At 45.2% G+C, this 72,089-nt stretch overlaps 1 long non-coding RNA gene across 1 annotated transcript; it reads left to right on the top strand.

The window, feature by feature from the left end:
* Positions 1-32,673: 32,673 nt before the first annotated feature.
* On the top strand, positions 32,674-44,977 carry LOC147360556 (uncharacterized). The gene is made up of 2 exons (XR_015138679.1): positions 32,674-34,387; positions 34,825-44,977. It is a non-coding gene; the product is annotated as an uncharacterized LOC147360556 (long non-coding RNA).
* Positions 44,978-72,089: the final 27,112 nt, after the last annotated feature.

The following is a 72,089-nucleotide window of genomic DNA, read 5'->3' on the forward strand; positions in this document are numbered from 1 at the left end:
AGATGCAGTGTCCAGTCCTGTGCTGTGCTTAGTCACTCAGTCATGTCCAACTCTTTGAGACTCGTGACTGTAACCTGCCAGGCTCCTCTGTCCATGGGATTCTCCAGGCAAGAATACTGGAGTGAGTATCAATTTCCTTCTCCAGGGGAACTTCCCAACCCAGGAATTGAACCAGGGCTCTTCTGCATTGCAGGTGGATTCTTTACCAGTTGAACTACCTATGAAGCCCTGGCTGGTCCTGTAGTTTACACCAGACCCACTGGATATTCCCATGATGCTCAGTGATATTTTGTGTCTGGGGATGTGAACGTTGCTTGGCAATACCAGCGTGTGGCGTGGACAGGGGTGTAGGTTGGGTATTACCCAGCCCAGGACAAGATCCGGGCCTTTGTCAGGGAAGGTTCTGTGGGTTATCACTAGCCATCCCCGCTCAGGTCTTCATGCTTATTTTTGTTTTCTGTGTGTGTCTGGCCCATCTCCTCATCTGTAAAATGGAGATAGTTATTGTAACCACCATGTAGGGTTAAATGAGTTAGTAAGCATAAAGACAGTACAGCAGCTGACACCCAGGAAGTGCACAGAAATAATTAAGGTGATGCTAGTCTTGGCCAGTGCCCGAGTGAGGACACAGAATGTCCCCCCAGTAGATGTCTGGTGGGTATGCTTGAAGGAGAGGTCATGTGCTAGATAAAATGAATGGGGTCTACAGAGGGCGATGGCCATGGAGGTGGTGGAAGTGGAGGTGGTGGCATGTGAGGCAGGTGGACACACACTCCTGGGTCATGTCCCCGCTGGTTTGAGGTAGGGCCTGGCCACAAGTCACATCCCTGCACCCCTCCAAGGCCAGGCTGGTGGGACCGGCCATAGGGCGAAAGAGCTCTGGGGAGCCTCTTGACCTCCAAACCCCCTGGAGCCCACTGTGGGCTGGTGCTGCCTTTGTTTGTCCCCTCCTTAGTCGTGAGCTTGCTCTGGGAGACAATCCCTCTAACTCAAGCTGTGGGCTTGGTGGTTGCTGACTCCAACCACCAAACAAAGAAAGTGGCTTTAAGAAGCTCAGAAGGGAGGGTTCTTGGAAAACAGAACAGATCAGAGGAGGCATAAAGGGGGCTTTCTTATGAGGACCTGGTATGTCTCAGAGACCCCTCGTGCCTGGACCAGCAGAGCGAGACCTCTGAAAAGAGCCTGACAGAGCCCGGAGGACCTTCCTGTCACTGCCGCTCTCTACACGGCAGCGTCTTCCTTTCTCTGGATGCTGGCTCCAGCTCATATGTCATTTCCTCCCTGACTCAGAGATCAGCTCTTTGCTTCCCACTCTGCATTCTGAATTCCTGAGGGCTAGAATGTAACTTGGTATGCTGAGACTTCTAAGGTCTGTTTTTCCTTTGGCTTTGTCTGCATTTCTGGCCACCAGGGCTGGGATTTCACTTCTCAGCAGCATCTTGGAGTCAGGAGGCAGAGATGACCTTACCCCAACCAAGTCAGGACTTGCTGGAGACAAATAGTTCCTGGGGATGGAGAGTGTTCCTCCGGCTAATTTACATGCCACCTGGAGGGGACAGGCCAGGAGAAGGTACAGTCCATGCCGGCTGCTCCCTTCCACAGAGTTGATTGGAACAGACAGCGCTGTCCAGTGGAATTTTGTGTTTTGCACCCTTGTACCTAAAACTTGGTTTTGTACTTGCAAATCTGGACCTGACTATCACATTGCAAAACCCTCCCCCTGAAACCCAGAATGTCAGCAGGATTAATGCAAAGAGAGCACCACCTTGCTCCCTCGTGCATTCCCAGCCCACTCGGAGGAGAATGTAAGATTTGGAAATGAGTCCCCCCAGATTGGGCCACCATCTCTTTTTTGGGATCACGGTCAATCCTGGAGTGTGAGGTGGATGGTCAGGGTCCAGCCTGAAACCTTGGGATTAATTAGCTTTAACTGGACTCAACCTACACATTTGGCATTGGTGTTCCTCCCACAAGAGGAAATAGAGGTTTTGGTTCATGATGGCAGAGTAGAAGGACATGTGCTCATCTCCTCCTGTGAGAGCACCAAAATTGCAACTAGCTATTGAACAGTCATCGACAGAAGGATGTCAGAGAAACCACCAAAAAAAAAAAAAAAAAAAGAGGAAATACAGCATCATGAGGAGGGGGTGTCAAAAGTGCACTGATTAAAGTAGTTAAAATGTGGAGTTCTGTGTGACTCTGCGATGAGTTGTCATTTATTTCAGAAGGTAAGAAATATGTCTGTTCCTCTGCAAGTCCTGCCTGGACTCCTTTACTGAGTTGGCTGCTCTGCCCACATGCCACACCCTCCTGTTGCTGCTGGATCACAGCTCCGGGCCGTGAGGGGGCAAGGCAGCAGTAGGAGGTGGGTCAGAATGGTTTCTACTTCTCTTGTGGTTTTCTGGGGGTAAAACAAATCACATTGCCATAGAAACTTCATCTTCTATTTTTCGAGGAGTTTCTCAGCTGATTTAGAAACTGGACCAAGATGAAATCAGGAACACACTTTAAATGGAGTTCAGTAGTCCATTTATAACCCTGATCCATAGACGAGATGTGTATTAATAAACCATCTTGGCGGGCCCCTCAGTTAACGTTGTTTCCAAACTTGTCCCAGGTCCAGTCGCCCACCATACATCACAGGACATTAAAATTCCCTACAGTGCCCAGGGCTGCAAATTTGCTTTGCAGAAAGTTGGATAACATCAAGTTTGCTGGCTCATTTCTGCTGGCTTGTTTCTCAGTGGGCGAAGCTGCAGACACCACACGATGTCTCTGGGCTGAGAAAACAGAGGGACGCACTGCTGTTGTTGTTGGCTCAAGATATAGCAGGGGTCATCTCACCTCTTCCCTGAGGCAGTCACCTCCACCACCAACAGGGGTGAATGGTCATCCCTGAGGATACATGTGGTGCCCATGGGGCGTCAGGTCACACAGCCTCCTCTCATGGACTCAGTTTTTTATGACCTTGTACACAGCAATTTCTGTAAATATCCAGCACTGTCCTGGCATTTAATCTATCTTTTAATAGCTCAGTTAGAAGGGACATAAAGAACAATGTTCAGTTCCACACAATTATTCAAATAGTCTCAACATGCTCTGGAACTGATTCATTGCTGCACTGTCTGTGGGATTCTTCAGACAAGAATGCTGGAGAGGGTTGCCATTTCCTTCTCCATGAGATCTTCCTGACCCAGGGATCGAACCTGTGTCTCTTACATCTCCTGCATTGGCAGGTGGATTCTTTACCACCAGCGCCACCTGGGAAGCCCAGATGAAGAGGAGGAAACCTTCTATTTCCTCTATTTCTTCTTTAAATGATTCACTCTTCATCAAAGAGATGATTACTTTAATTAAAATGACCTTGGGGCCAGCAGTGCAGGTAAAACCCATTCCTGTTTTCTCTCATGGCAGGAGGGTGGCCTTGACTTGCTTGAGCCTCAGACTTGTCATGTGTTGGGTACAGATCATTGTAATAAACACTTCCCAGGAAGTAAGGCTGCCAAGAACAAGCCTTGTCAAGAAAAGGCATCCTCCCAGCTTGCCTGCCCCCCCAAAAGGGGCTTGATCTCTAAAGAAAAGGCTGGTATTTTATTTGAATATATTTCTATAAAGATAATCTAATGGCATGCTTCAAAACTTTTCACATTGTGTTTTTTAAATACTTTTTTGTTTGTTTGTTTTAGAATAGTTTTAGTCTTGTAGAAGTATTGGGAAGGAAAAGCAAAGAATTCCCATACACCACTCACCCTATTTCCTCCATTATTAATATCTCACATTAGGATGGCCCTTTAGTCAATGAACCGATGCTGACCTGTCATCATTACTGAAGCCCTTAGTGCTGCATTCAGATTTCCTCAGTGTTTGTTGAATGTCTTTTTTTCTGTTCTGAGATCAGATGCAGGACTCAGCATCACATTTGGTTGTCACGTCTCCTTAGGCATCTCTTGGCTGTGAAGATTTTCCTTGTTACTGATGACCTTGACGGCTTTGAGGAGTACTTGAGGGACATTTTGGGGAATGTCCCTCAAGTGGGGTGTGCTTGATGTGTTTGTCATAGTTGGGTGAAGCATGTTGTTGGCGTTGAAGTCCAGTGAAGACCACATTGTTGGCTGTGAAGACTCCGCCAGGATGAAAAAATAAACCCTAGAAATTGGACAATCAGCATAGAAACAGGCAAGGCACCAACAGTGATGACGGATATCTCTTGGTCTTTCCCAACATGCAAAAACTGGAACTGATGGCTGGTCCGCAGAAGCCCAAACATAGAAGGGCTGCGGAAAACCATCTAAATCCATAGCACTCTTCATACTTGGTGCTTATCACTCTGGTTTCCCAGTGGGATGGCTCACAGCCCCTGAGGATGATGACCCAAAAGCTGAGACACTCCTGGCAAAGTCGGGGCTGCCTGGTTCACAGTGCTGGAATAAGTGGGGATACACCCCTGCAGCTGGGGTGAAAGGCCTTCCTCACCACACTGTACTCTGCAGAGAAAGCAATACCCTACACCAGCCATCTGCGATGTGTAGCAAATTTCCACAGACCTGGTGTCCTAAAACATCACCTGCTGTGACCACAGTTTCCATGGCACAGAAATCCCAGCACAACCTAGCTGGCCTTCTGTTCAGGGTCTCATCTGGCTGAAATCAACATTCTGGGGGGGCCAAGGCTCAGGGTCCACTTCTGAGCTGGGGTGGTTGTGGACAGACTCACTTCCCCCCAGCTCTAGGCTTCCTGGCTTCTTGCTTCTTCAAGTGAGGCAGGTAAGCATCTCTCATGCTTCAGTCCCTTTGATTTCTTCCCACTCTGACCCCAGATCCTTTTCTAAAAGGCTCACCTGATTATCCCAGGTCCACCCAGGATCAGCTGTCATTGGTGAATTCGGAGCCCCTTGATTGGGAACCTCAGTTTCATCATCTGCAGAATTCCTTCACCTTTACAATGTAATGTCACCTAACCACAGAAGTGACAGTCCATCCTATTAATGGCCCTGCCTCTACTCACAAGCAGGAATCACCAGGGCAGAGGCTCCCGGGGCGGGAACCTTTGAAGCCATCTCAGAATTCTGCTGACCAAGGCTGCCTCCTTAAGACCCTCTTCTGAGATTGTTGCTAAAATTCTAAACACTCATTTCTTGAGAGAAAACACAAACGGTATGGCGAGCACCCGGAGCAGAATTACAGTGACTGGAGGGTTTGGAGTATTACACTCAGGGGGCCTCGCTCACAGCTCATAGCCCTGATTTCTCTATAAGGAAATCCCCAGAAGCTAATGGGCTGTAAGTGCATTTACGAGGGGAGAATGGCCCTGAAGGAGTAGGAGGTAAATTCATCCAGTCACATCCTCTCTGGGTGCTCTGGTTTCTAGAACTCTCTTTGTCATTTTTTTCCCCCTTTTTAAGCATAGAATGCGTATTAGAGGCCCTTGACAGTTTTCAGATGTCCTGGTGAGAATAGAAGTCTTACTGAGATTCTATTTTCCCGTCTTTGTGCTATGAAACCAAGGAAGTCATACGAGGGACTCGGTCTTGAGCGTCTCTGCTGTCAGGCAGGGAAATGAGAGAGACCAGTTACAATGTGGCCTGGATCAGAACTTGGAGCCTCTGAGCCCAGACCTTGCCTCTAAATACCAGATAAGACTGCATGTGTCTGTGTCCGCATCCCACAGTGTTCCCCAGGTGGGGAATTCCTGTGACTGGTATGGTGACACAGAACTACCACCAGCATTTCTAGATCGTAGAAGAAACAGGCTTTCACCACTGAGGGTCCCTTATGAACCAAACTGGATATGATAGAAACTCAGGGTCTTATAAAAACCTATTGTGACAAAGAATCTAAAACAGAATAGATACATCAGATCAGATCAGATCAGTTGCTCAGTCGTGTCCGACTCTTTGCGACCCCAGGAATCGCAGCACGCCAGGCCTCCCTGTCCTTCACCAACTCCCAGAGTTCACTCAGACTCACGTCCATCGAGTCAGTGATGCCATCCAGCCATCTCATCCTCTGTCATCTCCTTCTCCTCCTGCCCCCAATCCCTCCCAGCATCAGAGTCTTTTCCAATGAGTCAACTCTTCACATGAGGTGGCCAAAGTACTGGAGTTTCAGCTTTAGCATCATTCCTTCCAAAGAAATCCCAGGGCTGATCTCCTTCAGAATGGACTGGCTGGATCTCCTTGCAGTCCAAGGGACTCTCAAGAGTCTTCTCCAACACCACAGTTCAAAAGCATCAATTCTTCGGCGCTCAGCCTTCTTCACAGTCCAACTCTCACATCCATACACGACCACAGGAAAAACCATAGCCTTGACTAGACAGACCTTTGTTGGCAAAGTAATGTCTCTGCTTTTGAATATGCTACCTAGGTTGGTCATAACTTTCCTTCCAAGGAGTAAGTGTCTTTTAATTTCATGGCTGCAATCACCATCTGCAGTGATTTTGGAGCCCAGAAAAATAAAGTCTGACACTGTTTCCACTGTTTCTCCATCTATTTCCCATGAAGTGATGGGACCGGATGCCATGATCTTCGTTTTCTGAATGTTGAGCTTTAAGCCAACTTTTTCACTCTCCACTTTCACTTTCATCAAGAGGCTTTTGAGTTCCTCTTCACTTTCTGCCATAAGAGTGGTGTCATCTGCATATCTGAGGTTATTGATATTTCTCCCGGCAATCTTGATTCAAGTTTGTGTTTCTTCCAGTCCAGCGTTTCTCATGATGTAGTCTGCATATAAGTTAAATAAATAGGGTGACAATATACAGCCTTGACGAACTCCTTTTCCTATTTGGAACCAGTCTGTTGTTCCATGTCCAGTTCTAACTGTTGCTTCCTGACCTGCATACAGGTTTCTCAAGAGGCAGGTCAGGTGGTCTGGTATTCCCATCTCTTGAAGAATTTCCCACAGTTTATTGTGATCCACACAGTCAAAGCCTTTGGCATAGTCAGTAAAGCAGAAATAGATGTTTTTCTGGAACTCTCTGGCTTTTTCTATGACCCAGCGGATGTTGGCAATTTGATCTCTGGTTCCTCTGCCTTTTCTAAAACCAGCTTGAACATCAGGAAGTTCATGGTTCACATATTGCTGAAGCCTGGCTTGGGGAATTTTGACCATTACTTTACTAGTGTGTGAGATGAGTGCAATTGTGCGGTAGTTTGAGCATTCTTTGGCACTGCCTTTCTTTGGGATTGGAATGAAAACTGACCTTTTCCAGTCCTGTGGCCACTGCTGAGTTTTCCAAAGTTGCTGGCATATTGAGTGCAGCACTTTCACAGCATCATCTTTCAGGATTTGAAATAGCTCTAACTGGAATTCCATCACCTCCGCTAGCTTTGTTCGTAGTGATGTTTTCTAAGGCCCACTTGACTTCACATTCCAGGATGTCTGGCTCTAGGTCAGTGATCACACCATCGTGATTATCTGGGTCATGAAGATCTTTTTTGTACAGTTCTTCTGTGTATTCTTGCCATCTCTTCTTAATATCTTCTGCTTCTGTTAGGTCCATACCATTTCTCTCCTTTATCGAGCTCATCTTTGCATGAAATGTTCCTTTGGTATCTCTGATTTTCTTGAAGAGATCCCTAGTCTTTCCCATTCTGTTGTTTTCCTCTATTTCTTTGCATTGATCGCTGAAGAAGGCTTTCTTATCTCTTCTTGCTATTCTTTGGAACTCTGCATTCAGATGTTTATATCTTTCCTTTTCTCCTTTGCTTTTTGCTTCTCTTCTTTTCACAGCTACTGAATCACTGTGCTATAGTCTTGAAACTAACACAACTTTGTAAATCAACTATATTTTAATAAAATTTTTAAATAAAGTGATTGTTGCTTAAAAAAAAGAAACTCACAAGTGGGTGCTGTACCTGCTGTTAAAAGGGTGCTGCTCTCTCACCCTCAGAGGAGGAGATGCATGTCTATTTAACGTTTTTAGGTTTTTTTTGCATTTTATGAGCAGCAGTCACCTGTCTTTATCTGAGATAAAGTAGAACCTCTGTGTTGCTGTTTAAATGCTATGTTATGTCCGACTCTTTTGTGACCCCGTGGACTGTAGCCTGCCAGGCTCGTCTGTCCGTGGGACTCTCCAGGCAAGAATATGGAAGTGGGTTGCCATTTCCTTCTCCAGGGGATCTTCCCCACCCAGGGATCAAATCCATATCTCCTGCGTGGCAGATGGGTTCTTTACCACTGAGCCACCAGGGAAGCCCATCAGTACATATGTGCAAAAAAAAAGCCACCCACAATCTCAATGTGCAGGTATAACCACAGTTTGTTCATGCATGTGTGTTTTTATGATAATGAGGTAACAAGTTACATGTTGTTTTATAGTCTGTTATTTTTTATTCTACCAGGAACTTCAGAATTTTGTCCTGTGTTTCTAGGACAAAACATACTGCCGGCATGTAGCAACATGTAACATCTGTGCAATAAACTTGTCTGTTAATAAATATAGAACTCTAGCCTCGTCTCAATTACTATAAAGTGACACAATGGAAGTTGTCTGATCAATATTTCCCAACATGCAATGTTTTCCTACTGCTAATTTCCAAGAGGACCTTAGATCATATATGGATAAAGATGCCTTAATCATTGTGTATTTTAATTTGTACTTTAAAAAAATATGTAAGTAGCATACCAACCCAATAATTTCATAAAATTTTACTTTTGGAGGATTAGGCCTAAGCACTCTGTAAGAAAGAAAAATTCCTACATAATAATTCAGGAAGTTCTCAGATTCCACAAAAAGATTTTGTGGCAATTTAGAATGTGGAAATATAGTTCATTTAACCATCTACTCTTCACCTACCTTATAGACTCTTGATCCCTTGCTTTTTGCTTTTTCTGTTATAAAAACAGTGTGAGGAATATCTTCATACAGATATCTTTATACACCTCTTTGATTATTTCCCAAGGGAAAAATGGCTAGCAGTGGAAATATTGTGTCACATGGTTTGAAACTTTTAAAAGCTGTTGGATTATAACACACAGAAATCCTCCCTGGAACCTGAGCTCATATTGGAGCACTTGCCCCCCATCTCCACCCCCAACCCCAGCCAGTCAGGTGTCAATTCCTTTGTACTTTCAGAAGCCTCTGTAGCAGGAATGGGGGAAGCTTGATCAGTGTGCCCTGGATGGGGGAGGGGGAAATGGGCAGCTCGTGGAGTCTGTGACCCCCAGACCTTCTCTCCCTTCCTCTCAATTTCTCATCCTTTCCTTTCCACCTCTAGAGAGAGCTGTGTGTAAATATTAAATATAGAAAACAATGCAGTGTTTGATATTTTAATATTTATCATTCAAATTAAAAGACAGACGTGTGGGCTGATATTTATATTACTAATGAGGTATTTCTGAAAAGGGTTTGCTGTTTAGTTTAGAAACTGCCAGTGAGGAGGGAGTGTAGGTGAATACTCCTGAGGAAATCCACAGCCGTCCCCTGACAGCCTGAATTCATCCTCCAACCACTCAGGCAAGAGACAGGCTATTCTGGAATTTCTGTCTCGTCCCTTGTGGATAGCATCGCCCTGTCCACCTGAGATGCAGCCAGGATGCTTGTCTCTTACCTTCAGCCCTGGGACCTCTCTAGAATGAAGACTGGACCCAAATGTGAACCAATGGGCTGGTGGTCTCCATGGGAGATGTTTGCATCCTGCACCCACAAAGCCATGTCGTCACTTTCTGAACTCTTTCTGACTGAATCACCTGTGTCACTTACAAAACTTGTTTTAAAAGAAAAGTGCATTATCTACTCTAAGTTTACGTCACCATCACTTGTAATAAGAAGATATGTGCATGCTCAGTCACTTCAGTTGTGTCCAACTCTTTGAAACCCTGTCGGTTGTAGCCTACCAGGCTCCTCTATCCATGGGATTCTCTAGGCAAGAACACTGGAGTGGGTTGCCATGTTCTCCTCCAGGAGATCTTCCAGACACAGGGATCGAACCTGTGTCTGTTATGTCTCCTGCATTGACAGGCAGGTTCTTTCCCACTGGCACCACCTAGTAAACACTCTCACAGTCTTGCTTGATGCCAAAGTCATGGATGCCTCCAGCCCGCCAGCCCTCTGCCCCTCGCAAAGGGGATTAGCAGGAAGGCCTGAGGTCTGATGAAGATGTTTCTGCACCCAGCAGCAGTCCCCAAGCACAGCCCGGCACCACTGGGGCCCAATCCCATCACATCCCAGGTTGTAGCAACCCTTCCCTGACATCTTTTCCTCCCCAATCCCACCCCCCCCCAGCTCAGGTTTCTCTTGCCTAATTTCTATATAAGGTTGAGGTTTGACCATAGCCTGTTACAGGCCTGAGCCCAGCCCTGGGTTATATGGCCCATATATGCTTTAAAAAAAAAAAAAGTATAAACGAGTCAAGTCAAATCTATTAATTTAGGTATCAGCAAGTGTCCACAGACCTTGCAGCCAAGAGAAATGATATTGGTGATCTTTTTGGTTTATCTTTCTGGACCTGAATATAAGACCATGAGGCAGAAATGGCCAGTCTCGAGCTAACTGCTCAATACTCATAGATGAATTGCTGATTTGGGCTGCACTTAGCCTCATGCAGTGTCCTAGGCTGCCCAGTTCAATTTCTGGGGAACAGACTTAACTCTCCTGGTGTTTCCTGGGATCCTCAGACCCCAGGCCCATGTAAATCCCAGTGAAGGATTCAGCAGCAGACAGTCGCTGCTGCCTGTGCCAGAGAGTCAGCAGACAGAGCTTGGGAAAAAGAGGCATATGTATATTTCTGCCCATGTGTCATGACTCGAAGAGGAGGAAGATAAAATCATTTTAATCTACCTCAGGGCTTGCAATAAAGTACTGAAGGATCTAGGTTCATCCTTTAGGGCATGATTAAAAAAAAATCAAATTCTGACTCATTCATGTCATTTTTCCTTTAAGTTTGCTGGGGAGAAGGAGGGTGGCCTCCAGTGATCAAATTACCTGGTCTGGTGCTCTTCATCTGTATTAAAATGTTTTCTTCCATCAGCTCATTTTGCTCTAGAGAGTAGCACAAGTGAGAAAGACTTAGGAAAACAAAGAAATTCACTGCAGGTGAAAATATGCAATTTTTAAAAAAAAAAACATATATTTGTCTTGAACACATATGTGCATATGTTGTTTCAACATGTGTTATTTGCCTTTCTATGTAAAGCCATTACTACGGGAGGAGCAAGGAGGCAGAAGACGAAAAATAGAAAAGTGATTTCCATTTTCCTTCCATCCTCATGAATATGAATTCTCCTCTTGATCAAGACAAAAATAATTAGACGAGGTCTCAGGAGACCCAAATCCTCAGCCTGGTTCTCTCTCTAAATAGCTGCTTGGCCTGAAGCAAGTTACTTAATTGTTCTGAATTTTTGTTAAATAGTACAGAATGACTTAATATATGGACCAAAATAGACTTGTTACTGTTTAACTTAGAATCAAAATACATTTATTGATTCACATGGAAACATTTTTATTACATTCTGATATTAATTATTTTGATAATAAGAATTTTCAGCAAGAAAATCAGTACTGCTCTTGGGACCCTCAGTGTTAGTATCTAGTTGACGTTGGATGACAGCACAAAAATTTCTAATACGTTTCCCTGAAAATGGACTTGAAGCCACAGTGTCCCTTGGGGGCCACCCTTGTCCTATGTTGTAAGAACTGGACCATCTTAAAACCCTTCCCGTGTAAATTCTGTGTGTCTCCAATTTATCTGTCATGTATGGGTCTGTTTGGAAGTGTAATTATCTGTTCTACTTTCAAGTTTAGAAACAGTCTCTTGCTGTCAATAATGCTTGTCAACTTCAACTGAACGGCGCTTAAATTCACAACCTGTTTCTAGATAATAATGGGTCTGAAATTGAAAGTGGAGAAGTCAAAACATTATTAACGTGTAATCATTGCCACACGCACACAGACGCTCACACACACATGCGCACACAGACCCTCACACACACACGCACACACAGATGCTCACAGACACACATAGTCAAAAGGCCAGGTAAAGGATTGAAACCCTCTTCAGTTTTCCAAGCAGAAACCATTGCCTTACTCTTCTGTGATCTGGAGCCCTTTCATTTATTCATGATCAAGCATCAGGTAAGGGAGTTTCTCTCCCCAACAATTGTTTATTTCCAAGAGGTGCCGAAGCCCCGAGGCAGACCACTGAGTGTTTGCTTTCTGGGGCTGTGAGCTGAAATGAAAGGGAGAGAAAGGGAGCAGTCCAGTCTTGCTGGAATATTTATGTTGTTGGAGGTAACCTCAAGACTCCCGAAAACCCCAGGACCTGACCCACCTTCCATCCCCGCTTCCAACAGGAGAGGAAAGTGGACAAGCCTGAGAGGAGGGGACATGTGAACAGAGCCTCCTGCTTGGATCAAGGCTACAGAGGAGCTTTGTTTACGCATCTCTAGTTAAGGCCTTGTGTCCTTCCCTTCTCCCCACCTGCCTCCATCCTGGCTGAAACCTTAACATAGAGAATTCTGTTTCTGTTTGATTTCAGGAGAACAGAGCCAAATCTGCAGTATCTCACCAGCTTCCCTCATGCTCTCTGCAATTTTACAAGATACAAAATAGTGCATGCAAAATGCCCAGAACTATAATTACGTTCTGTGAGAGATGCAACAACAGAAAAACAGACCACCACATCTCACTCCAGCCAATCTCTACCTTTTATTTTTTTTAAATAAATATACTTACAGAGAAACATTTGCTCTCTATCCGTGTGTTAATCTGAAGTCACTTTTCTAATACCCCCCTGGAATATAAACCTTCTCTTTATTATTTTTAGAGCAAAGGCGTCAAAGTTTCCCATATGTTTCCAGGAACAGTTCCTTCCCAAGGGGAGGGAAGGCACACAGTAGAAGCAGGTGGTCAACTCATGGCTGACTGTTTCCCACATGCGGAGGTGGTTCTGACCCAGGAAGTGTGTGGCTGGGAAGAGGGGAGGAGTCATGGCTGTGCTCGACGATGTGACAGGCCCTTGTTGGGAGGCGGGGTGGTGTCACATGGGTTCATGTCCTGGGACAGGCATCTTGACCTCACGAAGAAGCTGTCTTCTGCCCAAACTGGGACTTTCGCTCCTGTTTCTCCAATTGATCCCATAATCATCCTTTGAGTGTCTACCATGTGTTAGGCATTCAGCAAGGCTCTGGACACACAGTGAGAGGTAACCCAGGGGCCTTGGTCTCTGGAGAGTCACAGATGGTACAGAGACTGATGAGTAAAAGGCCCGAGAATGGACAGCATCCAAGTGACCCCATGAGGATGCCCACCTGACAGCAGGCAGCTCGCCTAGGCATCTCCCTCCATGCCAGCTCCAGTCCTGAGAACTTTGCCCATGTTAACTCCCTTGGGCCCACAGCAACCTCACAGGCAGGACTGCATCTGCAGGAAAAGGATGCCAAGGACAGGGAGGCTGCGAGGATTTCCCAAATCCACTCAACACCAGGCAGGAGACCCAGTTCTCGACACCTAATCTGTCTACTTTACAGACAGAATGCTCAGCCCTGGGCCTTCCACCCTGACTTCTTGCTGCACTAAAAAGTAAACAAGGAAGCAGGGTTTTAAGATGGTTGACATGTATTTTCATCTCCATCAGCCATACCTGCTCATTTTTCCTAAAGATAATTAATGAACAGCCTACCAAGAGATAGGCTGTTACAGGCACACAGATGTGAAAGTGCATATATTAAACATACATGTACCAGCTCTAGAGGAGAGAAGACCCCAGTGAAGTCTATGAACACTATGAAAGTGAAAATTGCTCTGTCATGTCCAACTGTTTGGGACCCCTTGGACTGTAGCCCGCCAGACTGCTCTGTCTATGGGATTCTCCAGGCAAGAATACTGGGATGGGTAGCCATTCTCTTCTCCAGGGGATCTTCCCGACCCAAGGATCAAACCCATGTCTCCCACACTGCAGGCAGACTCTTTACCATCTGAGCCACCAGGAAAGCCACTATATATACCAAATAAAAGTGGAGGAGACACAGTCAATATTTACTCTATGTTATAGATTTTACTTGAGAAATGAACCATTTCCAGGCACATGTAGACTAAGCATAATTCTGTGGTCTAGTCAGCTGTCCCCAACTTTATTGGCACCAGGGACCAGTTTCATGGGAGACAATTTTTTCCATGGACCAGGGTTGAGGAGATTGGTTTGGGAATGATTCAAGAGCATTACATTTATTGTGCAATTTTTCTATTATTATTACATCAGGTCCACCTCGGATTATCGGGCACCTTGGAGGTTGGGAACCCTTGGTCTAGCCCAGTGCTTCTCAATCCATGGGGGCTGCTTTGTCCCCAGGAGATGTTTGCCAGTGTCTGCAGACAGTTTTGGTTGTCATGACTAGGGTTGGAGGGAGAGGCTGGAGATGTGGCTAAACACCGTACAATGCGCAGAACAGCCCCCACACAACAAAGGACCCTCCTGTCCAAAATGTCAATAGTATTTATCTTTGGTTGGAGATCATTGGGTATCATTCACCACAATAGAACCAAGTTTCAAGCACAGCTCTATGCCTTGTGTGAATACAGGTTGACAAGACTGACTTGGTCTCTCCAGTTTTGCATGAGATTTTTTTTTTCCTTCATCAAACTTGAGATCCAATGAGCAAATAAGCTGCATCCAGCTGAAGATTTCTCCCATGTCCTGACAAGAGATCTTCCTTACAAACCCTAAACTTTAGGTCCCTGTGCATCGACCCAGAGCTGAGCAGACACATTCTCCAAAGCACAATTAAAGAGATTGACTGCCTGTTAGTACCAGGCACCCTGGTATCAGCTAATCTGAAATTAAGTGGGAGATAGTTTGTTAGCACTGTGTTTTGTTAAGCTAGCAAAATGGAAAATCTTCCCCATCCTTAGTGATTGATTAATGACCTTTTAAAGGACCCAGCTAAATGGAACAATTGAAGAATATGGGAGCAATTAAGGTGCCTTTGCAAGGCAGTTCACTTATCAAAATGACTTAGACAAGATTTCAGTGGGATCACTGCCCCTTATACCTTAACCACTGTCAAATCACATCCAGCAACCCCAAGAAGACTATTTTAGGCTCTTCAGTGAAATGTCACCCTGAACTTTTAGCAACAATTACAGGCGTAACGGATATTGGCCACAGAGAGAGTCAGACTGAAATTCTCCATGAGCTTCGATCCACATGCCTGGTCCCCAGAGATCCCTTACCTGCCTCGTGTTACAGGTATTTGCTGGTCGGTCCCATTAGCATTTTCCAGATAAAAGGTGCTCTCTGGAAAAAGGGTAAAAGCTAGGGCTAGCTCAGACGAGGAGACACATTGTTTCAGGAAGGTTTTCTCTGAAGCAGCAATTACTAACAGCACCAGGTAACTTAGGGAAAATGTGAAAGTGTCCGACTCTTTGCAACCCCCATAAGGTATAAAGAGCTGTAGCCCACCAGGCTCCTCTGTCCATGGACTCCACCAGGCAAGAATACTAGAGTGGGTTGCCATTCCCTTCTCCAGGGGATCTTCCTGACCCAGAGATCTAACCCAGGTCTCTCACATTATAGCCAGGTTCTTTACCATCTGAACCACCAGGTAAGGCCTATTTAGGGAAGCAGAGCTAAAACCACCTTGGTGCTTAGAACAGAAATCTCAGCCCAAGTATGTGTTGTTGTACCTTTTTCTTTCTCCACCTTTTTCTGTTTGATGAAAATGCACCAGCCCAGCCCTTTCCGTTGCTTATGGCAGGAGTGCGGGGACCCTTCCAAGTGCAAGACATCAAGGATGTTTGCTGGGTATTTGTCTGAGCAGAGTGTATCCCAGTCTCCAGGCTGTCTGGGCTCTTCCTTTCTGGACCCAACTCTGCTCTCTGGCCATAGTGGAAGAAAGAGAAGACTAAACATTCATTCAGACACATTTGCCTTAGAGGTCTGTTTTTAAAAGCACCACCTGCCAAGGACATCACAGAATTTGATCTCTCCCCTTGGAATGATAAAAGTGAGTGAACAGACTTCTGATTGCTTGTGATGGCAAGATTTTCATTTTTTAAATTCATGGGCCACTTGGGAAGGTTGTGGATTGGGCTGTGTTCCAATATTTATCATCACCAATGGCCTCTGAGTCTGTATCAGTCAGACAGGGATGGTAAACGCCAGTTTCCTTTCTTTTGCTCCCAATCTGAGGTTGTCCTCAGTTCCAGATTAAGCAGATGGAGTCCTTCACTGATGCAATGACTTTATTTCACAGAAATTTTCAAGAGCAAAGGCGAAAGTGGTGGGATTCTGAGCTCCAACAGCACCTGGAGATTGTCTTGACTGTCAATTTACTGCTTCTCCCATCCAGGACTCGCCAGTTCCAAATGATCCCCTCCCCACATTTTGTGGTTTTCCAAATCCATTGGATAGCTGGGATCTTTAAAAAGCACAGGGAAGAGCTTCATAACATTGATCTTGGCAATGATTTCGTGGGCATGACACCAAAAGCACAGGCGACAAAGACAAAAATAGATATGTGACTACATCAAAATCAAGAGTTTCTGCACAGCAAAAGAAACCATCAATGAGAGAAAAAGCCACATACAGAATGGGGGGACACATTGGTAAACCATTTATCAGAAGAGGGATTAATTTCCAAAGCACATATATAACTGTGTATCCTTAATTCACCTTGAGTCTGTGATAGCTTCTCAGGCTCTCCTTATTTATTTGTACGCCAAATTAGGTTCATCTGATGTTTTCTCATGATGTGAAAGTTGCTCAGTCATGTCCGACTGTTTGCGACCCCATGGACTATATAGTCCATGGAATTCTCCAGGCCAGAATACTTGAGTGGGTAGCCTTTCCCTTCTCCATGGGATCTTCCCAACTCAGGGATCAATCCCAGGTCTCCTGCATTGCAGGCAGATTCTTTACCAGCTGAGCCACAAGGGAAGTCCAAGAATACTGGAGTTGGGTAGCCTATCCCTTCTCCAGCAGATCTTCCCAACCCAGGAATTGAACCAGGGTTTCCTGCATTGCAAGCGGATTCTTTACCAACTGAGCTATCAGGGAAAACCCCTTCTCATGATGAGATTGCGTTATATATTTGACTTTCATATTTTAATCTAATCTCACATCCTATAACCTTTTCATTCACCACTACTAATTCCAGGGCTTGGGGAGAGGGTGGTTCATTTGAAAAGACGTTTCACAGAGACAATCTTGGCATTTATGAGCAAAGACAGTTTTACGTCTTCCTTCACAATTTGTACGTATTCTGTTTCCTTTTCTCCTCTCACTGCACTGGCCAGGATGGGAGCAATTTTGGGTCATAGTGGTGAGACTGGGTGTCCTTGCTTTGTTCCTAATTGGAAATGTTTCTAGTTTCTAATCATTAAGCATGTCTGGGGAGAAAATTGCTTTATTTGGGGGTTTTAAAGATGACCTCCATGATTTCTGACGAAGGCGAGAGGCGGCTACGTGGCACTGGAGCGGCCGAGAGAAAACACCCCACGTCCAAGTTCAGGAATGGAGGCTGTGAGGAGATACCCCACGTCCAAGGTAAGGAACAGTGGCTGCACTTTGCTGGAGCAGCCATGAAGAGATACCCCACGTCCAAGGTAAGAGAAAACCCAGTAAGATAGTAGATGCTGAGAGAGGGCATCAGAGGGCAGACAGACTGAAATCACAATCACAGAAAACTAGCCAATCTGATCACATGGACCACAGCCTTGTCTAACTCAATTAAACCAAGCCATGCTATGTAGGGACACTCAGGATGGACAGGTCATGGTGGAGAGTGCTGACAAAATGTGGTCCACTGTAAAAGGGAATGGCAAACCACTTCAGTATTCTTGCCTTGAGAACCCCATGAACAGTATGAAAAGGCAAAAAAATAGGACACTGAAAGATGAACTCCCCAGGTCAGTAGGTGCCCAATATGCTACTGGAGATCAGTGGAGAAGTAACTCCAGAAAGAATGAAGGGATGGAGCCAAAGCAAAAACAACACCCAGTTGTGGATGTGACTGGTGATAGAAGCAAGGTCCAATGCTGTAAAGAGCAATATTGCATAGGAACCTGGAATTTTGGGTCCATGAATCAAGGCAAATTGGAAGTGGTCAAACAGGAAATGGCAAGAGTGAACGTCAACATTCTAGGAATCAATGAACTAAAACGGACTGGAATGGGTGAATTTAGCTCAGATGACCACTACATCTACTACTGTGGGCAGGAATCCCTTAGAAGAAATGGAGTAGCCATCATGGTCAACAAAAGAGTCTGAAATGCAGTACTTGGATGCAATCTCAAAAATGACAGAATGATCTCTGTTCATTTCCAAGGCAAACCATTCAATATCACAGACCACCTGACCTGCTTGAGAAACCTGTATGCAGGTCAAGAATCAATAGTTAGAACTGGACATGGAACAACAGACTGGTTCTAAATTGGGAAAGGAGTAGATCAAGGGTGTATATTGTCATCCTGCTTATTTAACTTATATGCAGAGTACATGGTGAGAAATGCTGGGCTGGATGAAGCACAAGCTGGAATCAAGATTTCTGGGAGAAATGTCAATAACCTCAGATATGCAGATGACATCACCCTTATGGCAGAAAGCAAAGAAGAACTAAAAAGCCTCTTGGTGAAAGTGAAAGATGAGAGTGGAAAAGTTGGCTTAAAACTCAACATTCAGAAAACAAAGATCACGGCATCCAGTTCCATCACTTCATGGCAAATAGATGGGGAAACAGTGACAGACTTTATTTTGGGGGGCTCCAAAATCACTGCAGATGGTGACTGCAGCCATGAAATTAAAAGACACTTACTCCTTGGAAGGAAAGTTATGATCAACCTAGACAGCATATTCAAAAGCAGAGACATTACTTTGCCAACAAAGATTCATCTAGTCAAGGCTATGGTTTTTCCAGTAGTCATGTATGGATGTGAAAGTTGGACTGTAAAGAAAGCTGAGTGCCAAAGAATTGATACTTTTGAACTGTGGTGTTGGAGAAGACTCTTGAGAGTCCCTTGGACTGCAAGGAGATCCAACCAGTCCATCCTAAAGGAGATCAGTCCTGGGTATTCATTGGAAGGACTAATGTTGAAGCTGAACTCCAATACTTTGGCCACCTGATGCAAAGAGCTGACTCATATGAAAAGACCCTGATACTGGGAAAGATTGAGGGCAGGCAGAGAAGGGGACAACAGAGGATGAGATGGTTGGATGGCATCACTGACTCAATGGACATGAGTTTGGGTAGACTCCAGGAGTTGGTGTTGGACAGGGAGGACTGGCATGCTGCACTCCATGGGGTCACAAAGAGTCAGACATGCCTGAGAGACTAAAGTGAGTGAAAAGATGACCTCCGTGATTTCTGATGAAGAATCCTCATTCTCAAATTGTTTTCTCAATGTTTTTTTCTTTCTCTTTATTTTTCAGTACTTTAAAGTGTGTCTGTGTGGTTTTGGTTTTGGGGGTCTGGGTTTTTTTGTTTTTTTTTTTTTAGTTTAGTTTTTAGTTTTTTAATCTATAAATTTGGCTTTCACCAAATTTAAGATATCTTCTATCATTTAGTTAACTTTTCCTGCAATAATCTCTCCTCTCCTTTTGATAACAGGCAAAAGGTTGGAATTTTGATATCATCCAGTAAATGCTGTTCATTTTTATTAAGTTTTTTTCTAGGTTCTTCAGATTGGATTTTTTTTTTCTTGGTTTAGCCTCAAATCCAGTAGTTCTTTTTGTATTTGCATTTTATTTTTTTTATTTTATTATATTTATTATTATTATTTTTTTACTTTACAATATTGTATTGATTTTGCCATACATCAACATGCATCTGCCACGGGTGTACACGTGTTCCCAATCCTGAACCCCCCTCCCACCTCCCTCCCCATACCATCCCTCTGTATTTGCATTTTAATATTCTGTTCATCTAGTGAATTTAACTTCAAATTAAATTCACTGCTTACTTCTAAAATTTTCATTTGATTCTTTTTATATACCACTCATTTCCCTTCTGAGAAATTTGTATTTCTATTTATTTCAAGTGTGTTTGTTTTTACTTGATAGAATATAGTTCAAATAATTGCTTTAATATCTTTATCTGGTCATTTCTGATCATAACTGGTAGTATTTTCCTTGACAATTGGTCATGTTTCTCTTGGATTTGTATATTAGGCTGTTCTGAATTGCATTCTGAACATTATGCTCTGACTCCTGTTACAATCCTCTGGGTAAGGTTTATTGTGGTTTGCATCATATTGCCAGGTAATCAACCCAGTTAGGCTCAGACTACAAGTTCTGATGTGTAGTGTAAGTTCTGTAAGAGGTGGTTGCTATGTGAGTTTATTTTTCAGCACCTCACTGTGAAATTTTGGTTCTGCTTCTTGCATGCACCCCCAGGGCCATCTGCAAGTTGAGGTAGCTCATATCACAGTTAAATTCTTTGCACGCTGCTTCTGGTGTTTGCCGCACTTGTGCTGTTGGAGGGGAAGCCAGAGACTTGTGTTGGTTTATCCAGAATCTGGGAGACTCTTCTCCAGGCCTCTTCTCCTCCTGCTCTCTCTACCCTCTTGGGGATCCTTTCCCTAGTTCTCTGTAGGACTAAGGGGTTCTTCAGCATTTGAATTCCCCTCATTGCCAACACACAGCTCCAAAGTTGTAGCAGGGCTTGAGGTAGGGCTAAGAGAGAAAGAATAGAAAAAGAAAAAAGATTAATTTGTCTCTCACTCCCTGGCCTGCTGGGGCCCATTTTCCTGAAAATCTGACCACAATGATGGGGGTTCTTTTCCAGTTTTGGGTGCTCACGTGTGCTCACTGCTATGCAGAGTAGCAGCTGAGGCCATCCTGAAGTCAATGCTGGGAAACCAATCAGGAGAAAAAAAAACAACAGAAAACTCACCTCTGCATGGGTCCGTTCTCATGTTTGACTTGCCATCCACACATGCTGGCTATAGGTTACTCCTCCTAATCCTCAGGTAGCCATTATTTGTACTTTTTCGAGAACTTTAAATTTAAACACCTGGAGAGTGGCTGTAGAGTTTACCCTGTGAAACTCTTTCCCCTCTAAGTTGGGGCTTTACAATGTAATATAGAATTATTTAAACATCCCAAGATCTATACCATCAATAGGCTAGGGATCTGCTTCCAGGGTTAAAAGTGATAAAGAAAATTTGATAAATGCAATTGGGCTAGAGCTGAATTTTTAATGGAAACAGTGTAAAACAACCATTAGCTGGCTCTGTCTTTCTTGAGGGATCCTCACACCCAGATCCCATGTGCCTAGCAGAGTGGAGGAAAATTGTCTCCCCTGCATATGTCTTCAGGGAAGGTTGCTAGGCATCCCTCCAAGATCTCGATATGACATGCATTAAAGCAAGGACACACACTTAACATGTAAGACATTGCCTGTGTACTGCCAAAATATCACTCAGTTTAAAATATCTTTTCAAAGTGACAAAATTGCCCCAAGGACATGTAAAAGCCGATGTTATAAGAAAGCGTAGTGAATCTGGAAGGGTAAAGAAGGTCGCTGGGTTTTGGACTGGAAAAATATATATCCCCAATCCCTGAGTTTGGGAGATTTAATTGTTGGCAATGGATCAGTTACTGCTAGATAAAGCTATGCAGGCACACACACACACACACACAGTCACTCATAAAACCCATTCAGTACAAAACATTTCTAAATAAAATGTTAATAAAAAGCAGAATTCAGTGGATTGTGCACAAATTTATTCCATTCAACAGATAATAAAAAGCAATTAACCAACAGACACAAATAAGGCAGTAATGAACAAAGGATCCTGCCTGGCGTCTTGTTTCCCACGTCAAAGCTTAGGGTGGAAAGAGGGAAGCCAGAAACAGTAGACCTCCTCAAATATAGAGCCAGATGATTTAAGCTTCTCCCACCCCATGGCTTCTCCCTAAACCCCCTGGGCTTAGACCACCAGACCCCACAGAAAGCCATAGCATTGGCCATGTTCTGGAGACCAAATATTTTCATGGGACACTATACAAGTACACATGCACCATCCACAATTTAAATCACCAGTCCACGGCTGACGCTAGAAAGCTGCCAGTCAATTAGGAATAAACATCTCATGTTCTTTTTTCTTAGTGTCTAAACCTTTGTTTACCAAACTGCTTAAAACAAGGTTTATGGTCAAAAATATCTGATGAGTTTTGAGGAGAAAATAGGCCCTGCGATCTGAAAGTGAAGCTTGCCTGCCCTCTTCATCTAGATGTTGGGAAACTTTGGGGGAGAAAAGTGCTTTTTATCTGTGTTAATTCAGAGACCCCATTAATAAGTTGCCTCTTGAACATGCTAATAAAGGTCAAGGGCTGGGCTGAGAATTAAAGTCCATGGAGAGGCGAGTTAGCACTACAGCTTCAACTCTCTGCCCTTCCAAAGCCTTTAACTTAAGCTGTTCAAAAGAAGAAAAATGATCTAATTCTCATTTTTCCTTTATTCCAACAACTCATTATTCCAGCAATAAAATTTATAAATTACATATTAGATGTCTGGTCCAAGGGAGTCCACGACATCAGAACGAATACTTGGGCTTGGGGGATCCAACAGGAGAGACAGTCATTAAAAAACAGTTAGACAATAATTATATAATTATCATCATGAGAGGTCACCAGCAAAAGAATGCCGGATGGGAGAGAAAGATACTTAACAGGGATCTCACCCTCATTTGGAGGTCAGGAGGGCTTCCTTGAAGAAGTGACAGTCAAGTCAAGAACTAAGGGTGTGCAGATATGATCCAGGTCGACAGGTGGGGAAGTGAGAACACCCCAAGGACAGAGCGTGGTTTGTGGCAGGGAAGCCAACGTATATGCTCGTAATAAAAACCAGTGACGAGAAATGCTTAGAAGAGCATAATGGAGCTTGAAGGAATATCCATAAGAAAAAATATTGACTTTTTATTCATTTATATTAATTAGTCTTTTATACTGCTGACCCAATAACTTCTATTTCCTAAGCAGTTTTGTACATCTTATAATTCCCTAATGGCTCAGTGGGTAAAGAATCCACCTACAATGAAGGAGACACAGGAGATGCGGGTTTGATCCCTGGGTTGGGAAGATCCCCTGGAGGAGGGCACAGCAACACACTGAAGTATTCCTACCTGGAGAATCCCATGGGCAGAGGAGCCTGGTGGTCTACAGTTCATAAAGTTGCAAAGAGCCAGACACAACTGAAGTGACTAAACGACGCATACTCCTCCCCAGCCAGCCATGGTCCTGCTGTTTGGGAGTTCGCATTCTAGTTTCAAGTTTTCAGATGACTAAAGTCCTAGATTAGTAGCTTCTTTGGCCAAGTAGAATCTTAAAGTAAAAGAAAATTCTCCAAACATTTTGTGTGAAACATAGCATCAGTCAGAGAGCCTGGTGCTTATTGTCAGTATAATATAAGCCTCCCTTCCTCCTGCCCCATGGCTCCCATCCCCTCCCCAAAAAGAGCAACACCACCTTCATTTCACATGTACCTTTTCGCCTGAGTGTATTCTTGGAGAATGCACATTGGCCTTTTGTCAGCTCTCCCTTTCTTGCATTACTTATCTCCATATTTACAGATCTATCCATTCGACAGGACGTGCATCTCCTCTTTAAAGGGGAGGGTGTGCACCCACCACATTTGCCCTTCCCACTCCTGTGTGTGTCCCACTGGGAACCTGTGTGAGGGTTGCATCGGCAAACAGAACCACGGAAGGCATGGCTGGTTCTGAGCATATTCCTATGATCTGTTTGACTAAGTAATGGTTGGCTGACTGTCAGGGTATTTGCCTCATCGTTCCTGGTGATGTTAAAGTTCCCCACATCTTTGTCAACACACGGTATCGCCAGATTTAAAATTCCTCCCCAGCTCCAGCAGTGCGACCTCATTTTATTTTGCATGTAGCTACTCACTGAATAATGTGATGTCCTACTTGTGTACTTGGGTGATTGAGATTCATCTTTCGTGAATCAACTCAAACCTATTGTTCGTTCTTCAAATGGAGCTGGTTTTTACCTCAAGCTATGTTGTATATGTATACTAAGAAGCTTCAGTCATGTCTGACTCTTTGCAACCTATGGATTATAGCCCTCCAGGCTCCTCTGTCCATGGGATTCTCCAGGCAAGAACACTGGAGTGGGTTGCCATGCCCTCCTCTAGGTGATCTTCCTGACCTAGGGATCCAACCTGTATCTTTTACATCTCCTGCATTGGAAGGAAGATTCTTTAATATTAGCACCACTTGGGAAGCCCCAAAAGTTGGTTTCTACTCTACACAGGAAAAACTGAGTCCCCCTGAATGTCATAGGAGGTTCCGCAATATCTGACCACATATCCCCACTCTCTCTGACTCACCTCCACCCACTTTCCCCAGGTCCCACTTATTCCCAGATACCCCTCGTCTGTCTCCCTAAAGTGTAGGTTCCAGGAGGACAGAGAGAGCATCCTTCAGTCCCTCAGCAGTGCCTACCACATCTTGCATGTGGCAGACACTCCACCGTTGTTTGTGAAATGAATGAATGGACAGCATTTGATATACTTGGCATATGGTCATTGCTCAATCAGTGCATCTTACATTCTTGTTTTTATTGTTCCCATCATCACTGATAAAAAGGAGATTTGAAAAGAGAAAGGTAAGGGTACCATTGGCTCAGACAGGGGCTGCCTCCCTCCCTCCCTTCCCCCCACACACTGTGAAAATGATGTGATAGTAACTATCACTGTACTTCTTCTGCAACCTTGAAGCAGGTGGGCAACACTAAAAGAAATTCCTAAACTAAAACCTTCATGGGTGTCAAGATACAGTTCCTTAGCAGGCTACTGACTAAATAACATGTTGGCCTGTAGGCAAATAGTCAAACTAAAAATCATTCAGCGGGTGCCGTTGCATTACCCATCTCATCTCCAAAGAAGGAATATTACAATTAGCAACTCAGAAACTCTTTTACATCTTAGTAACCATGCATAAAAATTAATTCAAGCAAAACCTAATTTAGAATAATAATAACATGCCTTCCTAATGTTTCCTACATTAATCATGGTTAAGACAGTTACTATAGCAGCACCGTTGGAACTTATTGAAAGTAACGTAATTCGCTGTAGCGCATGTTCTCTTCTGAGAATGCTACTATTTGTTTAAGCAAGAGAAAGAAACAGCAAAGCACTGTTTCCTTTGAACTAATTTAAGGTTCAATAGCCGACACAGATGAAAGTAATAAAGTGCTGTTTGCTCTGAGAGGAGGTGGTGGTGACCTCTGATTTTTATGGTTAGATTAGTTTTAAATATGTTCTCTTGGTCTCATATTTTTTTCCCCTGTATCATCTTTTTGGTCAAACTAAGAGAAAAAAATACGGGATGAAGGAGTTGAGTTGAGGGGGAAGAGAAATACCATACATTGTAGGGGAGCTATGCTGTCTCTGGGCCAGAGTGAAGTCAACCTCACTTTTGTTGCTTGAGACCTTGCAGAGCCCAAACCAAACTTAAAGACCACAGTGAGGAGTCAATGGCCAGCAGAAGCCAAGGTGGGAATCTGGGGAGAGGTCTGGAAAAATGTAAACAGCATGGGATTATGCGAGAACTCCCCCAGGTCTTCAGCTCAAGGCTCTTGACTTTTGGTCCCCACGGTGATGACAGTTGGACCCCCCGACCCCCCAAATCAGGTGCTTCCAAGCAGCCAACCGTTCAAGGTTTTCACGCAGAGTCAGCAAAGTTGTTTTTCAGAGCAGCTGCTCAGACCTGAGTTCGACTCTCTGCCATGCTGCCAACAGGCTGATCTCCTCTGGCCAGGAGCCAGAGTGAACTGACTGCTCAGCAGTTGTTTTTTTGGCCGTAATAGCTTTCCAGTGGCTGCACAGTTGACACTGGGATCACTTCCTGTTGTGGGTTCGTCCTGTGTGGGGAGGAGGGGATGGCAGTATCGCTTGTCTCCTCCCACTAGATACTAGTAGCACCTCTGTAGTTGGGACAACCAAAAATGTGTCCAGGCATGTCAACGTGTCCCCAGGAGGCCAAAGTCACCCCCAGCTGAGAACCACTAAACTGTAAAATAAAAATGGTTAGAGTAAGTAGCTCCTTACTATGAAAATAAAATGAGGCAAGCTTCCTGGTGGACCATGAACCCCATGAAGGCAGGCTATGTGCCGTGGACTGATGGAACCTCAGAAGAGCTCTCAGGCAGAGTAAATCCTTGATACGGTTATTACAAAAGTCCCTCCTTGACCAATTAGAGAAAATTGACTTTCTTCCCCAAAATATCTAAACACCAAAATGTCTCAGTTAATAAAATAGAGAAGCTTTGTCTCAGAAGACCCATCACCATTTTCACCATAAAGGAGAGAACTTTGATACAGATGATACAAAGAACTATGTTTTAAGTCAAACTCTCTCAATAGAAGCACGACAATTTGTGTTTACTCATTTCTATCAAATGCATCTGGGTCAACTCCTTCCAGAAGGCCTCTTTCCATAAGATCTGTTTTCCTTGACTTTAATACTCATTTTGGTAGATAGCTTTTTCCACTTTCTTGAATTTCCTTTTCCTTTTTTTTATTCTCTTTGTCAGTCCCAGAACAATTTCAAAAACAGAATTTGCATTCTCCAGTTCACTGAAGACATATTTATTTTAGACCAGCCAGTTGTGCAGATTTCAAATATTGATTGGTCACATGTGAAAACCAAATTAGATTTCTTCTTGGATTCTCTTACTGACAGCCTTCCACTTACACTTAGTCTCAGGGAGGCTGGGGTTCAAAAATGCTCTCATATCAGCTGTGTAAAGCATCCTTATATCAGTGACTCTTTAAAATCGAAGGGTAGTTAATTTAATTTACACTGATGTGTTAGTTCAGGTGTTATCAGTGAGTGTTTAAATAATTAAATACTTTATTTTGATGTGGCTGTAGAGTCACATGCAGTTCTTTCTACTTATTAGTTTATTTTGATTTTAGTTTTGGCTGTACTGGGTCTTTGTGTATTGCTTTCTCTGGTTGCGGCAAGCAGGGGCCACTCGTTGTTGCGGTGTGCAGTCCTCACGCTACGGTGGCTTCTCTTGTTGCTGAGCACAGATTCTAGGTGCTCAGGCTTTAGTAGTTGCCGCTCCTGGGCTCTAGAGCTAGGGCTCAGTCCTCGTGGCACATGAGCTTAGCTGCTCCTCGGCATGTGGGATCTTCCTGGACCAAGGATCAAACCACGTCCCAGGCATTGGTAGGTGAATTCTTAACCACTGGGCAACCAGGGAAGTTCGAGACACATGCAGTTTTAAGAAAATGCAGAAAGATTGCCTGTTCTTTTTGCCCAGTTTCTCACAGTGGCAGCATCATGCAAATTTGTGTTAAGTCTCCTTGCGGGGCTCCGATGTTGATACCGTCACAATACAGAGCATTTCCATGACCCTAGGAAACCTCATGTTGTTTTTTAGTATCCACACCATCTTCCAGGCTACCCCTAACTTCTCAGTGCCTGGCAATGACTAATCTGTCTTCCATTTCTATAATTTTTTGTCATTTCAAGAAGCTTATATACCTGGAATTGTTTGGAAGGTAAACTTTTGGTATCATTTTCCATTCATCATAGTTCCCTGAAGTTTCATCTACCATTATGTTCAGTACTGATAGTTTGATTTTTTTTTTTGTCAAATAATATTACATGGTATGGATGCACTTTTCACTCGTTAACACACATATGGGCTTTCCCCAATTTTTGGCTATTATGAATAAAGCTATTATGAACATTAACACACAGGATTTGTGCAAATACAAGTTTTTATTTCTCTGGCATAAATGCCTAAGAGTGCAACAGCTACAGCACTTATAGTTTTTCAGCACACAAGTCATAGGCACAAATTGTTACATTTATACCTAACTATTTCAACAATTGCAAGTAGTGTTGTAGTTCGATTTGATGTCTATGTGTGCATTGTTAGTCTTGTGTTCTGTATTTGATACAGAATTAAAATTAAATAAAATTAATTTTTACATTTATCATGTATCCTGCAACCACAATGAATTCACTCCTCAGTTTTGGAAGATTTTAAACATAAACATAGAAGCACATGGGACTACATCAAATTTAAAAAAAAGAAACTTCTGCACTATGAAGGAAACCATCATCAAAATGAGAAGACTGTGTATCAAATGGGAGAAGCTATTTGCAAACCATATCTGATAATGGGTTACTATCCCAAATATATAAGGAAGTCGTACAACTCAGCAACAACAACACAAACCCAATTAAAACATGGGCAAAATAGCTCAACAGACTTTTTCTCAAAGAAGACATACAGCTGAACAACAAGCAGATGAAAAGATGCTCCACATCTTTATTATCAGAGAAATGAAATGAAAACCACAAGGCAGTATTATGTCATACCTGTTTGAGTGACTGTTTTCAAAAAGACAGGAAATAACAGGTGCTGGTGAAGATGCAGAGACAAGGGAACCCTCCTACTACCGTTGGTGAGTTTTCACTAAACTTAGCAGAGGGATGGAGGCAGTCCATCTACTCCATCTTCCCCGAGGCAGAAGTCTGACCATGTTTCATCACATTCATCGAGACAACACAGACAGAGATACCCAACCCAAAGGCTAGCTCAGCCATGAGCTTGGCAGATAATTAACTAATCCAAGCCTCAGTTTCCACATCTGTAAAAGGGGACACTCATAGCCTGCCCACTTGGAATCGTGCATAGGAACCTGGTACCCAAATTAGTTCTATCTTGTTGACTGTGATTCATCATGACCAACATTGTCCCCAATACAGGAAGCATCTTCTCCCTGCTGAGTAGGTGATGCTTCCAGTGAGTGGCTGGGAGGAAAGGGACACCTACAGAAGTGGGGGTGCTCTGTCAGGAAGCGTGTTGTGTGCTTACTCGAGCTGGTGGACTCAGCACTGGTGATGACAGCAGCCTCTGCACCCCGAATAAGAAATGCCGAACCTCAGGGTTGGGGAGGGCCCCTATACCTACCATGTCAAAATCTGCATTTTGACAAGATCCCTGAGGTTTTCATGCTCACCCTGCAATGTGGAAAGCACTGGTCTATACAGACTTTGTTGAGTGGAGCAGGATTGGAGCTTCTGAGGCTTCACAGAGATCACAGTCCTACCCGGAGAAGACACAGCAGCTCCCTGGCGCAGCTTTGTGTTTGGACACTGGGAAGGTGAAACAGCAAAGGTGGAGGTTCAGAAAGCAGGCAGGGGAGTCCCAGGAGAGGCTTGTGTCAAGACTGGAGTTCCCTGTGAGTCAGGAGATGAGGGGGAAAGCAGGGGAGCATTGCCAACAAGGATGCACACGACCTCCCACAATCCTGTCTCCCGTCTGGTCCCCTGGAGTCCCTGCCCCACAGATTCAAGGATACCCTCGAGCTCACTGTTGACTGCACACTGCCTATCATGGTTTTGTGTGACAATTAGTATGGATCCTTTCTCTGCAGCCAGATCTCGTGAGTGACCTTAAGATTTGCCCCACATCTGTTTTGCGCTTTGACATGAATGTGAAATCAGTGCCTATAAAGAGGTGGCTGCTCCCTGGGGGAGCAGGAATGTCCCCAGGGACCCATGCGGCCAGGGGCCACCGCATTTGCACGCCCTAAGGACCATGGAGGGGTTGCCCATCAAATCAGGCTAACCTGGAAAAACAGAGATGGGGAAACAACCAAGGTGGCAGAGAATCCTCCCTGGCAAAGCGTTGCAAAGAAGTAGAAGAGAACCCAGTGCCCTCTGCCCCACCAGGCAGGGGCTTCACTCCTTCTAGGAGAGAGGTGCTTCCATTTTTTGTACGGAGAAACTAGGCCCACACACGAGGACTGCTGAGCCTCAGTGCCGCAACTATAGAGATGCCCGCATGCTGCAGTGAAAGCCCTGGATGCCATAACCAACACAGCCAAATATATAAACAATGTATTTGCTTATTTGGGTCTTCCTGGGACCCACCCAGCGATAGAGGAAACAATGTCCTTCTTTAAGTTGTGTGAGAAGATGTCAGAGGCTTAGAACACTGGCGAACAGCAAGCCTCCATGTCAACAGGAGTTGGTGCATCCCTGAGCCTGTCCCAATACATTGTACCCTGAGCAGATGAAAGCAGTGACTGCAGAGGGGAATGTGTCTGCAGTGACACTTCTTCCCTACGTGGTTTGAAACCAGCCACGTGTGCAGGGGATGGGATGGAGTTTCTAGACACCTGCTACCTTACACATGGGGATGGCTGTTTTCCTTTTTTATAAGGAATATCAGTGTCCTGGCTGTCAAATATAAACACAAGACATAAAAGAAAGAGCATGGGTAGAGGGGAGGGCTTGTAGCTGATCGCATGTTTAAATCCAAGAGCTTCCCAGGATCCCCTGCTCCAGTTATTCACCAGGCACTGCAGCCCACAATTTTAAAAAATTGCTTATTAATTTGGCCGCATTGGGCCTTCGTTGCAGCATGCAGAACTTTCATGGCAGCATGCAGGCCTTTCATGGCAGCATGCAGAACTTTCATGGCAGCATGCAGGCCCTTCATGGCAGCATGCAGGCCTTTCATGGCAGCATGCAGGCCTTTCATGGCAGCATGTAGGCCTTTCATGGCAGCATGCAGAACTTTCATGGCAGCATGCAGGCCCTTCATGGCAGCATGCAGGCATCTCTGTAGCTGTGGTGCTGGGGCTCAGTAGTCCTGGTGCGTGGGCATAGTTTCTCTGCAACATGTGGGATCTTAGTTCCCCGACCAGGGATCAAACCTTGCATCCCCTACATTGGAAGGTGGATTCTTAACCACTGGACCACCAGTGAAGTCCCCACAGCCCACAATGTTGTGTAGCCAAACTCACACCCGACCAGGTGCTGGGGGCTGGGGCCACATGCTGTGCGAGTGTCTGGGGATCAGGTGTCCAGAGAGAATCCTTCTGTCTTGCAGACTCAACCTGCCTGCTGAGGTCACGGATGCTTGAACCATTTGGGAATTTGAGCTGCAACTACAATTGTCAAGGAATCATTCACAACACAGCAAGTTAATATTCAAAGAAAAATAAGCCAGAACAGAGTTTGGTTCGAAAAGCGATTTCCCTGTGATGGTGTGTACAATGCCATGACTGCATTCTCTGTTGGGTCCTTTTCAAAGCCCTCAGTTCAAAAAAGAAACAACAAAAAGCACACACACACACAAAAATGTGAACTGGGGAGAAAATCTAGGAGGAAAAAGAAGGAAACACACCTCTAAAATATCTCTTTCCTTGGCATTTTCTTGGCCTATGTCTGGATTTTATTTTCCTGGTGTCTCCAGTTCCTGACATGTTTGTGTTTCTAAAGAAACAATTAAAAGGGGAAATGACTCAAGCTCTTTCCAGAATTTTCCATGTTTTGGTTTATAAGGAGAAGCAACTAATTGTGGCTGGGTTCTGTTCTTGGCTCCTCCTACTTCTGACTCCAGAACATGGGTCAGGAATCAGTTTTAACCATGTCCCTAACACGAGCTGGTCTATTTGTGAGCCAGAGACTGGTTTATCTACCATCTCAGAAAACGGCTTCACTCCTCCAGGTGACACGGTGATCTGTCCACTGTTTCCCTCTCTGCTATTCAGATTGCTGTGTCTTTCATTAAAGAGATATCACAGAACCATTGCAGCCATGATTTTCTAGAGAGATAAAGGAAATCAACCCTGAATATTCATTGGAAGGACTGATGCCGAAGTTCTAATACTTGGGCCACCTGATGCGAAGAGCCAACTCGTTGGAAAGACCTGGATGCTAGGAAAGATTGAAGGCAGGAGGAGAAGGGGGTGACAGAGGATGAGATGACTGCATGGCACCATTGACTCAATGAACAGGAGTTTGGGTAAACTCCAGGAGATAGTGAAGGACAGGGAAGCCTGGCGTGCTGCAGTCCATGGAGTCGCAAACAGTTGGACATGACTGAGCGACTGAACTACAACAACAACAAAGTTCAGAATATATATGATATTTAGTCAGAAAAGAATACTCACAGGAATATCCCTGATCCAAAAGAAAGAAGTGACAGCCCCAACTGAGAGAGACTGGGCAGGTGTGGTAGTCAGCTACTGGTTGGCCAGTCTAACAGACAAGCCACGTTCCCTGCCCACTGTCCGCTGGGATGGACCAGGGCCTTTGAGCCAGAGGCAGAGCTTTCATCTGTGTCCTCACCCCAGGACACTGCACACATGATTAGAAGCTGACGTTTCCTTGGAAGCTCCAGCTGTGTGGGGCACAGCTGCCTCCATGCACCTCGGCCTTGTCTGAGTCATCCAGGTGAAGTAAACAAGAGCTCCTTCAAGAAGCAGACCCTCACCCCCATGATGGATGCCCACCGTCCCAGAACAGGAAGTGGATGTGGGAAAGATGCAGAGACTGAATTCTCTACACTGTGGGTGGTGATGGAAATGGCTTGGCTGTTACAGAAAACAGTGTGCAAAATTAAAAATAATTTTAATTTTTTCCCTGAAAAATTAAAAATAGAATTACCATGCAATCCAGCAATTGTGCTTCAGGGTCTACATCCAAAGAAAATGACAGCTGGGAATCAAACAGATACAAACACTCTCCTGTTCACAGAAGTGTTATTCACAGCAGCCAGAGGTCAAAACAACCCAAATGTCCATCGACAGATGAACCAATCAAGAAATTGTGTAATGCATTTTAGGAAACGGGAAAGCCTGTTACTTGCTGCTACATGGATGAACCCTGAGGACATTATGCTCAGCAAAATAAAACAGACACAGAGAGTCAAACATTATATGATATGATTCCTCTTCTAGGAAGGATCCATGGTCATCAACAGCACAGAAGCCGAGGGACTTTACTGGAGGTCCAGGGGTCAAGACCCTGTGCTTGCAAGGCAGGGGGTGCTGGTTTGATCCCTGGTCCAGGAATTAAGATCCCACATGCTTTGGGGTATGGCCAACATTTTTTTTTTTTTAAATCATAGAAACTGAAAGTGGAGTAGTGGTTGCCCAGAAATGAGATAAAGGGGATGCGGGATTTGTGTTTAATGGAGAGAGTCACTCACCACTCCCTTGGTGAACGATGATTTCCTCTAATGATACCCAGAAGCAGTGCTGCTTGCTAGCCAGCATCTGGGGTCACATGAAACACGTTTCAAGGTTCCAGCGAACGCTCTATGGAAGGTGACACCTGTGCTATCGCACCTTTATTTGCATGCTAAAGAAATATTTTGCTGCTCCTTAGTCTTTAAAATAACTGCCTTTCAAATGTTTGCTGAAAAGGTGAATAGTCTGAGATTTATTTCGAGCATGATATGCTACAATTTTAAGTCTGATCTACCAAATTGCCTCATTCTGTTGACAAACTATAATCAGCCACCAAAATAAATAAGGGCCCACCTGGAACAATGGCATGAGATGCACAGCCTTCATTTCCCACCGTTCGTGGTGAATACAACCATCCCCAGGTATGTCAGTAAAACAGCAGAGCCATTAGAATCTATCATTTTAACTCGAGGAATGCAGACAAATTTCCTGGGAGCAGGACAGTCACCCTTCTGCTCCGTATCCCACCTGTGTTTGCAGATCCCTTTTCCATTCATGGTAGAAAAAAACGTTAATAACTGTTTCTGCAATCTGTGCACCAAGTTCTATAGTCCTCCAAATTCACCCACAGGGCCCTCTCTCAGAGAAATGTGAGCATGAACAGTAACTGGACGACATTCGTGCTGTTGGATGGAGACGTGAGAGGATGCTGATTTCTGCAGTGGGAGCCGGCAGGGATGCAGGCATTGTCCGAGGAGAGGAGGAGATGAGAGGATAACACTGCCCTGGCCATCCATCTCAGAGCTAAAAGCAGGCAGGGTCTAATCTCCATACCGCCAGTCCTTTGGATCATTCCCATTAAGTCAAAATTCCCTTTGAAGAAGCATGTCCTCCAGAACCTGCCATGCCCTTAGGAATTACTCAGAGAATATGATTGCTCTGCAAGTAAGCATCATTCAAAGAAACTAATGGCCAGTCAGAGGGCCCTGCAGTCAGAGACAGGGGATACACACCCCTCTCCTCCTCTGTGAGGCCTGGCAGGCGAAGTGGGAGGGGATGATGTAACATGCTCGGAAAAGTCGCGAACATACTCCATCTTGGTGGTGGTGGTGCTGCTGGGTTGTAAGAACAAGCGCCCAAAAGTCCCTTAGCCCTGCTCTCAGCACACAGTGGGTGTCTTCTGCTACGCTCAGTGCCTTTTGCCTCTTTGGCATGGACAAGAACCCATCAAGATTCGGGAGGATTTATCTCTCATGTAAACAGTGCCTTCTATTTCCAAGCAGTTCTTCCAAGCAAGACACACAGCGCCCACACCGGCCAAAGTGACCAGCAGAGGCCCTTCCTTGCACTTATTCTGTTGACATACACAGATGCTGCTTCCAGTAGGGAAAGGCCACCTGCACATAAACAGTTTATGTACAGTCCGTAATGAAATGAAGGATCCGGCCCGGAGCAAGATGGACTTTCTGCCGCCGCTTCCCTGCAAGGTAACGAGAAACATTAAAAATGCATTTGGCCCTGATAGGATGAATTCATTTTAACTGGCATAAATAGGACAGATGAGCTATTCAAATGTCTTCAGAGCACCATATAATGAAATATTGATCATTTCTCATGGCTCCACCAGGAGGGCAGACTCATTTGTTTTCTCTTGGCATTCGTATTTGGTGGCGCCCACAATGAATTCCACCTTGCGAGCTCGCATCCTGTGCCCATTTTTATTTACCGATACCGTCCAAAGTCTCATGCATCAAAGTTCAAAGGGAGAAAAGATACAGCATTAAATGCATAAGCTTTAATGAACCCTGAATCGATACTGTGTTCATTCTTTGGGTATCAGTGATTAAGAACTCTTTTTTTTTTAAGTCTTCCAGGATTACCGATTGTTAAAAATGTTTATAAATTGTGCTTTTTGTTTTATGAGATCAGGGATATGTGGAAACTAGCTTCTCTATCATTTGCCTTTGAAATATCGTGTGGAGAACTTAGCCCATCCTCTGCTGCAGTGACATTGCTGGGAATTCTGACTGGACCAAAATTCAGCAGCTCTCTCTACGGAGAAGACATGCTTGGTGTGGATTGTATCTCATGAAGTTCCTTCAGAAACCCCAATTTGACGGGTTGTTCTTTTACTTCAGAACCAAAGAAAACGCATCGCTGGATGATAAATCCTCCACATCTCTAAGATAGAATATGTGGATGTGCTTGGGTTTTGTTATTTTTTTCTCCAGAGAACTCTGAAGCTGTCTCTGGCACCTTGAACTTCCTGTTCATGTCAGAGGGGATTCTCAAATAAAAGGGCTGAAATCTCACCCAACACACCATAATCTCCTCTCTTCTGTGGGCTCCTCTCCTCAGATGCCCCCCCACCCCCTGATTCTTCCAGTGCCTCTAGAGGGTCTCTCCAGGGCCCACACACAAGTCACGCTGTGGTCCTGATGGACAGCAGGTCCTAGATACTCTGTAGGTCCAGTTCTGGGACTTGCCTTCTGCACCAATGGGGAGAAGATTTTGATCTCAATGCTCTGAACCTTTAAGAGCACACAGGTGTCGTTCAGAACCCCTGGGTCAATACTGCAAATAGGATCATGCCAACCTCTTGGTCAGCCCACCTGGTGATAATCCAAGAAGAAAGGCATCATTCCCTGTGGTTAGGATTTCCCTGCAATCATTAACAGTCCCCACCCAGGACCTACTGGTAACTGAGAACCTCAGACTGTTCTCTCAAGAACTTTTGAACCTTGTTCTCTACATCTCACTGTAGCCACCAGCCTCCCTCAGCCCCACCTTCCACCCCTGCACAGAGCCTGAAACCCTACCCCATTCTTGGCTCCTCCACCCATTCCTCAATCTAACCAGTATCATCTTTTAGAAGCTTCAACCTGATAAAGACATTGGTCTATAAACCCTTTTAATGATTCCCCAAAGTTTAAAACTCTTACTATGGCACACAGGCTGCTGCCCACCTCTCTGTCCAGGCTTGTCCACCCTCCTTCGGGAATAGCTCCCTCCTCTTCCAGTTCCTCCTATGCGCTGTCAGTGTGGTCCCTTCTGCCTGGCACCCTGTTCCCTGCACCTGCCATCATTCCTGCATCACCTTCACCTCCTCAAGGATGCAGCCTTCTCCAAAGCTCTTAGCATTCTCTGTCCTAAGCTCCTATAGGTCCTGGAACACTTCTCAGGACATATTTACACACCTGGTCAATCCTGGTTCTCCCCTGAGCATTGGCAATTCCATGTGAGGTGAGATGCCCTGTGTGTCCTGTTCAAAGCCCACAGCAGGTGGACTTTGACCCCACCTGGTTGTTCGCCCACAGCAATGCCAGGTTTTCTGCCCACAGCAATGTCAGATGTGTGTTCAGGGCACTTGTGCCAAAGGTAACAAATACACTCACTTTACACTGAACCCTGCCTATCCCAGCTCTAGAGAAACACTCTTGAAAGTATCTAAAGGAACGGAAACACTTTCTTAGACTTCTGCTAAAGTTCTGTTGTTGGCCCAAATACATGGTCAAAACAACTTAGAATCCACCAAAAGTTATTTTCTCCAAAGAGTTATATAAACAATAGATCATCAGCTGAAAAGAGAGTGGCTGCATAGAAAAGAGAATAGAAGTTGTTTTCTCACTCAACGATAACCTACAGATATTTAAAGAAATAGACTGATTCGAGAACCAGACACAAGGAAGGGTGGTTTGAAATGACAGCGAAGGCCCAGATGTCGGCCTTCCGCCATCAAAGTCCTCATGAAACCATTTGAACACTTTTCATTCAACTCACTGAAACCTATGTCTTCAGTCAGAACGTGCTCCCAACCCTGTTTTGCATAGCAGTGTGGAGCCTGGCTGGTGAATTTGCAGCTCATGCTTACCTGGATGCTTTCTCCTTAGGTAGAAGGTGCCAGGTGACTGCATCATCTCTTTGCTCCTGGTCTGTACTCGATACTGACGTCTGATGCTCAGGGTGGGGTAGTCTGCCAGGGACCCCAAGACGACAGATTCCAGAAGGAACATATGTCGGGGGTGGGGACAACTCACAGCAAAAGGAACTCTCAGTCAATGGACTGACATGTAAGGAAGTGAAGCCCTTTGGAGGGACAGGAAAGGAGAGGTCAGGTCAGGGAGATTCCACAGGGAGAGGCCCTTCCTTGGAGGTACAGACAGGACCCGAGGCCACAGAAAGAAATCGGGATTTAATCCTGATGTTGATGGGGCTCTTCGTGATCAGAGAGAGTAACGTGGTCTTAGATTTATCTCAAAAAAAGATGACTTGGGTTGAAATATGAAAAAAGGAGAGCTTCCCAGGTGGCACTAATGGTAAAGAACCCGCCTGCCAATGCAGGAGAGGTAAGAGAGGTTCCAATCCTGCATCAGGAAGATCCCCTGGAGGAGGGCACGGCAACCCACTCCAGTATTCTTGCCTGGGAAATCCCATGGACAGAGGAGCCTAGAGGGCTACACTCCATGGGGTCACATGGAATCAGACACTACTGAAGCAACTTATCATGCACACATGTACACATGTACATGTATCATGTACACAACTTATCATGTAAACTAAGAGTGCAACCATTAATAAAACCCTTAGCAAACGAGTGGCTCAGAAAGATGATAGTTTTGTTGTTGCAAGGCAAAAGGTGAGCTCTGCGTTCACTGAAGCTAAGGCTCTGGAAGAATCTCACACCTCTTACTCTTTCTTTATAAAGAGGTTTTCATCAGGTTGAGGAAGTGTGTTAAAAGTTCACGGAAAGAAAGGGGAAGTGTGTTTCTTAAAAGACCATGTGCACCACCCAAGTCTTTGACTTGCAATTGTGACCGAGGTCTCTGAGGTGGGGAGCTTTGGGACAGCTCTGCCCTTGCACACCGCCCTCTAACACAACCTTCCTGCTACCTGGGGGTGTCACCTGCCCCCTAAATGACCTTTCCAGGGTGCTCTGGAGGGGGTAAGGTTGGCCTGGTATTCAGCCAGAGTCCCAGCAGATGGTGCTGTTCCCTCTGACTTAGTACCGGCCCAGAAGAGGGGTAGGCGGGTGGCAGGGCAGCTCAGTGCTGGGGTGCGCGGGGGGTGCTGGGGCCCTCAAGGGTGCTGTGGCCCTGGCCTCCAGCAGCACAGGGAAAAGATGTGCAGGCTACAGCAGTGCAGAGAGCTGAGCACACACTGAGCTCACAGAGATGATTCTTACCAATTGAACACCTTCACAGCGTCTCGCTTGTATTGCCAACAACTAAGATGGGAGATTTTGCTCCAGGGCAAAAAGGGAAGTTCCACCAAATTCTTTATCTACATCTGTGATTTTCTAGAGTATCCACATTACAAATTAGGACTGGGGCCCCTATTTACAGTTACTGTGAAGGTTAGATGAGACAGCATCCCAGTAAACGCACGCGGGAACCACTTAGACAGCACTTGGCGTTGTTCTCGTCATTGTTATGGTTGATTATCACACCCTTCATGCAAATACCCGTAGATCTGTGGGCACAGGGAATCCCAGGCACTTATGACTCAGCCTCTAACTTCAGAAAATACACAAAGGGCTTTTTGGGGAAAGGCAAGTCAACACAACAAAAAGCATGAAAGAGGCACAGAGTATGAATGAAACAGGAAAGGATGCAGGCCAGATTCCTAGAGAGGTGTGGGGAGGGGTGGGGGTGAGGGCCATGAGACAAACAAGCCGGAGAATCGACCTAAGGCTTGTGCAGAGAAGTAATGGGTGGACAGTGACAAAGGGGGGAAACCCAAGGGGAGGGCGGCCAAAGCAGCCCCCAGATCCAGCCAAGGCGGTGCTGAGCCAGCCCCAGGCTGTGGGTTGGGGGACAGGACATACCCAGGGACTCTGGCATCCCAGCGGTCATCCACATGGGCTTGAGGGAAATATAGCCACCTTCTCCCGGGTGCCTCCTTCTCCCGGGTGCCTCCTCCCTTCCAGATGTTCACCGGTGACCGCCAAGGTCCGCAGGGCCACAGTGTCCTGTTGGCAGGAACAGGGATGGAAGGTGCGGTTTCACCAGTGTGGGACAACCCCAGCGAGGGGCAGAGCGGATCCTGTACACCAGGAGCCTTTCTTCTGCTTCCCCACTCTCTCCTGGTGAATCAGTGTTGACTTACTTCTCAGGGTTCAGGATTCTCTGCCTCTGACAGCAGAAGGCAACAGTGCCTGCCTTGTGACACCAGGGCTCCATAAGACCATTCCTCCAAGTGAGCGCTCCCCACATCTTCCTCCAGCTGCCATGACAGGTGAAGTCTTTTTTTTTTTTTTTAATGTATTTATTTATTTTTTTTGCCTGTGCTGGGTCTTCATTGCTGTCCACAGTTCAGTTCAGTTCAGTCGCTCAGTCGTGTCCAACTCTTTGCGACCCCATGAACCGCAGCACACCAGGCCTCCCTGTCCATCACCAACTCCCGGAGTCTACCCAAACCCACGTCCATTGAGTCGGTGATGCCATCTAACCATCTCACCCTCTGTCGTCCCCTTCTCCTCCTGCCCTCAATCTTTCCCAGCATCAGGGTCTTTTCAAATGAGTCAGCTCTTCGCATCAGGTGACCAAAGTACTGGAGTTTCAGCTTCAAAATCAGTCCTACCAGTGAACACCCAGGACTGACCACGGCTGTTCTTTAGTTATGGTGAGTGGGGGCTGCTCTCTGGTTGTGGTATACGGGCTTCTCACTGCAGCGGCTTCTCTTGTTGTGGAGCATGGGCTCTAGGGCACCTGGGCTTCCGTAGTTGCAGAAAATGGGCTCAGTAGTTTGGCGCATGGACTTAGTTGCTCTGTGGCATGTGGGATCTTCCTGGATCAGGTATCGAACCCGTGTCCCCTGCATTGGCAGGTGGATTCTTAACCACTAGACCTCCAGGGAAGCCTGTGTGGTCTTATTGACTGAACATTTTTTTTTTTCAAATCAACCTTACATTGACTGCTTTTTAAAGATATTTACTATCTAAAGATATTTTCAAAAATAGCCTTAACTCGATAAACAATATACATAAAATAGTGGATTTGGTTGTTTAGTCGCTAAGTCATGTCCAACTCTTGCAACCCTAGGGACTGCAGCCCGCCAGGCTCCTCTGTCCATGGGATTTCCCAGGCATTAATACTGGAGTGGGTTGCCATTTCCTTTTCCAGGAGATCGTCCCAACTCAGGGATTAAACCCTGATCTCCTGCACTGCAGGCAGATTCTTTACCGACTCAGCTAAAAATAACATGTAAAACTTCTTTTCTCATATACAACCGCCACCTAACTCTTCACTTAAAGCTGTTTTCTCACATGCCACCTCTCCCCTCAGCAATAACTTTTAAAAAGGGAGAAGGACCACGAGGGGTGCCTATCCCAGACCCAGGGAATCCACAAGATGCAGCCAGGAGCTGGGGTCCATCTCTGCCTTCAGCCTCCATCAGGATGGAAGCTCAGGAGTTTATGCTACAGAGGAGGATGAGAGGCCTCACCTGTGGTTTCAGCACTTCTTGCGACGGTGGTATGCTCTCACGTTTCAGAGGCTAGGACACCCTGGCCCACTGCAGCTTTGTTTTTCTCGTCAACCTCATCAGACACCACAGGTGCGGAATCCAGGCATCAAGTGATTTGATTTGTCTGGAGCTCTGGAGGGTGGTCCAAGCACACACAAGGCATCATCGGTGGGGAGGAAAAGCATCCATGAGTCCATGCTGGGGTACCAGCCCTGGCGCAGCCAACACCCACTCTTGCCCATTAACCTCTGAGGAAGTGCCTCCCCTCCAACTAGAAACTGCTTTAAAATAATACTCTCAGGGAGAATCTCCAGGAGATAAAATAGATCATATCCAACAAGCCTTCCTTTCATATCTGAGAGAGCTGAGCCCAGGATGGCTACACAGTGAAAGCGTTTGGTCCATGCCTCAGCACTGAAGTAATTGTAATTCTGCACAACCAAATTTAAATGTGCAATCATTTAAAAATAGTTTACATTAAAAAAAAAATAAAGCACTAAGTCCCCGATGCTATTAAGGCTGAAATGAAATGATTTTACCCCTTCAAGGCAAACAGAGAATAAGCCCTTTGGAAAGAAATGGATGCTCAACCCAAGGACTCTCAAGATTATCAAGACCTTGACCCAGAAATCCCAGCCCTCACCAATTATGCTGCATGCATAATTCAACAGCACAACAAAGATATGTACACAAAAGTATGAACTGCAGCATTGTCTTGAAAAGTAAAAATTGTAACTGCTGGATATGGTTAGGGGTATACCTTCAGAAATTACATCCATCAATATGAAAGAATATTATCTATCCATTACCATGATGATTATACAAACTATGAAAAAGCAAAATTACAAAATGACCAGTCTGTGTGGACTGCAGCTCTGAAAACCCCAACTTGTGGTTCGTAACAGGATCAGAATTGGAAACAGAGCGTCTGAGAGCAGACACTGGGCTCTGTGAGCTCTGCTCCACCACCTGGATGAGGCAAGTAGGCTGCCTGAAAGAATGGGAGAATAGTATTGATGTGGGAATAGTTTCACCGCAGATCACTGGTGAGATAAAAAGAGGGTGCAAAGCAGTGTTACACACATCTATAGGAAAATGCACACATACACATGCACACACACACACACACACACAGCTGTACTCAATTCCCAGAGACAAGAGCTGTTGACTTGGGCACTTTTATGTTTTTCTTGCGTGTGTGTGTCCTTTCCTGCATTCGATTATCCTTGAATCAAGCCCATGATGATAAAAGTATTGTAAAATAATCAACTGCCACAAGAAAATTTTGGATAGCTATTTATCTTTTAAAATAAGCAGACACAGAGATCTCAAGTTTTAAATGAAAGTATTTGTGCTCCTGTAATTTTTTTACATTGGGAATATGAGATTTAATATTACTTTTTAATGTGAATTTTTAATTAAAAATGGAGAATAGGCATTTTCCCCTCTCTTGGAAAAAAAAAAAAAAAGCCTTCCTAGGAGCTCAGATTATGCATAAGCAGTGTATGTGCATACATGTCAAGTACAGATAATTTTATTTGAATTAATGTAGTTAGGAAGCTTCTTTCACAAACAGTTATCACACCATAGTGAAAACATTCAGAGCATAAACAGCATAAATAAGCAAAATGAAAAAAATATTATTGTACTGTTTACCAACAGATCTATAATTACAAAATAAATTAACCATGAAATGAAACACTTTGGGTTTTCTGCAATATTGTTATGAGAGATCGGGTGGGTTGTTGTTGTTTTTTCAAATTAATTCTGGGAAAGCTTGAAAGTGAAATATTGCAAGGAGCATTGTGATTATTTTTTAAATCTATCAGCACACATCAGTGCTGTTCAGAGACGCCTGCTTTCATTTCCAAAGTCAAGGCTGCGAGCAGGGTGGTCGCTCTGAAGAGGCTGGCCGGACACTGACAGGATGCCTTTCCAGGCAGGGGACATCACAGCTGTCTTCAGGTGACACATCCAGGTCTGAAGAGTGATGCTTTCTTCATTCTCCCATGAAGCCAAGAGCCCTGAGATCTCAGCTCGGTTCCATGGAAATGAGGAGAAGAAAGATTGACCCGCCCTCCTCTCAAACAGTGAATTCCAGCATCCAGCCAACCGAGATCAAGACCAACTTCCAGGGCTGGGTACCCCCGCATGAGGGTGTTTGTCTGTGCGAGACACTGTGGGGATGACAACATGTCTCCTACAGGAGACTCAGAGTGCTTAGGACAGGTCTGTCCCCATGGAGAAATGTGGCCCCTGCTTCTTTGCTTCTAGGAAAGTACACAAAACAAAATTCATGGGGAAAAGATCCAACCTCCTCTAGGAAAACTCACAGTGTGTGCCACACCATTCATCATTTCATTCTCTTCAGTCATCGGCCCATTTCTCTCTCTTCCTACTTGGGTTTAAGGTTTATTTGGTGTCAGGCTTTTGTCTTTATTATGCAGGTGCTTTTTCTTGTGAGTAGTGTGCAGGAAACCCAACTGCACCCTCTATTAGGAAGAAAATCAACCCCTGGGTGATGCTCCTATTTACCAGGGAGGCAGGAACCCTACACTGGAAGCTCTGCTCCAGGGAAACCTCATCCCATTCAGAAAGATGCCAAAGGAACTGACCAGAAGCACAGGCATCTACAGAGAATGGCCACTGGTCACCACCACTGATTCCCAAGTGCTTCTCACTGCCAGGCGCTCAGCTCAGTGCCCCTGGAACATTATCTGACTTAATTTTCCCAAAAGGTCAGCTAAGAACTTGCTTTCTTCACCAACTCTACAAGGCGCTGTTGCAAGTAGGTTCATTGGAAAAGTCAGTTAAAGCAAGAACTTATTAAAAACTGTTGTTTGGTTGCTAAGTCTTTGAGACCAACTCTTTGAGACTCCATGGACTGTATAGCATGCTGGGCTCTCTGTCCTTCACCATCACCCAGGGTTTGCTCAAACTCATGTCCATTGAGTCAGTGATGCCATCCAACCATCTCATCCTCTGTTGCCCCCTTCTCCTCCTGCTTTCAGTCTTTCCCAGCATCAGAGTTTTATTTTGTTTTTGTTTTTTTTCCAATGAGTAGGCTCTTCATATCAGGTGGCCAAAGTATTGGCACTTCAGCTTCAACATCAGCCCTTTCAATGAGTATTCAGTGTTGATTTCTTTTAGGATTGACTGGGTTGATCTCCTGGCAGTCCAAGGGACTCTCAAGAATCTTCCCCACAGTTCAAAAGCATCAGTTCTTCGGTGCTCTGTCGTCTTTATAGTCCAACTCTCACATCTGAACATAACAACTGGAAAAGCCATAGCTTTGACTAGACAGATTTTTGAGGGCAAAGCGATTTCTCTGATTTGTAATGTCATTTTTAATACTCATTAAAAATTACACAATCTAAAAATATTTAACTGTAAATGCACACTTATTCGGAGAAGGCAATGGCACCCCACTCCAGTACTCTTGCCTGGAAAATCCCATGGACAGAGGAACCTGGTAGGCTGCAGTCCATGGGGTTGCTAAGAGTCAGACACGATTGAGCAACTTCACTTTCACTTTTCACTTTCATGTGTTGGAGAAGGAAATGGCAACCCACTCCAGTGTTCTTGCCTGGAGAATCCCAGGGACCAGGAAGCCTGGGGGGCTGCCATCTATGGGGTCGCACAGAGTCAGACACGACTGAAGCGACTTAGCAGCAGCAGCACACTAACTAGCCAATACTGTGAAATTTAAACCAAAGTCTCTTCTTCAAGTACAGTACCACGAATTGCACTTCTTAAGTGTTTGTCTTCCATAAACCTGTCACTGCCATCATAATGCGTGATTGTATGTGTGTGTGCTAAGTTACTTTAGTCATGTCCAACTCTTTGTGACTTTATGGACTGTAGCCCCCCATACTCCCCTGTCCATGGGATTCTCCAGGCAAGAATACTGGAGTGGATTGCCATGCCCTCTTCCAGGGGATCTTTCTGGCCCAGAGATCAAATCTACATCTCTATGTCTCCTGCATTGGCAGGCAGGTTCTTTACCACTAACTCCACCTGGGAGGCTAATGCATGGTTAATGTTGTCCAATCCCAGTTTCTTTCGATGGCTGAAGATCACTTTTGTGCACAATCCTTCTTTTTAATACATACTCCTACCCAACCCGGTCTTTGACAGCTTCTGCTTCTGTGCCTGACTTGACAGCACTTTCTCTTTGACAACTCAGTCTCCAAAACATTTCCCTTCATTCTCATAAAAACAACCCCTTTTTGTGCTCTCATTTCATTGGCTCACACAGTATTTAGTCAAATTGCATAATTACGATAAGATGTACAATCACATAAATTAATGTTGGAGCAAACACAAACAAATCTTGTTCAGCAGGTGCTTCTGCTGGAAGATCCAGAAGGGCCTGAGTGACTGGGGGGTGGGCTTCAGGCGGTGGGCATTGGGCGGAGCAGGCGGAGCTCTTCCATACTTTTATAGAGAAGAGGAGCGTGCAGGTCACCAGGTGACTCAGTTAAGTGAAGAGCACTTAAAGCAGCACCACTGGAGCTGAAATTTAAAGGACTGCCCATGAACCACTGAGCATCACATTTACATCAGGCCATCTGAATCAGCCCTCCAGCTGCACAGTCGGCTCGGAGTTCCCCTTGCTCTCATCATCACAGCACCAAGTGGGTCCTAGGGGGCAGTAAGAGATTTTGAATAGTAAGTTACTGTCCTGCCATCTGCCGCCCCTGTCTGATCCTTTTCCATGGGGGACAGTGTCCCCCGCCAAATCCACACATTGAGACTCTGGCCCCCAGGACCTCAGACTGTGATTGTCTTTGGAGATTGGACCTTCACAGAGGTGATTAAGTTAAAATGAGGCCATTTGGTGGGCCCTAATCCTACCAGACTTCCCTGATGGCTCAGATGGTAAAGCGTCTGCCTACAATGCGGGAGACCTGGGTTCGATCCCTGAGTCGGGAAGATCCTCTGGAGAAGGATATGGCAACCCACTCCAGTACTCTTGCCTGGAAAATCCCATGGACGGAGGAGTATGGTAGGCTATAGTTCATGGGGTCGCAAACAGTCGGATACTACTGAGAGACTTCACATCAATCCTACCTGACTGGTACCCTTATAAGAAGAGGCAGTTGGGACACACAGACACCAGGGAAGGGCAGGGCCAGGCGAGGACACACCAAGAAGGCAGCCATCTGTAAACTGAGGAGAGAGATCCCAGCAGAAACCAGGCCTGCCCATACCTTGATCTCGGACACCAAGCCTCCAGAGGTGCCAGAAAGTACATTTTTGCTGTTGACGCTGCCCAGACTATGACATTTGATATTGCAGTCCCAGCAAACTCAGACTCCTTCCAGCACATGTCCTAGGTTCTAATCACCTGAGTTCCAGAGCCCCATCCCCTAGCTGAACGGACAGGAGAAACAGGGTTGCTGAGAGTATAACCCTCAAGACCTCCTAAATGAGAACCACCCAGGGAGGGGGTTTAAAATGCAAGTTCCTGGGCTCCACCCTGACCTACCCAGTTGGACTGAAGCTCTGGAGCACTCCCTGTCAGAAGCTCCCAGGAGATTGCTGTGAAGATCGAAATGTGAGAACCGAGGCAGTGTCCTCCACACAGGTGAGCCCACCTCCAGTTCATTCCTGGAGTCGGAGCACATCACCTGCGTGGACCTCACTTTTTCTAAGGAACCACTTGGATCTGACTGTGAAGGTCAGCCTTTACCCAATGAGGCAAGTGAAAGCTGAGTGAATAGAACCGTGCTCAGACCTAAAGCATCCCACTAATTCCAGTTACTGACAATAGTGATCGAAAAGTGGATATAGTGGTGACAGGCTCCAGGCTGAGGTCTGTCTCAGCTTAGATTCCGTTTCTCTGGCTTACCAGCTAGGTGACCTTAGCCAACTTCCTAACCTTTTTCAGTCTCATTTCGTCCATTAAAAAAAAAAAAAAAACTATATCAATGTGATGTGAAGATTGAAACCATAATACATGAGGAGCACCTAGCAGAGTGCCCGCACTTAGTGAAAGTGAAAGTGAAGTCGCTCAGTCGTGTCCAACTCTTTGCAACCCCGTGGACTGCAGCCCACCAGGCTCCTCCATCCATGGGATTCTCCAGGCAAGAGTACTGGAGTGGGCTGCCATTTCCTTCTCCAGGGGATCTTCCCGACCCAGGGATCGAACCCAGGTCTCCCACATTGGAAGCAGATGCTTTAACCTAATAGATGTTATTAGATTACAAGTTAAACAATTTAAAGGATTACAACCACTGATACTGGCATAAGGAAAATTGTGTAAGACATAAATAGCTTATAAACCCTAGTATACAGTGAAAAGATCTTATTTGATAAGAGTAACTGCAAAGCTGTACAGAAAAGAATGGTCTGGAACAAAAGGCTAATTATAGGGGACAAAATGGGACACTTACTCATTTTCACTAAAGGTATTGCAAGGGGAACCAAAAGTAAAGACAGAAAACCGTTAGAGAACCTTAGAAATTATGAGGAGTGAATGTCTGTCTGGGTCAAAACACGATGCCTTGGAGGAGATGAACCTTCTCTTTGGGTGCAACTGTAAACACTTGGATGAATGATTTTAGGGAAGGAGGGAGGGGAGGAGGGAGGGGAGGAGGGAGGAGGGAGGGGAGGAGGGAGGGGAGGAGGGAGGAGGGAGGGGAGGAGGGAGGGAGGGAGAAAGGAAGGATAATGTTTGCTTTTTTCTTTTTAAACTCCCCTGTGTGTTTTCCTAGTTTCTACAATAATATTGCATCCATGATCAGGAAAAAGAAAGTATTTTTAAAGAAGTGAGATTAAAGAACACTTTAAAATCATTATTACCATCCATAGTCTTTACTTTGGGGAAGAAAATGTCTTCATAACCTGAAAGAAAAAATGCAACCATCCCAAGTTCCTTTCAGAAACATAAATTTCAAAAGTAAATTTTAAGCATTTTTGTATACAGAACAAAGCTTCTTATCAGTATCCACTGCTGGCCAAGAAATGTGAATCTGGAGAACATCAACAGAGAATTTTATGGTGAATAAGACAATTCTGTTGATAAATACTTATATAGCGGAGAGATTTTCTTTCAGTAAATATTTGCTTAGCACCTATTCTATGCCTGAGACTTGCTGGCAGCAGGTAAATAGGAGAATAAAAACAGTTCTGTGCCCCAGAGGATCATACAGTCTGTGGGGCATACAAACACCATCGGATAATCACAGGAATAAAAACACAACTCCTGCTCTAATACATGTGGCAAATGAGAAGAGAGTCATTCTGGGAGAAGAAATGACAGGCTTAAAGCCATTTCCCTAAATCCACAAAGCCGTCTTTGAAGTGGCACGTACACCTGCCACCTCTCCAGGAAATCTGACACATATGTTTTACACCTGGTCTCTTCCTGTGTCTCTAGCTGCATCAGGCTGGGGAATGGATTTAATCGCTTCTGTCTCAGAAGCACTAGAATCCAGACCGGAGCTCCGCACCTGCCAGGGGCCCACAAGGGGTGGGTTAGTTTCCTTTTTTAGAGGGCATTTTTAGAGGGTACCTTTTTTAGAGTGACTGTCGCCTCCTGTCCGGGAGGTGGGAGGGGTGATCAGGGCTGGAGTGCTGGCCTGGAGGTGATCCCGTCAGAGAACTGCCAGGCAACCAAGGTTACTGACATCAACTCTGGATCCAGTAACTAAACTGACATATGTGCGTGTGTGGGTGCTCGGCCACTTCAACCATGTCCAACTGTTTGCAACCATATGGACTGCAGTGCATCAGGCTCCTCTGTCCATAGGATTCTCCAGGCAAGAATACTGGAGTGGGTTGCCATGTCGTCTTCCAGGGGATCTTCCCAAACCAGGGATCAAACCCACATTTCCTGAATCTCCTGCACTGCAGGCAGATTCTTCACCGCCGCGCCATCGGGGAAGCCCAAACAGATGTATATGTTTGACTTAATCTGTTCATTGGTTAAAATCTGCCAGGCCTGGTGCTGAAATGTAGTCTGTGCCCTTCTGGGTCTCACCTTAAGGGAAAGAACCCAAGAACAACAGGACCATGGCAACGACCTGCAGGTGGAGTGGGTGTCTGAGCTGTAGGGACATGACTTGGCAGATTTAGGGCAGAGAGGAGGGCCGGGCTGCATGGAGATGTCACCCTGCACCCTGAAGCCAAGAAACCAGGTGTGACCAGAGCTCTCTGGGTCTGGGGGGAAAGAACGGGTGATGGAGTTCCTCTGTAAGAAATTTGTGGGACAGCTTCAAGGAGAAAGGAGTCTGAGTAGCAGGGTGAGTCCCAGAACCCAAAGGAGGTGGAGAAGCAATGAGAAGACCAGGGGCAGATCATGGGAACGGAAGGGGGCGGTCACTCCCATCCACAGGCCCGGCCACTCACCAAGGTGAAGGTTCCAGTGAGAGACACATCCCTTCTCTTCCAGGCAGCTTTTCCTGACTCTCGCCCAGTTGTATGAGAGCATCCATCCATTCCCCTCCCTGTGGTTCCTTGAGTCAGGTAATCCTTTGTGACTTCAGGTGATGATGCAAGCCACACACCTGCCCTGCACCTCAAGGGGCCTGAGACTTACTCCCCCCACGTAGCAGGGCCTAGAAGATGTCAGAATTGGCCACCCTAGTTACAGAGCCTCCATGCCAGTAACCACGGACCTGCATGCACTGCAGAGGGAACCTGGGATGGCCACATGCCCCAAACCATCTTCTCTGGTGACAGAGAACAGAAGGTGACAAAATTGGAGGTAAATTATTCAGTTTCTTCTCTCGGCCTCTGAGAAGGCTCTGTGCTGCGTGGGAGCTCGGCGCATTTGTCCTGAGTCACTCGCCCCAGGCTGCCACCGCAGGCTGACTGACAGCCGGGTGACAGAGCCCTGATCTGCAGGAACGGCCTCACTGAGCCCTGTGTCGACAAGCGGACTTTGATTCTGAGGCAGCTAATGTATTCTGAGCCTCAGCTGAGCACCGGCCAGGTGCTGGGTGAGTTCTTCCCAGGAGACTGGAGAGGCTCCATGCAATGCTACGGAGCTGGGAGGGTGGCCAGCATGGGAGGAAGGCTGTGTGTGTGCAGGAGCATCAGTGGGTGGTCCAGCACTGGGCGGTGAGATGGAGGAGAACTCATGTCTAAGGCCAGATGTATCTCCAGGCTCCAGTAGCAATGGAGGTGGAGGGCTGGACCTGCAGAGAGAAAGGGGAAGCCCTTTGGTCACACCTGGTCCATCTGGGTTCTAACAAGCACAGAACAACTGAGGCCTCCTGGGCCAGCACACTTGAGCCTCTGCACGTTGAATGCTGAACCCACTCTGCAGGTGCCTCCCCATCCCTCCATCAGCCAGGTGAGCACATCTCAGCCTGGAAACAGGAAGACACCTTCATGAAGACAGTGCTTCCTGAGAGTGAAGCACAGACTCAGGCCTCAGCCTATTTCCTAATAACTGGAATACTCTCCACAAGAACTCAGACACACATGCCTCTGCTGTTGACCGAGGTGACTCCTGGGAGCAGCAAGTACTCAGGTTTGAGAGAGCAGGTGTGGACACCTGTCCAAGCTATCGAGAACTTTACTTAGGAGATTCTGCTGAATAAAAGCTACTGAGCTAAAGGGCCAGTGGAAATGACTTGGGACCCTAAATGATGCCCTGGGATCCTCAAGACCGACTTCTGTGTCACTCACCTGGACAAGCAGAAAAAACCCAGAGCCCGCCTCAGAGGGGGCCGGTGGTGACGTCATGATTTCCTGTATATGCCACACTCCTAAACCACTGATAACCAACTCAAGGGAGCCTGGGGGCAAGAAGAGAGCTCCTGACAAGCACAGGTGGCAGGCTGCTGCTACTGGAGCCTGTTTGTTTTGTTTTTTAATATTCCATTTTTTCCTTGTAAGATCTCTGCATAAAAACACAAAGGTCCCTGTGGTTAACCTGCGTTCCTGCCTGCCAGTCCCTGCTTTGTGTTTCATCCACTCTGGCCACAGTCAGGAGCTCATTTTATCTGGAGGGGTCGCTATAAAAATCTCTTGGAAAGTAACTCAGAAGGGTTTTCACAGTGTGGAAAGTCACTTTATTTCTCTACCCTCAGCTGGGCTCTTGTGTTTTCAGAATAGCCCTTGGGCAAAAGCCCAGTTGTGTTTCCTTAGGAAAAATAGGTTCTAGAGACAGAAATAAGATAAAGATGGGGAGGGCAAAAGGCCTCCAGGGGACCCCACCTGCCTAAAAGGTGTCCCCTTGGGTCTGTTGGGATATCCCTGCATTCCCTTCTAGTCCTTCCAGTCCTGACCACCCCACCCACACCTGACCAGAACCAAACTCAGTTCCAGGCAAAATACCTTGGCATTTATTACCACCTTCACAGAGAGAAGGTGAAGGACAGGTGAGCTTGTCCAGGGCAGTTTCAGAAGACAGGAGTGTCCAGAGAGCAGCCAGGCTGGCAATGAGCCTTGCAAAGTCACTGGGCATTTTGTGAAAGAGAACTCTCTGGAAAGCCCAGAAGATGGACGTTCATGAGAGCTGAGCTCCCCATGAATGGAGGGCTATGCTGTGCTTAGCATCTGTTGCCTTATCTGATCCACACAGGTGTTAACATGCCCACACAGTTACCATCTGCATGCTCTAGATAAGGAAACGGAGGCTTAAAGAAGTCCAGGAGCTTGGCCACGGTCACAGCCAGGAAATGCACGGAGTGTGAGATCCCAGGGTCACGGGACCATGTGCCTCTGGAAGCAAAGTGCACACACCCTGGAGAGTGCTTCGGATAAATTTCATCAACCTTGAATGGATGCAGAGTGGCTGTGAGTTACAGACTGTACAGGGCAGCCCTGACCTAGAATGTTCCCTGCTGTCATCCAACCAGGTGTTCTAATGTTTGGTCTAAAAAATCTGACCAGCATACTGCTGTGTCTTGGACCAGGGAGTCTCCACCGAGGAACTTGGTGCTGACAGCAGGGAGCAGAAAGGCTCCATGTCGTTTGAGGTCCTGACACTCCTTTCCAGAAATTCTACTCTGTGTTCCTGCTGCTCCATTATGACAGCTTTATTCTTCTGAGCCTTGAAGATTGGTGTAAAATCTTCTCCAGAGAATTGCAAATGTCCCATAGAAGGGCCACAGTTTATGTCCCATTGGTTGATAAGATCAGTTAAGCCTCTTAGGGAGAGTGACAAGCTGGGCACTCAGAGGTCACTGGTATGTCCACAGTGGCTCCGGTCATGGTCACTGACATATTGTCTTCTTCAGGCCCTGTATTGGGGTCCACTGCCACCTGACTACCTACTTTTGGGGGATATGTGTTGGTTTCCTGTGGCTGCTGTAAGAAATTACCACAAACGTAGTGGCTTCAGCAACATGAGTTCACAGTCTTACAGTTCTGGAGGTCAAAAGTCTGAAACCGGTCTCACTGGGGTAAAAGCAAGTTGATGGAAAGGTTCTTATCTCCTGGAGGTTCCTGGGAGAATCTGTTTCTTGCCTTTTCAAGGCTTCTAGAAGCCCCCCACCTTCCTTTGCCCAGGGCCCCTCTGTCCATCTCCAAAGTCAGCAAAGGTGGGCTGAGTCCTTCTCACGTCACGTTTGTCCAACCTCTACTTCTGTCTCCCTCTTATAAGGATCCTGTGATGGCACTGGACCCACCCAGATCATCCAGGATAATGTCCTTTCTCAAGGTCATTAACTGAGGCCTCAAAGTCATCTGCAAAGTCCCTGTTGAGCTCTGGGGTTTGGGGTGTGGGCCGTTTCCTGCTGCCTCAATGTTTTGTAGGGGTGTGTGTGTGTGTGTGTGTGTGTATGATGGAGATAGTTAGAGATAACATTCTTTACCTTCTACTTATTTGTTATTAAAATATATACAGTCTTGGCTTTGGTTGATCTCCTGGTTCTGGATATTAAGGAAATGTGTATTATAACTTTTGGGTCAACAAGAGGGGAGATGCTGGCCCAGAAGAGGATCCTCAGCTTCCTCTTAGCTTGGTACTGATGCATCTCCATAGCAAGGCCTTGGGTATTCACTGATGAATTCCATGTGAGGTCTGCATTTGTAGGCTTGAACCTGCAGTGTATTTACCTGGTTAAGACTCCTTTCCTGCTTATCCTGCTGCTGCCATCTCCATAGCAAGGCCTTGGGTATTCACTGATGAATTCCATGTGAGGTCTGCGTTTGTAGGCTTGAACCTGCAGTGTATTTACCTGGTTAAGACTCCTTTCCTGCTTATCCTGCTGCTGCTAAGTCACTTCAGTCATGTCTGACTCTGTGCAAACCCATAGATGGCAGTCCACCAGACTCTTCCGTCCCTGGAATTCTCTTAGAGTGTGGTAAACATGGAGGGGTGCTAAGAACATTCCCAACCCTACTTTTAGGAGCTGGACCTGAGATACTGGGTTAATAATCTCTCTGTGGTGTGTGCACTGGTTGAGGTCACAGCAGGTCCTTGATTCTTAGACAAATCTGATGGCCTCTTATCCTGATAGGCTTCCCCGGTTGCTCAGTGGTTACAAACCCACCTGCCAATGCAGGAGAAGCAGGAGACTTGGGTTCCATCCCTGGATCAGGAGATGGCAACCCACTCCAGTACGCTTGCCTGGAAAATCCCATGGGCGGAGGAGCCTGGTAGGCTGCAGTCCATGGGGTCGCTAAGAGTTGGACACGACTGAGCGACTTCACTTTCACTTTTCACTTTCATGCATTGGAGAAGGAAATGGCAACCCACTCCAGTGTTCTTGCCTGGAGAATCCCAGGGACGGGGGAGCCTGGTGGGCTGCCATCTATGGGGTCGCACAGAGTCAGACACGACTGAAGCAACTTAGCAGCAGCAGCAGTAGCCTGGGTCAGGAAGATCCCCTGGAGGAGGAAATGGCAAACCACTCCAGTATTCTTGCCTGGAGAATTTCATGGACAGAGGAGCCTGGTGGGCTACAATCCATGGGGTCTCAAAAGCATCAGGCACAACTGAGTGATCAAACAACAACAATATCCTTATGAGGCCATCTTGGAGAATCCAATCAGGCTGCTAGAAGCCCTTCTAGTTCTCCTAAAACATATCCTGACATTTAGCAGGACAGAACTAACAAAGAGAGAACATAGAATTGGTTCAAGGGGCCGAAAGGAGATAGGCAGAGGACAGTGGAGGAAGAAAGGGCTGGGGGATAGTTGCATGGGGGAAATCCATGGGATAATTTTGCCATGACTTCATGCTTACAAATCTGCTGGCATCTGCTCCCCAAAGGCTGTCTTACAGGGGAGTAGATGGCAGATGCTGCACACTGAGGCACTTCTCCCCAGCTCTTTGCCCATCAAGGCCTGACCTTCTGGGCCTGGGCTCTGCATTATTTGAGGAAGGTGCTTGATAAATATCTGCACACTTCTCCCAGCCAGCCAGCCACTTATTCAGTCAACAAACTCTTACTGAATAATGCTAAGGAAAGAAACTGCCTGTTGCTGTGGAGATAAATTCACAGCACAGTCTCAGCTCTCGAGTCACTTGCCAAAATGTTCAGTCCTGATCTCACTAAGCATCTCTTTTGGTGAATTTTTATAACACTTATTGTGACTTAAGGAGTTGCTTTTGTGCCCATTTCCCATAATTGTTTTGAGTATTTTATCACTTTTATTCTTAAGAGTATTCTTTAAGGTTTCTAGTTAGAATGTTTGTTTAGATCACTGGGGATTGAGGCAAGCAGTAATAAAATAGTTTCTGGCCCCAGTTCTTTTAAAATGCTCTCTTTTCTTTATCCAATGCAATATTATAGTTTTATGAGGATTAAATAAACACCGTCTTGGATGTTGTTAGAAAATTCGCATTTAAAGCATTAAAATGGGGTTCATCAAAATCACCCAGCCTTTGAGGATTCCATAGAAATTTGGCTGTTTTTCAAATTTTATTGAAATGTAGTTGATTTACAATATTGTGTTAGAAGCGTGGCTGTTTAATTCCAAAACCATGAAGAGGAGAGAGGAAGATTTTGCTTTCTCCAGAGTAAACACCCCAAAATTGTTAGCAGACTAAGGATTCCTTCAAGTCTCAAAATGAAATATGGCTTAAAAATATCGCTGATTCAATACAAATCCCAACCAGCCATATGCATCATTTCATTAAAATATTCATTTTTAAAATAATGCCTTAGCCAAAGGAATTCTGATAGGCATTGTGTCCAGCTGGTCCTGTTTGAACTTAGCAACAGACATGAGGGGCTGGGGATGGGGGTGGCCCCGCCGACACGAGTAAGTGAAGTGGTCTCCAATCCACCATCCCCGTGATGAAGCTAGAGGCTTCTCTGAGTTACGTGCTGCCAGCCAGCCTGGTTGGGAGCTGAAAGATCTGTTTCTACCTTTCCGAACTAATTTTTAGAATTAGGCCATATGCATGGATGTGATGGCTCCTCATCCTCACAATTACTTCTCTAACCTGACAGTGTTCTGCACTTTCATCATCTATCCATTTTTCACTTTTCTGAAAATTTGTCTCCAGATCCCAGCAATGCATTGAAAAGCTAGCTTAAATATTTCAACATTGACATTAAGCAAAATGGTGAGGATGAGCCCAGAGCAAGAACCTCCTCACTGATCTTCATTCTAGAAGGAACAAAGGGGCTTCTTCCTAGGCCAGGGCTTTCTGTCTGCCATGTCTGTCTCAGCCTGTAAAACACAGCCCTCCCCTCATCCCACCAGGCCCCGGCTCCATGGCAGATCCATAGCCCAAGCGTCACCCACCCAGCCAGGGCCCGTGAGTGGCTAGCCTCAACTAGTGCCATGACACCCTCATGTTCCCTAACAGGGACTCCCCTTACTTGTTGTCATTCTTTAGTCCCTAACTTGTGTCCGACTCTTTGCAACTGTAAGGAATGCAGCATGCCAGGCTTCCCTGTTCTTCACTATCTCCCGGAGTTTGCCCAAGTTCATGTCCATTGAATCAGTGATGCCATCCAAACATCTCATCTTCTTTTATCCCTTTCTCCTCCTGCCCTCCCAGCATCAGGGTCTTTTCCAATGAATCTACTCTTTGTATCAGGTAGTCAAAATATCGGAGCATTAGCTTTCAGCATCAGTCCTTCCAATGAGTCTTCAGGCTTGATTTCCTTTAGGATTGACTTGTTTGATCTCCTTGTTGTCCAGGGGACTCTCAAGAATCTTCTCCAGCACCACAACTCAAAAGCATCAGTTCTTTGGCACTCAGCCTTCTTTAGGGTCCAATTCTCACATCTGTACAAAGCTACTGGTAAAACCATAGCTTTGACTATATGGACCTTTGTCAGCAAAGTGATGTCTTTTCTTTTTAAAACAGTCTAGGTTTGTCATAGCTTTTCTCCCAAGGAGCAAGCATCTTTTAATTCCATGGCTGCAGTCACCATCCTCAGTTATTTTGGAGTCCAAGAAAATAAAGTCTGTCACTGTTTTCATTTTTTCCCCCTATTTGCCATGAAATGATGGGACCAGATGCCATGATTTTAGTTTTTTGAATGTTGAGTTTTAAGCCAGTTTTTTCCCTCTCCTCTTTCACCTTCATCAAAAGGCTCTTTAATTCCTCTTCACTTTCTGCCATTGGGATGGTGTCATCTGCATATCTGATGTTATTGATATTTCTCCCGGCAATCTTAATTCCAGCTTGAGCTTCATTCAGCCAGGCATTTCACATGATGTACTCTGTATATAAGTTAAATAAACAGGGTGACAATATATAGTCTTGATGTACTTCTGTCCTAATTTTGAACCAGTTCTTTGTTCCATGTCTGGTTCTAACTGTTGCTTCTTGACCTGCAAACTGGACAATGGGCTGCATTAAACTGCCTCAACATCCGCCTAACTTTCTCCAGTGATGGTTAGAACTCTGACCAATTTCCTAACTTTTCCCCATTGCCATTTTCCCTCCGTGTTGGGTGTGCTTTGTACATGTGGTGAGTAAGTGCACTGCACTGTCTTATAGTGTAAGCATGTGCATATGCGTGGGCTGATAGTTCAGCGTCATATTTAGTCCAGTAAATAAACCTGACGTCAGCAACACTGCCCGGATCACCCCTCTGTCCCCCCAATCACCCAGAACAGTGCCTGGAATGTGACACAAGGATGGCATGTCACCTTCAGAAGCATCATCTTCAGCCTGGTCTCAGGATGAGAAAAAAACATCAATCCAAGCAGCACATGAATCACAGCCCCCAGTGTGTAACTTGATCGTTTTTGTGATTATTGTTTCAGGACTATGTGTTACTGCAGCAAATTCACTACTACAGCCCTGATTCTTCATGAGTCTCAAGAAACGAGCCAAAGCTTCCCATTGCCCAGAAGGAGGTCACAGATGCCCAGTAAAAGTCACCTGAGCCAAAGAAGCTGGCAGTTTGCACATGGAGGGTGCATAGCACCTGGCCAAAGAGCCTTGTGCAGCAGGACAAAGGGATATAGAGGCTGAGAACATCAAGTATTGTGATGAGGTGAGTTATATTTGGGACGGGAAGTGGCAAAAGGCAGTTGCAGAACAAGCACAGAAATCCACACGGGGTCCACTGGGGGGACATTCCGTGGTCCCCAGGGACATAAATTAACCCTAGAAATGAGGAAGACAGAAAAACCTAAGGGGGCAACTTATAACCTTAAATGTGATGATATTTTGCATCTGAATTAACAGAGACATGACAGGGTTGGTTAGAACACCTTGCAAGTGACTCCATTAATTGTCTGTTATTAGAGGAAAATGTGGGCTTTCATAGACTCAAATTGAGTTATGGAAAATGTAATAAAGCTACCTTTTTACACACCTACATTTTAAAAAGTTTTTTTTTTTTTTTTTGCTGTGAGTAACATTCATACCCATGACACACACAGACTGGCATATTTTTTACAAGCCCTTGGTCTGTGGTATTTGAAAAATCAAGGGCTCCAGAGAAGTGAAGACTCCCCCCTGGGAAATTGACACAACACATTAGAGATAAAAATCGAAGTGATTCTTCTTTCGGACCGAGTCTCCCCATGACATAGGTGTGAGCGCTCCACCTCGGAAGGTCCGCTGCCAGGCAGTGGCAGGCGCTGAATCTCCTTTTCTAGGAGTTACACTGATGCTGACAAATGCTCTTTTCAAATGATTGATTCCCCAACATGTGAGAATCTGAGTTAAGTCTGAACCTCAGAGCACGAGTTCAGAGCCGAGATAAAAAGCTTGCCAGCTCGCCCCGCTTGGCCTTCTGCCCGGCTAAAGAAGCTTCCACTCTCGAGAGCTGCCTTTGTGGACATGGGGAAGCAAGGATGGTATTGCTGGCAGCTCACACAGTGGCAGCGGGCCCCGTACCCACCAAGATAAATGATGTTTACGAGCTCTTTCAGCCTCGAGCGTGGGTTTCCAACATGGCAAGCCAGCCATTGGAGAACAACCTGCTTGGACGTAGAGACTGGCCAATGGCTGTAACCAAAGGAACCATCTCACCTGACATAAAAAAGCCTTCAGGGAAGCCACCAAAGAACCACAGGATTGGCTTAGAGCCAAATATTTGCAAAACAAATTTTAGACTTACATGTTTTATTATTTCAGTGATGGTAAACACTTGCTGAGCTTGGGCATTTGAAGGGAATCATTCTTTTTTCTTCTTTTTTACACTTTTTTAATTGGTGGAAAGTGGCTTTATAATTTTGTGTTGTTTCCTGCCATACAGCAACACGAATCAGTGATAACTGTACACATATCCCTTCCCTCCAGAGCCTCCCTCCCGTCCCCACTTGCCACCCCACTAAGTCATTACAGAGTGCCAGGCTGGGCTCCCTGTGTTATTTAGCAATTCCCCACTATCTGTTTTACACGAGATAGTGTTATATATGTCAGTGCTACTTTCTCAATTCGTCCCACCCTCACCTTAACCCACTCTGTCCCTGAATCCCTTCTCTACTACGTTCATCAGTGTCATTTTTCTACATTCCATATATATGCATTAATATATGAAATTTGTTTTTTGCTGTGTCACTTACGCACGTCACTTAAGCAGTTTGGACTGTAGTTTCCTCTGGCAAGCTGGGCTGATTGGCTGGGATCGCCATGGACACCCATACATCAATGCAAAAATGTTTATGTGGCATCTGTTGTGTGGTGGGGACTGTGTAGTCCTTGAGGATGCACAGGTGGGGCAGGAGATTTCTGTCACAGGAAGCTCATTTGAATAGGAAACATCACATAAATAGAAACGTATATCTGTGGAGGCCCTTCCATGCACCAGGCCCTTCTATCTGCAGAGCACAGAGAGGGAATGGTCCCAGACTGCTGATAGGAATGTGTGGATGACAGATGAAAACCAAGTGTAGGGGTGGAAACCAGCCCGATACGTGTGGAGAAGTATACATAGGTCAGGGCTGCTGGGCCATCCGTCACGCTTAATTAAAGGATTCATTCATGGATTCATTCAACAAGTATCTACCTGAACACCTGTTATATGAGGGGCTCTGGGGAGTGAAAAGTCATACAGGGAGGAGGCGGGGGCTTGGAGCCACGTACCCTTCCTTGGGTTGCTGCCTCCATTCCATAATTCACAGGACATTCCTCATCACGCACAGACGTGAGAATTACCTGGGGCAGAGCGAAATACATCAGGTTTCTAGACATCTTCCTTGGAGATTCTGATTCACTCTTTTCTGTGTTGAGACTGAACGGTCTGAACCATTAATGAGTGCCCTGGGGGATTTCCGTTACCTAGAAAGTTTGGAAGCGATTTCAGGGGCAGTGTTGGGGCTGAGATATTTTTAGCTACTAGGAGGCATGTTCCTGGGGGCAGTACAGGGAACAAGGAGAAAAGAAAAGGCTGATGGATACAGAGAGAGGGATGCAGAAAGGGGGACTGATCAGAGAATGGGCAGCAGCTAAATTCACTGGCTTTGATTTCTAAGGCTGGGAGGAGCAGCAGGGGTCAGCTGCTGAGCTGGAGAACTGGGGCACAGAGACGAGTCCTATAGGGCCCCAGGGGGGCACACGTGGGGGCATTCTGGTTTTCAGTTGAGTTTGGGGATATCTTCAAATCAAGGCTGACCCCCAGCCTGTTCTATAGACCACCCTCTAATTATTTAATAATATAAAAGTTCAGGGCAGCAAGAATGAAAGATCACGAAAGACTTCCTATCTCTCTAAGTCCCTTTCGAGCGCAATCGGATAATAAATTCTACTCAGAGAAGATTCTTGAGAATCCCTTGGACAGCAAGGAGATCAAACCAGTCAATCCTAAAAGAAATCAACCCTGAATATTCATTGGAAGGACTGATGCTGAAGCCAGAGCTTCAATATTTTAGCCACCTGATACAAAGGGCTGACTCATTAGAAAAGATCCTGATGCTGTGAAAGATTGAAGGCAGGAGGAGAAGGGGGCTACAGAGGATGAGATGGTTGGATGGCATCACCAACTCAATGGACATGAATTTGAGCAAACTCCAAGAGATAGTGAAGGACAGGGAAGACTGGCATGCTGCAGTCCATGGGGTTGCAAAGAGTTGGCCATGAATTAGCAACTGAACAACAGCAAAAAAGTGTCAAGGGTTACTGTCTTAAAGCATGATAGGAAAAGCTGACTAGAATAGGCATGTACACGTAAGCTTATATATGTATATATGTTCAATAACTAATATATACATATGAACACATATAGTATGTATCAACATATTATCAGTATATTATTGTATTACTTTATTTTTAAATGTATTTATTTTAATTGGAGGCTAATTACTTTACAATATTGTAGTGGTTTTTGCCATACATTGACATGAATCAGCCATGGGTTTACATGTGTTCCCCATCCTGAAACCCCCTCCCCCCACATCCCATCCCATCTCTCTGGGTCATCCCAGTGCACCAGCCCTGAGCACCCTGTCTCATGCATCAAACCTGGACTGGCAATCTGTTTCACATATGATAATATACATGTTTCAATGCTATTCTCTCAGATCATCCCACCCTTGCCTTCTCCCACAGAGTCCAAAAGACTATTCTATACATCTGTGTCTCTTGATGTCTCGTATATAGGGTTATCGTTACCATCTTTCTAAATTCCATATATATGTGTTAGTATACTCTAATGGTGCTTTTCTTTCTGGCTTGCTTCACTCTGTATAATAGGCTCCAGTTTCATCCACCTCATTAGAACTGATTCAAATGTATTCTTTTTAATGGCTGAGTAATACTCCATTGTGTATATGTACCACAGCTTTCTTATCCATTCATCTGCTGATGGACATCTAGGTTGCATCCGTGTCCTGGCTATTATAAACAGTGCTGTGATGAACATTGGGATACACGTGTCTCTCTCAATTCTGGTTTTTGTGGTGTGTATGCCCAGCAGTGGGATTGCTGGGTCATATGGCAGTTCTATTTCCAGGTTTTTTGGGTTTGTTTTTTTCTTCGCACTTTTTTTTTTTTTTACTTTACAATATTGTATTGGTTTTGCCATACATCAACATGCATCCGCCATGGGTGTACACGTGTTCCCCATCCTGAACCCCCCTCCCACCTCCCTCCCCATACCATCCCTCTGGTTCTCCACACTGTTCTCCATAGCGGCTGTACTAGTTTACATTCCCACCAACAGTGTAAGAGGGTTCCCTTTTCTCCACACCCTCTCCAGCATTTATTGTTTGTAGATTTTTGGATAGCAGCCATTCTGACTGGCATGAAATGGTACCTTATTGTGGTTTTGATTTGCATTTCTCTCATAATCAGTGATGTTGAGCATCTTTTCATGTGTTTGTTAGCCATCTGTATGTCTTCTTTGAAGAAATGTCTGTTTAGTTCTTTGGCCCATTTTTTGATTGGGTCGTCTATTTTTCTGGAATTGAGCTGCAAGAGTTGCTTGTATATTTATATATTAATATACCAATATCATTTATTAAGCATTGACTCTGTATCTGGTACCATGATCAGCACATAGGATTATTATTTATTTATAACTATCTTCTATTGGAGAGTTGTTATATGCTCTATTAATGGAAAAACTGAGGATTGGAGAGATCTGAGGACTTGCATAAGATCTCACAATTAGTAGGTATGAACCTTATATGTAAACCTGAATCCAAAAGAGTTCAAAACACAAACTCTAAACCAGTGTGATGATCACCACGGATGATGTTGACAGTGATGGTGATTACAATGGTGATGCTGGTGATGGCAATGTTAGTGATGACAATTCTATCTATTAAGCCTTCACTATATACAACACTTCCTGAGTAGCTCAAAAGGTTGAGAATCTGTCTGTAATGTGGAAGATCTGGGTTTGATCCCTGGGTCAAGAAGACACCCTGGAGAAGGGCATGGCAACCCACTCCAGCATTCCTCGAGTATGCCTGGAGAATCCCATGGACAGAGGAGCCTGGCAAGCTACAGTCTATGGTGTCACAAAGAGTCAGACAGGGTGAGCGACTAACGCTTTGATATACAGAGCACTGTTCTAAGCACTTTAAAAGTAATAACTCATTCATTCTTCACAGTGAGCTATTTTTGCTCCCGCATTAGAGATGAGGAAACTAAGGTATACACAGCACTTATAATCTGTCTAGTTTACACAGCAGGTGAGTGCCAGAGAAGACATTAGAACTTAAGTGACAGGTCCAATATCTGGTTCAAATATCGTGCTTCACTTCCTCTCATAATACAAATTCATATTATATAATGGAAAATAGTACATCATATTATATATTTATAATGGAATGTTATTCAGTCACTAGAAAGAAGAAAATTCTGCCATCTGTGAATGGACTTTGAGGGCATGATAAGTGAAATAAGTCAGACAGAGAAAGACAAATACTGTATAATATCACTTATATGTGGAAATCATAAGAGCTGAACTCATAGAAACAGATTAGAGAGGTAGATACCAGGACTGGGGGCTGGGAATTGGGAAGATGTTTCCAGGTCCAAGCTCAGAGTGAGAAGATGAGTAAGTTCTGGAGATCTAATGCACAGCCTAGTCATTACAGTCATTATAGTCAACAAGACTGTACTGTAAACTGCAAACTTGCTAAGAGACTGGATCCTAATTGTTCTCACCTCAAAAAAGAAATGATAATTATGTGATATGATAGAGGTGTCAGCTAACACCACTATGGTGGTAGTTATACTGCAATGTATAAACACATCCAATCAATACATGGTACACGTGTATGTGTGTGTGTATATTTGTGTGTGCTCAGTCATGTCTGACTCTTTGCAACCATATGAACTGTATCCCACCAGGCTTCTCTGCCCATGGGATTCCCCAGGCAAGAATCCTGGGGTCAGTTGCCATACCCTCCTCCAGGGGATCTTCCTCACCCAGGGATCGAATCCCATCTCTTACGTCTCCTGCATTGGCAGGCAGATCCTTGACTGTTAACACCTCCTGGGAAACCCTGGTTCACCTTAAACTTACATGATGTCATATGTCAATTATATCTCGATTTTTAAAAATCCTGGTAAAATACAACAGGATGAAACAATGACTTGTTGTGAGAGGTTTGTTTACTTTACAAAAAAACTTAGTGAGGGTCTGGACTTGGAGCTCACACACCTAGTGGGGAGGGGGTCTTCCAGGAGAGGTGGAACCTTCAAAGGCTGCCCGTCAGAGGGCACTGTCTGGGTCCACCTGGGAGACTTGGAAGTTTTCCTTTCTGCTGCCCTTCCAAAAGTGGCTTTTGAGACAAAGCCCAAACTGGGGCATTTCCCCTACAGGGCCTCCCACCCAGGCTCCCATGTGCTCTGCAGTGAACGCACCCACCCTGCATCACCAGAGGCAGGAGGTGCCCTGGAGGGGCCAAGCTAGTTACTATCCACTCCCCGAATCCCTGTCTGGGTGGAGGTGATGGAGCATCCACCCTTGCCCAGGTGGAGGTGATGGAGCATAGGCTCCAGTTCAAAAGGAGGGGTGGTATGTGAAGCCACAAGAGACCAATGAAGGAAAAGGTGGAGAAGGTCTGTCACCATGGCAGCCATCCTCCCCATCGCAGTGCTAACAGAACACTGGCCACATAATTCTCCAGGTGGCAAATTGGTGCCTATGTGGCTTAAACTGGAGGGAGCACTGGTGTGTGTTCGTGTGCAATACGCCCTGGAACTCGCATGAGCAGCTTCCCATGGGGATCTCCAGCTGTGTGAAAGGTCCACAAAACTCCTATCGTATCCCTGGCTAACCTAGGCTTTGAGGGACATGATGTGGAATTTTCCAGTTAAAGAATTTCCTGAAAAATATTGCACATTCCTTTGAAAGTTTTCCAGGATTTTATGGCATTTTAAACAAAGTAAAGTAACAAATGGCTAATAAACATATTTCAAAAGTGCAAAGAGGCAGAAAAACAATGAAAAGAGAAACTCACCCCTAGCAGCAGACAGCTAGAAGGGTCACGGGCATCGGGCATTTTCCCTTCCCATCTATTTTCTGTTCATTTTGGTTTAACAACAGTTGTGATCAGAACAAAGACACGACTTTGCAACATGTCTTTCATTAGCATACCGCAAGCACTTTCTCAGTTGTAGGCTCCATAAATGTTATTTAAATATATTCTATTATTATGCCCATAATTGCATATTAACTCTATAGAAAGTAGGAAAATGTTAAGCAAAAGAAAAAAAATAAAATTGAATTATAATTCCAACACTTAAAAATAAGCGCTATTTTCATTTTTGCATATATTCACTTAATATGCACAGAAGAAAGGCTAATACACAGATACACATCTATGGATGCAGTAATGGTTCACTTTACCCATTGTGTGTATTTGGGATGTAGGCAAAATGGAATCCTAAGTGATACACCATCTTTATCCTATTAAAATGTCATTAAATGCTGGTTTTTGTTTATTGCCTAAGTTCACTTCTATTTATATCAGGGAAATACAAAAAAAAACAAATGAGTAATTATGAAGGAGCTTGTTGCCTCCATTATCTCTCTGTCTATTCTATCATCTATTTATCTATCTATCATCTATCACTATCATCTGTCTATATTATCTATTTATCTATACCACCTACCTTTCTATCATCTATCTCTATCACCTGTCTATATTAACTATCTATTTTTCTATATCATCTATCTATATTCCTACCTATTATCTATGTCTGTAATCTAAATTCTATCAGGTTCCAGGGTTTAAGTACCAGTTCTCTCCCTCCTGCTGTGTAGACATTTTCCCCCTCCAATGTCTCTGACACATAGGCTCTTTACTTACAAGTTTCCCAACCCACACCCTGGGAGACAGATGTTAAAACTCAAGTCATCGGTCAGTACTCCGCCCTGGGTCCCATGACAGGGCAGTGTCAAGCTAGAACTGATTTGTTTTAAAAAAGCCCATTTGGCTTCCAAACTCTGATTTCCCTGTACTTCTTCTTCCTTTATTCTGTTCTTCATCCCCTTTGCTCACTGGGTGAGAAATGCATGGAGTGTGCATTCTGTGTTACACACTCAGGAGATGTAATAAAAGGTGCCTGAGCTTCAAGCCATTGGTGAATGAATACTTGAAGTTGAAATTTACAACATACGTAATTGACAAGGTATTAATATCGAGAGTACAAAAGGAACTTTAGCAAGTCAGCAAGATGATGGAAAGAAGGCTAGTAAGGAAAGGGTGAACACTAGAAACAGCTGACAGGGGTCAGAGAACTGCTCAGACACACCGTTTACGCCCAGATGTCAGAAATAGAATGTAGGTGATTATCAGAACTACAGCAGGAGTGAGCACTGCGGCCACAGTTGTGAAAAACAACTGGGAAGTTTCTAGTGACAAAGAGAATGTTCCTTCATTGTGACTGAAAATTTATCTTCCACTTTTGCTGTCAAGGAGAAAGAGAAACTTTGGCAGAGGCGCAAACAAAAAATGAACACCAGAATGTCAATCGCAACATTACTCTGATAACAGAAGTAATCTATGTGACCAGTTGGAGAGTGCATGCTTACTTGTTTTAGTCGTGTCTGACTCTTTGTGACCCCATGGACTATATATAGCCCACCAGGCTTCTCTGTCCATGGGATTCTCCAGGAAAGAATACTGGAGTGGGTAGCCATGTCCTCCTCCAGGGCATCTTCCCAACCCAAGGATCGAAGGCATGTCTCTTTTATCTCCTGGATTAACAGGTGGGTTCTTTACCACTAGCACAACCTGGGAAGCCCAACTAGTTGGAGGGGAGTGGATAAATTAAGTGTGGGGAGACCAAAAGCAGTGTGAATGCTTCCTGTGGGTTAAAAGGAAGGACCACAAAGTGTGAATCCATACGGAGCATCCCCATGATACCAGGAAGAGAGACAGGAGGAACTGGATGGAATCACCACAAAATACACTCGATGGTGTTTAAACACAAGCAGTGACACCTCTTGGGAAGAAGACTGAGACTGAGCACAGAGGATACAGAAATAAAAACAAAGACCTCCTTCCATGGCGGTGATGTCTTATCCAAACTGAGAGTCGTCGTCAATCCAGCCCTGCACATCTGAGGATCAAGGTGGAGGTTCAGTATCGACACAGATTTGTTGCCTCTTTCTTCGCCTCTGCCCACGAAACCCCCCAGGTTTGCAAGTGCTGCCAAGGTCCTAATCATCACCCCACACCTAGGGCTGGATGGTGAATGCTGCTCAGTTGATATTTTTTTCTGCCTCTTTCAACCATCATACTTGAAGTTTCAACTTGACCTGTTATGTTTCCAAAAGAGCAATAGAGAAGAAAGATGGTGGATGAAATCACCGGTAGCTCCCTCAACGGATGCCAGGGTGCTGGCTGCACAGACGCCTAGGCGTCCATCTGAAAAGAGAACTGAGTGCTAACGACTGTGATTTGATCCTGCTCTGCAGGGCCTGCTTATTGGAAGGATCCATCATACATAGAGATTATTTGTGCTTTAGCTGCAGGCCACTCTGCCCTCAGCATCCAGCAAGAAGCCCGGGCCGCCATCTCTTCTCACTTACCCAGGACATAAACGACAGCGTTACCAGGACAGATGAGCTCTGTTTGCCAGTTTCCGTCTGGTTTTTAAATCACTCAAGGAAAGCTCTAAAGACATGTTTTTATGCCGCCTAAAATACACAGAGGAGAAAAAGGGCTTGAGCCTCCACCCATTTGTTATTTCATTATTTGTGTTGCCTCCGCAGAAGAAAGATCACGAAGTCATTCCCCAATTTTTCTGACCTCCAAACAGTCACTGTAACCTCTTAAATTTGATGTCTTCTTCCTAAATGTTCTGTCAGAAATTGCCCGATAATTCACTCTTCAGGCAGCTCTGACAGACTATGGGAACATTTCTGCTCCCAGCAGCTCAGGGCGGCTGAGAATGGAACTCATGGAAACAGGCATTGAATCAGTCTCAAGAAGGACATGTGGGGTCCAGCCTGGATTGCACTGCCCAGTACACAGGGCGCTCTCCCCAGACCCACAGCAGTGACTGTCACATTCTTTGCTCCTGCCCCACATGCTAAATGGCTCTGTGATCTTTGTTCCAGTTCTCCTGCTTGAGCCAGGAGTTAGATGGCCCCCCTCCCCGGGTAAAGCAATTGGAGATTCATTCCCTTTGGACTGCAGCTCCAAGAGGCGAACAGCAGGACAATTAAGGGAGGAGACTGGGCCTTGCCCAGACCACATATTTCTCATTCCCAGAGTCAGGAGACCTCCTCGACCACATGTGTGCAGACAGACTCCTCAGAAGTCAAAGCAGGAGTAATGTCGAGGGATACTCTACCCATAGGCCTTTGCAGTAGAATCCATCTTAGTTAAGAGATGCGTGTCCCCACATGGGAGGATCCTGAGATATGCCAAATATAGACTGTAAACCAGACAAATCAAAATGATTGGCCAAAGGAAAACTGGGAGAAATGCCCCATATGAATGATTTATGATGCCCCATATGACCCTTTGGAGAAGGCAATGGCACCCCACTCCAGTACTCTTGCCTGGAAAATCCCATGGACGGAGGAGCCTGGTAGGCTGCAGTCCATGGGGTCGCTAGGAGTCGGACACGACTGAGAGACTTCACTTTCACTTTTCACTTTCATACATTAGAGAAGGAAATGGCAACCCGCTCCAGTGTTCTTGCCTGGAGAATCCCAGGGACAGGGGAGCCTGGTGGGCTGCCGTCTATGGGGTCGCACAGAGTCAGACACGACTGAAGTGACTTAGCATAGCATAGCATATGACCCTTCCACAAGGATGCAATTCAGCAACTCAGGGACTCTCCTTCTGAGTCTGCTCGAGTGTCCATCCACACATATGGTACCCTTTTCTCCTCTCAATAAATACTTCATTTGCTTCACTACCTTCTATGTTTATGGAAATTCTTTTCTGCAAAACTGAGGGCCAGGGCCCTCATCAGTGACCACTAGGATCCTAGTGGCTAGGATCTGGTGCTCTCACCACCAAGACTCAGCTTCAATCTGGGTCAGGGAGCCACCTGAGGTCACCCTAAGCCCCCTACCCACTCCTGCTGATGGTCTAACCCCTTTCCTGGCCACCCTGGTCATGGCTGCTGAGCCTGTTGACAGAGATTCCTGAGTTTCTACTCTGTGTGGGGCAAGATCACAGGGGTGAGGCTCCCACTCTGAACAAAGGCGTCTTCCAGGGCTCCACTCTCTCTGAGTTTCTCTTTGATGGAGGTGAGAGACAAAGAAGGACTAAGCAAATGAAAGGTCAAGATCTTCATCATAAGCCATAAATGCTATGAAGGGAATAAATAAAGCTTTGGGACTCACCAGGAGGAAAGAAATAAGAAGTAAGTGAAGACACTTTAGACTAGTGGCCAGGCAGGAAATATTCAAACTGGAGCCTCAAAGGTGAAAAGAAGCCAGAATTGCAAAAACATGGGGTGAAATAGATTCAGGTAGAAGGCACAGCAAGTGGAACCGGCAAGGTGGAACCAGCATGGTACATTCAAGAAACAAGAAGGTCAAACTGGCCAGAGGGTCCCAAGTCCAGCAGCCCAGTTCCGGCCCCCTTGTGAATCCTCTGAAGCTCCCCAGTCTGGGATTATGACCCCGTGTGCGTGCACCAATGGCCTGGTTTGTTGAGAATAATAAAAACCCCCAACATGTATGGGGCAGTTGCCCAGGGCCAGACACCACACCTTTAACACCATTTTCTAATTTCATTCTCACCATCACCTTCTAATCCAAGAAGAGCCAAAGCCAGGGAATGTAAGCCATTGGCCCACAGCGTTGCACAGCTAGAAGGGCTGGAGTCTGGACAGAACCCAGGTTTACCTCATGAGCTGGGTTCTCAGCAGCACTCCATGTGAGGAAGGAACCAGGCAGTCAAGAGGGAGCTGGGGAACCCCCAGAGCCAGCAAGAGGGGGTGGTGAGGAAGAACTGATCAATTTGCTGCTCAGCCAGTGCATCTTGCTTCCTTGACTTCCACTCCTGGTCCAAAGAGTTCATGTCCCTTGTGAGGTCAGCTCTGACAAATCCTGGGCCCCTGGGCCCTTTGAGTGAATAGGGGGCATGTCCTTGGGGACAAGCCTGGGATCTTGCACTGGGGTGACAGCCAGGCATGTGCAGAAGGCATCCCTCTGAAGACTGAAGCCCTAGACCAGGACTTGTCGGTTTCATTTTCTATAAAGGGCCGGATACACCTTAGATTTTGCAGCCACTTGGTGTCTCCTCTCCATTACATCTACTACTACTGTGGCCAAGAATTCCCTAGAAGAAATGGAGTAGCCATTATAGTCATCAAAAGAGTCCAAAATGCAGTACTTGGATGCAACCTCAAAAATGACAGAATTATCTCTGTTCATTTCCAAGATAAACCATTCGATATCACAGCAATCCAAGTCTATTCCCCCACCAGTAGTGCTGAAGAAGCTGAAGTTGACTGGTGTTCATTGGAAGGACTGATGTTGAAGCTGAAACTCCAATACTTTGGCCACCTGACATGAAGAGCTGACTCATTTGAAAAGACCCTGTTGCTGGGAAAGATTGAGGGCAGGAGGAGACGGGGGTGACAGAGGATGAGATGGTTGGATGGCATCACCGACTCAATGGACATGAGTTTGGGTAAACTCCAGGAGTTGGTGATGGGCAGGGAGGCCTGGCATGCTGAGGTTCATGGGGTAGCAAAGAGTCAGACACGATTGAGGGACTGAACTGAATTGACTGACAAGACCTTCTAGAACTAACACCCCCAAAAGATGTCCTTTTCACTATAGGGAACTAGAATGAAAAAGTAGGAAGTCAAGAAATACCTGGAGTAACAGGCAAATTTGGCCTTGGAGTACAGAATGAAGCAGGGCAAAGGCTAAAAGAGTTTTGCCAAGAGAACACACTGGTCATATCAAACAACCTCTGCCAACAATACAAGAGAAGACTCTACACGTGGACATCACCAAAGTCAATACCAAAATCAGATTGATTATATTATTTGCAGCCAAAGATGGAGAAGCTCTATATAGTCAGCAAAAACAAAACCAGGATCTGACTGTGGCTCAGATCATGAACTCCTTATTATCAAATTCAGATTTAAATTGAAGAAAGTAGGGAAAACCACTAGACCATTCAGGTATGACCTAAATCAAATCCCTTACAATTATAGAGTAGAAGTGAGAAATAGATTCAAGAGATTAGATCTGATAGACAGACTGCCTGAAGAATGATGGACGGAGGTTCGTGACATTGTACAGGAGGCAGTGACCAAGACCATCCCCAAGAAAAAGAAATGCAAAAAGGCAAAATGGCTGTCTAAGGAGGCCTTGCAAATAGCTGTAAACAGAAGAGAAGAGAAAGGCAAAGGCGAAAAGAAAAGATATACCCATTTGAATGCACAGTTTCACAGAACAGCAAGGAGAGGTAAGAAAGCCTTCCTCAGTGATCAGTGCAAAGAAACAGAGGAAAACAATAGAACGGGAAAGACTGGAGATCTCTTCAAGAAAATTAGAGATACCAAGGGAACATTTCATGCAAAGATGGGAACAATAAAGGACAGAAATGGTATGGGCCTAACAGAAGCAGAAGATATTAAAGAGAGGTGGCAAGAATACACAGAAGAACTATACAAAAAAGATCCTCATGACCCATATAATCATGATGGTATGCTCACTCACCTAGAGCCTGACATCTTGGAATGTGAAGTCAAGTGGGCCTTAGGAAGCATCACTACAAACAAAGCTAGTGAAGGTGATGGAATTCCAGTGGAGCTATTTCAAATCCTGAAAGATGATGCTGTGAAAGTCATGCACTCACTATGCCAGCAAATTTGGAAAACTCAGCAGTGGCCACAGGACCGGAAAAGATTAGTTTCATTCCAATCCCAAAGAAAGGCAATGCCAAAGAATGCTCAAACTACTGCACAATTGCACTCATCTCACCTGCTAGCAAAGTAATGCTCAAAAATCTCCAAACCAGGCTTCAACAGTACTTGAACCGTAAACTTCCAGATGTTCAAGCTGGATTTAGAGAAGGCAGAGGAACCAGAGATCAAATTGCCAACATCCGCTGGATCATCGAAAAAGCAAAAGAGTTCCAGAAAAACATTTACTTCTGCTTTATTGACTATGCCAAAGCCTTTGACTGTGTGGATCAAAACAAAATGTGGAAAATTCTTCAAGAGTTGGGTACACTAGACCACCTTACCTGCCTCCTGAGAAATCTGTATGCAGGTCAAGAAGCAACAGTTAGAACTGGACATGGAACAACAGACTGGTTCCAAATTGGGAAAGGAGTATGTTAAGGCTGTATATTGTCACCTGCTTATTTAACTTATATGCAGAGTACATTATGAGAAACTCTGGGCTGGAGGAAGCACAAACTGGAGTCAAGACTTCTCAGAGAAATATCAGTAACCTCAGATAGGCAGATGACACCACCGTTATGGCAGAAAGCAAAGAACTAAAGAGCCTCTTGATGAAAATGAAAAAGGAGAGTGAAAAAGCTTGCTTAAAGCTCAATATTCAGAAAACTAAGATCATGGCATTTGATCCCATCACTTCATGGCAAATAGATGGGGAAACAGTGGAAATAGTGACAGACTTTATTTTGGGGGGCTCCAAAATCACTGCAGATGGTGATTTCAGCCATGAAATTAAAAGACACTTGCTCCTTGGAAGATAAGTTATGACCAACCTAGACAATATATTAAAAAGCAGATATTACTTTGCCAAAAAAGGTCCATCCAGCCAAGGCTATGCTTTTTCCAGTAGTCATGTATGGATGTGAGAGTTGGACTATAAAGAAAGCTGAGTGCCAAAGAATTGATGCTTTTGAACTGTGGTATTGGAGAAGACTCTTGAGAGTGCCTTAGACTGCAAGGAGATCTAACCAGTCCATCCTAAAGGAAATCAGTCCTGAATATTCTTTGGAAGGACTGATACTGAAGCTCCAATACTTTGGCCACCTGATGTGAAGAACTGATTCATTTGAAAAGACCCTGATGCTGAAAAATATTGAAGGTGGGTGGAGAAGGGGATGACAGAGAATATTATTGGATGGCATTACCGACTCAATGGACACAAGTTTGAGTAAACTCTGGGAGTTAGAGATAGACAGGGAGTCCTGATGTGCTGCAGTCCATGGGGTCACAAAGGGTAGGACACAACTGAGAGACTGAACTGAACTGGTGTCTCCTCTCAGCTGTGGGTTTGGGAAAGCAGCCAGAGACCAGTAAATGATGGTGTGATGGGGCACCCACAACACTTGACTTGTACCCAAGGCTATGGGTGGATTTGGCACCCCAGGCCACAACCCTCCAACCCTGAACCCACAAAAGGCTCCCCTTGATGCCAAAGGATTCTGGCCTCCTTAGGACCTCATGGAAGGCCTGCTTCCCAACACCTGCACTGTAAGATTTACTTTCCTGGGGGTAGCTAATAGACAGCGAATGCGTTTGTGTGCTAA

The sequence above is a fragment of the Bos grunniens genome, chromosome 13 (assembly GCF_055505025.1).
Source record: "Bos grunniens cultivar Pamir isolate PY7600 chromosome 13, Bosgru_T2T1.0, whole genome shotgun sequence".
NCBI lineage: Eukaryota > Metazoa > Chordata > Mammalia > Artiodactyla > Bovidae > Bos > Bos grunniens.